Source organism: Papaver somniferum, chromosome 7, assembly GCF_003573695.1.
Source record: "Papaver somniferum cultivar HN1 chromosome 7, ASM357369v1, whole genome shotgun sequence".
Classification (NCBI taxonomy): Eukaryota; Viridiplantae; Streptophyta; class Magnoliopsida; order Ranunculales; family Papaveraceae; genus Papaver; species Papaver somniferum.
The window spans coordinates 28,861,939-28,934,027 of record NC_039364.1 but is presented as its reverse complement, the minus strand read 5'-3'; the positions used below and the strand labels follow the sequence as shown (position 1 = coordinate 28,934,027).

Genomic DNA, 72,089 nt, shown 5'->3' with positions numbered 1-72,089 from the left:
GTTATTATTATGTGCTTCCAAGTTTTTACTTGAGTTTTTACAGACTCTAATACATGAATCAGACCTTAGATACGAGGAAATGCAGTCCATGAAAATATTTTATCTAGACCCAGTTATAGAACCTGATCCTGAACCACAACTAGATGTAGTTGTCTTAAACAGGAAACTAGACAAGGGCGTGCTTTATCCGTTAATTTTCTTGGCATGTTGCAGATTCCTTTTACTTATGATTGCCCTATTTGGTTTTGGTGATCCGCAGTTATTCCGGCTATTACTTTATGATTCTATAAGGTGACTAATCCTTTCTTAGTCTGGATGAAGACTTTAAACTTAGCACTTCTTGGGAGGTAACCCAATATTCATGCGACACGGTAATATTCTTCCTTATTTCTTTTCCCTCAAGTGGTAATAGTTTCTCCTTGTTCATGTTTTTAATTTTATATTTAGAACATTGAGGACAATGTTAGATTTAAGTTTGGGGTAAGGGAAAAACTTCTAACGTCACATAGTATCCGGTTAGCTAAGTTTACATACTGTTTCTCACCGAAAAGATAGAAATTGGAATTGCTAGGGATAACATTCTATTGAGACATTAGAGAAAAAAACATTGAGATCTTTGAAATTCAGGAGAGAACTTGTTCCTTTTAGAGTGTAACCGTGATGGACCTAACCATCCATGATGGAAAGGCAAGTATGTCAGAAGAAAATGTCAGAAAGACAAAGCAACCTCACAATGTAATCTTAGTTACTGGATTACGACTCTCTCTTAGTAGAAACTTATCATCATCAATAAGCAGAGCGACATCAAAATCTATGAAGAAAGTTGAAGACGTTTATGGTTTAGAAGCAACAACAGAAAAGAATAATTCAAAAATAAAAGTTGAAGACTTAGTTACAAGAAGTTATAAGAGCAAATGATATAAGTTGTTGAAGTTCATGATACCAAGTTGCGAAGATCCAAGTTCTAAAGTCCTTCTCTCATGGCCATTTAAATTTTTGTCTTGTTATTTTTGTTGAAAAAAAATAAAAAAAAATGAAAAATGAAAAAAAAAAATGATGAATTTTTTATTTTGAAAAATGAAAAAATCATCATTATTTTTTGTTCAATAAGGCCATAGGGAAGTAAAAATCTATAAGGAAGTTTCAAGCGAGAAATTAAGGAGAAAATTTAATTGTCAGGGTTATATGAAGTTCGATAGTTTATCATCAACAGTTGAAGCCGAAGAAGACGTTGTTTCTACTAAGTACTATGAGAGAGTCGAAGAAATATGCATTTTGGTTGCTTTGTTAGTCCGCTTTCAATCTGGCACAAGATCTTTCTAGCACTGGTTTAACTCATCACACGTAATTAGTCCAGCTGTGTAGCAGATGTCCCTCTCATCTTTATCTCTCTCCTAATCTTATCCAGTTGTAAATCAGCGGATGCATCTTACAATATTTATCTAGTTGTGTAGCGGATATCTCTTTATCTAGCAGTGTTGCGGATGTGTCTCCCATTTTCTTTAGTCATCTTTAGAGCTGGCACCTTTAATTTCTCTGGAAATTCTAGTTACTTGGATATAGGTTGAGAATATGTATGTCCTCATAGATATTTGGATACTTGTGACCAATTAGAAGTCATGGTTTTGTGGGTACACCTCTGGTAAACCCTCTCAAGATTATCTGTCGGTCACTAGGGCCACCTAGTGAGTTAGGATTTTATTTTTTTTATTAGTTTTGCTCGAGGACTAGCAAATAATAGGTTTGGGGGTATTTGATAGACACATTATTGTGTCTAAGTTGTCCTCAATTTTATGTATTGTTGGTACTCGATTTCGTACTTATTATGGTGTTTTGTGTGTTTGTAGGGATTTTTTTGGAAATAAATATTGTTGGAAAATGCGGCTCGAAAAGTTGCTCGGAGCACCCCTGAAAAAAATTGTTATACGGACCCCCACTTCTGCTAAGAGGCACCCACGGCTATGTGTAGCCCATTTTCATCTTTAGCACCCACTGTTTTCTAGCACCCAAGATGTTGGATAAGGGATAACCTTTCTTCCCCACGGTTTGAACATTTTTTTGGCGGGAAAATAAGCTTCCATGCAGCGTATTTTTCAGTCATGATTTCGGGGGAGTTTGAAGGTGATTAAATCGCTGGATTCAACTCAGAATATTCTTCTTTGACTAAACAGGCCTGGTATGCCAGCTGGATTAGTCTAAAATTGGCTATAATCTCGTGTGGATGAAAACAGAGGAGTGAAGCAAAACACGGTTTTGCTTGTGGATGAGGCATGAAGATTTCAGCCCTACACGTGTATACAACCTTCTCAATCTATCTTGGAGCGTGTAGGGAGTGTGTTTGGATCAAATCACAGCTCGGAAGAGATTAAAAAAAGTAAGAAAATATTCTCGGAATATTTTCCTTAATGCTGAGTAATGAAGTTAGGGAGGAGATTTCTTGCAGTTATGGAGGAGATTTCTTGTGCATGATAGGCTATATAAGGTGTATAGGAGCAATAAAGCGGGGGATGGAGAGTTTGGTTGAAGTTAGAGAAGATTGGTGAGCTGCAGAGTCGAAGAAAAAAAGTTGCAGGAGAAGTTTCTGCTGCTGCAGAAACTCAAGAACACGAAGAACAACGACCCTCAGTCGTCAGTCGTAGGAGGTGTCGTATATTACTGTAGCATAAGTTGTTGATATCCAGCAGTCTTATTCTTCTGTTTCCATTGTAACAGTCATTCTGCAACGCTTATTTACGTTGCAGTTGAGCTGTTTTTACCATTTTCTCATATTTCTTCAATAGAAACACCTTTTGAGCCATGGATAAATATTTTGAGTGTGTTTTCGATATGATGAGCTAAACCCCAACACTGGGACGACGGAGGAAGACGAATTTCATACATGGGTAAAATGTTTTAATTCTTTTTAAGACTTTTGCATTAATTTTAATTGAAATATGATTTGAATTAATTGGTTGTCATTTAATTTGATGAGGTATGCGTAGCTTAAATTTTTTGATACATCATGCTTAGGATTTACAACTAATCTTTTGAAAATCTGCCTTGGAAAAATAAGAGTCCGTGTTAATTTTATTTATTGAGCTTCCATCGTTGAGAATAAATAAATTGAACCCTATGTTATGAATTCGACGAAATCCTAGTCCCAGTAACTCTCTTCATACTGTGACAATTTTTTGTACATTTATTTTTCTTTTATTTTAGTTTATTAAATCCTAAAATCATTTTCAACAAGTCCGAGTGAACGACAACCTATTTACTACTATCTAAAATTCGATCACATCACATGATGGTCGTTCATCACTTGGTCTAGGAAGACGTACGTTCCCCAACGGAATGCTGGTAATCTTCGAAATTAATTCTCTATCAACACGAAACCTTTCTCTATTTATCATGGATTTTAATTCCATTTTATTTAGATTAACATGATGAATGTTGGAATAGAAAATTCTTGTGAGAGAATCAAAACCTTGACCATAACCATCAAAGATATTTCCAAGCTTGAAATTTTTAAAGAAAGCTAAATCCTCTTCATGCCCACTAGAGAGATCCAATTTCTTTTCTAGGATAAAACCTTTAGATGAAATCTTTTCAAAAATTCTAGCACAAGAATCATCCACAAACCTAATCCTAAGAGAGTTTTGGTCACAAGGAACATTCATGCTAGAGATATTTGAGCTTTTGGAGCTTCTTTTTGAGCCCTTAGAATTCATCATGAGATTTAAGAAATTGAAAGGGACAAGAGGAATTTACTTACTTGGAGTGAAACTTGAACACTCTTTATTTCAACTTCTCCAAAAAGGCTTCAAAGAAGGAAAACACACAAAACCCTAGAGGTTCACGTACACGGATGGGTGATGAAGAAGAGGGTGCGCGAACTTCTTCTTTATAAGACCAATAATGGGCTTGAACCCGTTTGTGAACCGTGACCCACACAAGGAAAGTGGGATTTTCTTATCCAGTTGCACATCAAAGGCTACGCATCCCGTGACAACACACATTTGTGAGAGACGATGGATGCAGTAGAAAGCTTTATTTGGTATTCTAAAAGAGAATAGTAAAATTGTACACAACTCAACCATTTCTTGCCCCATTTCAAGATATATACAAATGGGGTAGTGCCAAACTTGTTACCAAGAGGCATAATGTGCAGAGGAATTCTCATGCAACATTTATGGTTCATATGTGTGAACAGTCCCCGATGTATAATCAAAATAATGATGATAATCAGGGCAGTCAGAGCTTCCTATCCTTCGTTTTATCTGGCTAGAAGGAAAAATCTTCCGATTCCCAGGCTGTACAACATGTACAGAAACCTTTTTGGAAGAATTCTTAGACTTAACAGAATTAAGTTTTTCTAAGAGATTAAAAACGCCTTCGAACGCTTTAAATAGATCTTTATCAATTGATCCATTACGATAGTATTCCTCAAAGAGATCAAGAGTTAACCTGTTAAGGGTACATATCCTTGAGCGTGACGAACGTTTCCTCAATTTTTCCTTCTTTTTATTTTTTCCTTTAGATTGGTTCTCATCATCTAAATTTTCCCTTTTAGATGAGATAAGATTATCATGTGAACTAGGAGGTTTTAACCATAATAAATCTTGCGCAATCTTTAAGGACTTCTGGCGTGCGTTACAGATGCCAAGAGCAATTTTTCCAAAGAAATTTCCCATGGGACAATTTTTAAGGAACGAACAAACACAAACTTATCAGGTTTGGAGTGTTTGCCTGCTCTGATACCAATTGAAAAAGTGGGGGTACAACAACCACATCCAATATTTCGTTTAGCAATATGTATGGACAAACTCCAGTATACTTTCTAGAGAATCAACTAGACAATCAGACTCAATCTAGATAAAAAGTATATCAAAGAGTTTATATCTCAATCTCTCGATTTGATATATACTCAAGCAAATAGAAATCTGCGAGTCTTTATAAAATACTAGAGAGATAACTTGGATGGTACCAAAGACCAATATCCAAGTGTCAATCAATTTAAATCAACAACCAAAAGGTCGTATATTCTAATTGATTGAACAACACACAACCTGTGATATATCTATTATATAACAAAATATAATGCGGAAAAGAAATAACACAGACACCAGTATTTTCTTAACGAGGAAACCGCAAATGTAGAAAAACCCCGGGACCTAGTCCAGATTGAACACACACTGTATTAAGCCGCTACAGACACTAGCCTACTCCAAACTAACTTCGGTCTGGACTGTAGTTGAACCCAATCAATCTCACACTGATCCAAGGTACAATTATGCTACTACGTCTCTGATCCCAGCAGGATACTACGTACTTGATTCCCTTAGCTGATCTCACCCACAACTAAGAGTTGCTACGACCAAAAGTCGAAGACTTTAATAAACAAATATGTATTACACGGAAAAGTCTACGGTAATAGATAAATCCGTCTCCACGAATATACCTACGAGTTTTGTTCCGTATTTTGATAAATCAAGGTGAACATGAACCAATTGATAAACCGGACTTATATTCCCGAAGAACAACCTAGTATTATCAATCAACTCACAATAATCCTAATCGACGCAGCGAAAAAAGATATTGTGGAATCACAAACGATGAGACGAAGTGTTTGTGATTACTTTTCTATCTTGCCTATCCGAGATATAAATCTCGAGCCAATTATTACAATTGTACTCGTAACGATAGAAGATGCAAGATCAGATCACACAACTAAAAGAAAAGTAGTATCGGTCTGGCTTCACAATCCCAATGAAGTATTTAAGTCGTTAACCTGGTTTTAGAAGAAGAAACCAAAGGTTAAAGGAGAATAGACTCTAGCTATGCAACTAGTATCACATGTAAGGTGTGGGGATTAGTTTTCCCAGATGCTAGAGTTCTCCTTTATATAGTCTTTCAAATCAGGGTTTGCAATCAATGTTAGCTTGGTAACAAAGCATTCAATATTCACCGTTAGATGAAAACCTGATTAGATTCAAGCTAATATTTCTCAACCGTTGGATCGAAAACTTAGCTTGTTACACACAAATGAAATGTCCAATTTTGGGTTTATATAGCCGTTCCCAAATATTAACATTTGTTGGTTCAACAATAGTTAACCAAATGGTTATCCATATGATTACTTTCATATCCACCATATTCTTCTTCACCATAACTAGTTCAAATGACTCAAATGAACTAGTTAGAGAGTTGTTCAATTGCTTAGATCTTATGTAACTACACAAGACACAATCGAAGCAAAAATGGTTTGATTCACTCGAATCGGTTCATGAACTTTATAGCCACGGTTTGTAAACGCATTCCTTAGTTATATAAACATGAGTTCAAGAACAACCGATTTTAGATATAACCTGATCAAGTTCGAGGACTGGGTTCGCGGACTTAAGCTCACGGAAGGAGTTCACAAACTCCAGCAGAAATTCTCGGGTCGAGAACCTCCGCCAGTTCGCGTACTTGGCTCACGCCACATTCCGTTTCTCTTGATCAACAAAGCTCGCAAACTTTGGTTCAAGGAATAAGGACTTATACATATATGTGTTTCCACAACAATGCTTATATCCTACCAATGGTTATGTAATCTAAACTCTCATTTCAATCATTGAAACATTCTCAGAGGACGTTATATAGCCGTTATTCACAGACCATTTTTCGTCAGAGCAATTTCCAAAGAGATTGAAACATAACATGACATTAGTCACTAGGTAAAGATGAATTTGGCTAAAGCAAAAGCTTACCAACACATATTTTGAGAAATAGATAGGCGAGTTACACTCATCTCGCTATAGCAAATGTGTATAATGAAAGTCAAAACGACTTTTGTCTCAAGAATAGGAGATAGAGTAGATAGACTTTTGAGTGATAGATAAGTTCAAGTCTCCACATACCTTTTAGTCGATGAAGATCCACTAGTTCCTTGAGTAGTCCTTCGTCTTGTATGATAATTTCCATGGAGTCTTGAGCTCAACTACACTTTTTATCCTAGTCCGAGACCTTTAGCTATATAGGCTAGAAATTAAGACTTATAGTTTTGATCACTAACATTAACAAACATGCTTGAGATAGAAACGCATGCGAGTTCGACCGAGCAATGATCTAACACTATATTCTCATGGATTTATACAAGAATAAAATTGAAGCAAAATCGGTTTGATTCACTCGAATCAATACATGAACATTATAGCCACGTTTTGCAAAGATTGCATTCCTTATTGATAAATGTTTAGGTTCATGTACAACCGATTTTAGAAAGTAACCACTTAAGTATGTGTACGTATATGCGTACTTAAGTAACCAGATTTGAGTTTGTTTTAGTTTTCAAACTCAGCAGAAATTCACGGACGTGAACTTTCCGCCAGTACGCGTACGGGTACGCGCACTTAGGTAATTGAATGAGTTGGTTTTGAAATTCCAACATCAGCAGAAATTCACGGATGTGAACTTCGGCCAGTATGCGTACGGGTACACATGCTTATCCAGTCTCCTTCAACCTTTTTGTATACACACAAGTATGCATACTTTAGGTTCCCGGTTTTGGACTTATACATAAATGTGCGAACATACTATGCTTATATCCAAAGACGGTTACAAGATTCTAAACTCTTTATTTCAATCATTGAAACATTCTTCTATAATGATAATAGCCGTTTTCACACACTATTAGCATCAAAGCAATTTTCAAGATATTGAAATAATTATTATCGAAACATTCCAAGTCTTACACCAAATGATTGTATCATACAAACCATGTAAGATGTTACTCGGCAATTTTCTCATAATGTAAGATGAACTTGGTCGAAGCGAAAGCTTACCAATACATATTTCGAGAAATATGTAAGCGAGATATACTCAACTCGAAATCTCAAATGTGTATATAGAAAACTATATCATAACACGACTTATGTCTCAATATAGGAGATAGAGTAGAAATATACTTTCCAAGTGATAGATGAATTTAAGTCTCCATATACCTTTTGTCGATGAAGTTCCACAAGCTCTCCTTAGTAGTTCTTCGTTTTCAAGTGATAAACGCCGTGAAGTCTAAGCTCAACTACACAAACTATGTCCTAGTACGAGACATCTATAAATAGGCTAGAAATCAAGACTTATATTTTTGATCATTAACATTGAAAAAAATTCTTGAGATAGCAACGCATGCGAGTTCGACCGAGCAGTGCTCTAACAATGACGACTTATTATTTTAGGGTTTCTCTGATCGTATGAGAGAGAAGAATAGAGCAGGTTTCTCCTCTCTTTATTACCTTGGGATGGAAAAAATGTTCTTTATTAACAAGCAAAAAATATAGAATATTAATTATTCATCATTAGGACTATTTGTTGTTCTTTTCCTTCTTATCTCCTCTGAAAATACTTAAAGTCGTCGTTAACATCAACATCATAAGGTACTGATAATATGTCGATGGTCGTCAAAGATCATAACAAGTGTTTCCCATATACTTTTCATATTGCGCGTACTATAGGATGCATATTGTCGCCAATTCACCATTTGAAAATGGTGTGTGCTCTGTGATACGTCATTGAGCACATTGATGGATCATTTCACACTTGTGATGCATGCTTGGTAAAAATGTTGCATCTTGATGGCTATTTGCTTACTAGTGGATGCATCATGATGTAAATGAATCTTTTTCCTATGTCGGTTACTCGTAAATGTATCATTTTGTTTTGTTGTTTACCTGATGATGTATTCTACGTCGCTTATCCAAGAATGCATCATTTAGATTTTGTGAAGCTCTTACTTGGTCTAATGTTGTATTTAAATAATGTGGGATTTAGTGCCAAACTCTTACAAATTTCCCTTTGTAAAAATGGGGGTAAGACTTATATAGGGAGAGCATGTTGGTTGAAAAATGCCTCATATTCTCCGTGTCGCTTACCCGAGGATGCATTATTTTGCTGTATTGCTTACCAAAGCTTCTTCATGATGCGAATGCATCATTATGCTATGTCGCTTACCCAAGAATACATCACATGGACTTAATGTACAGTTAATTGAGTCTTTAATATTTCTTGTGAATTATCTGCAGATTTTCTTCCATTATTAATATGGTTTGTGCATTACAACATTAAGATGAGATCATTCATACTGTGTTCATATATTAGTTTCGCTAGTTTCCATAGGAATTTACCATTTCCTTGGGAAAAAAACATATTTGATCCAACGTTCATCGAGTCTTCAGTATTTTTGTGATTTATATACACATTTTTTTCTATTAAATAGTTGAATATGTTAATTATGGAGGCATAAAATGGTGTGTGTATGCTGATGCTGCAAGAATTTTAGAACCAATGCTCGAATCAGTCATAGGGGATTACATTTTTTCGTGTCTTTTGAATGGAGGAATAATATAACTCATATGGGTGAAGGAGTTGGTTATCCAAAATTGATCTTATACCAGTAAATATGAAGGTAATGTTCTTTTATAATTAAATATAAAGAACAATATCTCGATTCAACAAAATTTGATTAGCGCTAATAGCGTAGAGTATCCATTTCTTTTTCACCCTAATGCCAATATTGTTAAAGCATCGCTCGGTTGAAATCACAAGTTTTTCTATCTCAAGATTGATGTCAATGTTAGATGTACAAAATTATATCTTGATTTCTAGTTTATTAAAGTCAAGTCTCGGACTAGGTTTAGAGTATGGTAGTGGAGCATCAGACATTACTGAATAACCCTCGAAGATTGAAGACTGGAGAATAAACGAAGACATTTGCAAGAACTTCATCAACAAAGAGATATGTGAAGATTGTCCTATGTGCTATGATGCTAGTAGATTTAATATTGCGAATAAGAATTTTCGATTTCAAGATTGTCTTGGTTGAACTCTCGAAATATGATTCAAGCAATGCATGTTCATAGATCCTTATCAATATTAGTTAGAACAATTTATTGTTCACAAACTATTTTTTACCAAGCAAAAATGCATATTTTATATGGTTATTCGGGATATTCTTAGACATGCTTTGTGCAAGGTACACATACTTGTATATGCATTACCTAAGTTAGTCTGAACTCCGCGGACTATAGAGGTTTGAAAACACAGTTCCGAACCTTTTACATCTAAGTTCGGGAATAAGGTAGGTTTTCAAACCCATACTGTTAGAGTATTACTCGGTTGAAACTACAAGTTTTTCTATCTCGATCTTGTTGTCAATGTTAGATAATCAAAACTATATCTTGATTTCTAGTTTACTATTTCAAGTCTCGAACTAGGTTATAATTTGTAATTCAGTATCAGAGATCACCCTTGAAGTCTAAATATTGACGAAGACATTTGATGAACTTATGTATCAGGTATGTGAAGACTGAACCATTCTATTGTACTCACTATATCACCATTCTATCTATAGAGAATATGGCGTATGACTTCCAGTAGATTTACAAGGAAGAAGTTTCGAGTCATGCTTATCTTGTGAAAAATCTCGAAATATGATTCTAAGCAAAGATGTTTAACGGTTCTTAACAATATTAGTTCTATGAATTAATTTTCGGATCAATTGAAAATTTCTCATGCAAATAATTTTATCACTTGGGAATGTTTCAAACATCATAAAAGAGAAATACTGAACTTACTAAAATTTCTACCCAGGGAAGGTTGGAAAACCAGTTTGCGAACCATAGATATCTGAGTTTCATAAATACAAGAAGGTTGACGATTAAGAAATACAGGAAGTTTGGCGAACCAGTTAACAAACCGCAAGTTCAGTTGGAAATATTACGCAAACCCAGTTGGCAAACCGTGGTGAACTGAATTTTCTAAGTTGGAATAATAGTATAACAGTTTTCAACCTAGTTTACGAACCGTTATCAACTGAGTTCGGAAGTCTTATAGGGTTGGTGAACCCGTCTCGCGAACCGTTGCACCATGACTCGTGAAAAAGGCATATGTTTGGCAAACCGTTGCAGCAACTGTCCCAGTTTATATTTTAGTAAATACTCAAAGACTTATTTTCATAATATGTTTAGCATTACTAGAACTCTCTTAAACACTTCTAAGACTTCACTGATCACTCAAACACTTATGTGTGAGCATCATGATTAAACTCTTAAGTGTTTGAATGAATATCATATTGTTTTTAGTTTGTTGGCTAACTTGTCAAACTAAATGGTCATTATACACGATTCTGTAATGAACCTTAGTGTATAAATAAAGAATAGAGTTTGCTTGATTCTCAAGTTATCTTAACTTGAATTCTAAGCTAAGCCTGACCTTGGAAAAACTGTAAATAGAGGTGCTCTTTCAACCGGGAAAATCAATCCATGACAATTTGTGTCCTAGTTGTAAAGTCATCCTCTATTGACCTAGGTTTCCTCTGAGAAACATAATTAGATTTACGACTAAACGTTTTTGCTTGGGGATTCGTGAATCCAGGTCCAACTATTTTTTCCTTGATAGTTCGTGAATCATGATCCTAGTTTTCTGTTATCGAGGTTCTCGTAATCTCTTTCAGGCAAGATAGACAGAAATCATAAAGTTTTCTTCGCCTCAAACTTTCTGATTCCTCAAGATAGATATCTGAAAACTGATCTTAGTTGATCTTTTGAAAATTATTCTTGATAGGTGGTTAAGAGCATCAATTGCTCTTCCGGAGTCTTAAGTTCCGAATTTGTGAGGTTTGCTAGCTTGACTTTTGCAAACAGATTTTCACACCTTGATCTTTGATCTAAACTGAAATCAAATAGGCTTATCTGTTAGAGGCAGATTGGTATTAAAATTCTTCACTGCGACTGAAGACACTCTTAGGCTGTAAAGGACGTCAACTAAGTGAATAAAGTGCGTAAAGCCTTGCGAGGTTAAAGATACGTAAGGGACACGATTGTAACTGAATTTCTTAGAGGATGTATCCATCTCAACTACATTCCAGTCCAAAGTATGATAGTAGACTATGTTTGTAGCGGCTTAATACAACGTGGTGTTCAAATCTGGACGAGGTCCCAAGATTTTCCTGCTATTGCGGTTTCCTCGTTAACAAAATTTCGTGGTGTCATGTGTTTTTCGTTTTTCGCATTATATTGTTTATCTTGATAATTGGATTTGCATAGGTTTGTACGACTTGTTTCTTGTATAATTCGTATCTTGAAAGATAGATAACAAGTTTAATCACTTGGCATAATTCTGATTGGATTATTTGGATACGACTAGATTGATCTTGGATATTGATTTTTAAGACATCCAGGTATTGTAATGACCCGTCCCTCCACCGATGTTATCCCCACATAGCCACTGTGGTTATTCGGAAGTGTGGGTTTTTAACGGGCATCATGCGGATAACCAGCATCAACTTCCTAGGACATCACCCATCCTTCGATTTCTCCCGCCCGAGCACGCTTAATTGCAGATTTTTCTGCCAACTCTGGAGCCAATTGTGCTGAAAATTCCTCGATGTTAGGAAATGACAAATCATTACTTATATTCCATTCGGCCAACCACTGCCGAATATCGGGGTATTACAATACCACCACCTTAAATTGGAGCCGTCCTTGGCACAAGAGTATATTCGCAAGCCTAGATCTCTGACGTTCCTAGCACCTCATAATAAGCACCGGGAACAACCCCGTCCAGCGTGCCTTCCCACCCACGACAAGTGACCCATCGTCGACTCTAATACCATTTGTAATGACCCGTCCCTCCACTGATACTGTCCCCACTTAGCCATTGCGGTTATCCGGCAGTGTGGGGTTTTCAACGGGCATCACTGCGGATACCCAATAGCAATTTTCCGAGAGGTTGCCCATCCTTGGATTTCTCCCGTCTGAGAACGTTTAACTGTAGAGTTCTCTTCTAAGTCTGGAGCCAATTGTGTTAAAAATTCCTCGATGTTAGGAAAGGACAAATCATTACTTATATTCTATTCGGCCAACCACTGCCGAATCTTGAGGTATTACAGGTAGTCTCCTTAACAATCAGGTTCACGGACCCTATTTCTATATACATACTGATTGAGTAGAGGTTGAGATAGAAACTCTATCTACATATTGTCAAAGATCATTAAGTTGGTCTACTTGCTATCGTATTAAGTTTTGTCTATACAGGTTTCCGAATGAAAAAGTTGGGTGTATTTGGTATCCCTTGCGTTTTCACCTACCATCTGACTTCGCGAACTATGTATGCAAACCCTGCCAGTGGTTTGCAAACCTATACATTTCCAATTTAGCAGAAAGGTCATGAACTATTCTATATGACTATGTTCTCTTTTGCTACAACTCTCACAGATGCTTTTAAGACAACTTTATTCACAATATCACTTTGAGATTGTGGATTATTGTTGTATCTTGGGTGTTACTGAGTACCGCTATGTGCTTGTAAGTTCAAAGGTACATTTACCTATATGGTCTATCATTGTGCACGATTCCAAAACCCTGAACCATAGTGCATACTCGTCTGTGTTATTCCAAGGTGGACTTTTCACATGCTTACATGAATTCCTGAAAAGAATTTAATATAAACTGAGAAAGTTTTTGCTTGGATATCATGCTATCATATAGCTTAAATTCAGAGCTAACTTTAGCCTTGAAAATATATAAACGGAAAGACTCGTGTAACAAGATTTCTGAATCCCCCGCACTCTTGTGTCCGAGTTGAATTCATCTTTAAGACTTTTCAATTCTTTAATCTTCCTTCCATTCTTATTAACCCGATTGGTTGATCTGAAACCCGATTTGTCTCCTATGTTTTCATTTAAAAAAACAAACATTTATCAAATCATGCCAAATCCATTAACAAACCATAAGGGAGTAAGGATACGTACCAAAATATCGTGATCTCTATCTTGCTCCTCGATGAAGGGCATGTAGCCTCTTCGTATAACACGAGTATGCAAAACGTTAAGGTACCAAAGCATGTAATCCGGAAATGCCTCATTTCTTGTCTTTGGATAGCTATCCAACCATTGATATGGTACGTATCATCCTCACAATCATCAGATGCTGGTAAAGTTTTGTGAACTACCTCAATATCGTTATCAAGAGATTTATATTTTCTCTAATCGAATTTAAACATTGAGTGCTCAGATCTTGGGATACCTTGTATATTGCCACATTATCTCGCCACTTTTTTCAGGTTGTATATTACATATCTTTTGGGGTGGAAAGAGGTCTAATCTAACATTTCTTCTCGTACCCAACCATGATTCTTTCAGCAAATGATTCTTTGTAAGGGTGAACGACAACATCTTTCGTTGTCAAGTTGTTCAACCAGTATATCAACTCCAAAAATTCCTTATCTTAAGTATTCGACTCACCATTGAAGGAGTATCAGCCTCCATAACAAGCACCGTCCCAAATCTCTCTCAAATTGGCCCCTTTAGCAGCAAACTCTAGGACGTGCAAGTATATCCACGCCTGCATCAATATACATTATAGGTGAGAAAAACATATAGTAACATAAAAATAATACAATAACTTTACCACTTATATTACATATAAAAGAGTCATATTCCCTCTGATTTAGTTCATGTCATTCTTAGATAACTTTCTAAACTCGTTCAACAAGTGTGCGAGGCACCCGAAGTCCCAAGAACCGTCGTGAACCTTTTGTTGTGGTTTCAATAGCTGTATATTATCGGTGTTCACACGAGAACCGCAAACGTCGACAAAGATAACAACTCCCAAGATGTAGAGGACATATACATAGGTTGTAGCATTGATACGTTTCTCAGTCAACTCTTCATTTTTTACGAAACTCCTACATCCGTGAGAATTATTCCCTCAAGCTCCCGAGATTGAATACTCTGCTTCACTGCACCAACTAGTATCTCTAACTTAGTATTCTCTTCATACCAACCGAAAACCCTCCTAGTGAAATCATAAATCTTCATCCACTCAAGCTCATTCATGTAGTTTGTCTCTCCTCATGACCTTACCTCCTATGTTTAGGACAGTAATCAACTGCACACCAATTGGAGTTATTGTAATATCGCCGAAAGGAAAATGGGAAGTACCCATTGCCCCGTAATATCTATCGGAGAAGACGAAAACAAGAGGTTTTCCATATTCAACAGTCGAATTTGACCGCAACCAACAACCCCGTAAAGTATACTAGATTGAAGACTTCTTGGGCTTCTTTCTCTAATGACCATAAGTCAATTTTATCATGTGACGTCCTTAGCATAAGGATACGTGCAATATCGTCGTGGTCCTAAGAAAACATACCGCGAGACAAAAAAATCATCAAAAAACTAAATGAATAAAAGGTGATAGCGTCGAGACATAACATAAGGTTGAAAAAAATTATTACGGTTCCACAGAGGACAACAACCCAGCTCTGCTTGTACCCCCATAAAAGTTCTCCCTTATCACCGGGTAACCCATAGACATGATTATTAGGGCAGCGAGGGAACAACATCTCCGACTTGGACATGTATTCCCCTTTCTTCTTCGGTGGTAGCTTTGGAGCTTTTGTTTCTCCTCCTTGTTGTTGAACTTCTTTTCCTCCCCCGTCTTCCTTATCACCTTTTTCTTCATCATTTTTCTTCTTCATGTGCTTCTTTTTCGTTACTTTCTTCTTTACCAACTTCTTTGTCACCACGTTATCCTTCATTACTTTCTTTATCACATATTGTAAGAGATTCAAATTCTTTTCGTGTTGGAAGCTCCACTGGAGTTGCTTCACTGAGGGTGAGCGATTTAACTTTAGTGGTCGATCCCCTATGGTGTTTAGCATCCAAATTTTGACCGCCCTTTCGACGAGGACCAAACTCGAAAGATAAGCAAGATCACGTTTCTTCTTCGCTCTCTTTTCGGCTTGCTTTTTCTTTTCCTTCTTATGCCTAGATATTATGGGGATTCACAAAAAATAACATTCAAATTCAAGTACATTTACAAAATTCAAGTACAAAATCGATTAGCACGATACATCCAGAAAGACCGATTCTTAATTATTCAACAACATAATCGGTGTATATAAGTGCTTCTAAAAATCGATTCTAAGTTAAAAATTATCCAGAAAATTTAGGCATATTTTCTACTAAGAATCTGTTTATTTGGATGTTCACATAAACCGATTATGATCTTGACATATAAGAAATCACATGTTATATAATCGGTTATGTGGTCATCAACATATATTCGTTCTATCAAAATCAACCAACAAACATACTGTTGTTTCTTCCATGCAAGAAAAGATCGATGTTGGCATGAAGATTGACCGATTCTGGTTAGATGTTCTTCAACCAGAAAATACATACAGATTAATCGGTCGTTGTGGGGATGAACATCGACCATTTTGTGAAAGAACCGGTCTACACTAACATGAACATAGACCGATTTTAGAAAACTTTAAGTTCAAAATTTTCATTTTTTTAGTGGTTACATGTTGTTAAAACCTAATTTAGAGGACTGGGCTGATAGAAAACTACCTGATTCGAGCTATTTCTTGTGCTTGTATTGCGCTCAGAGTTTGGTCGTCTTCGGCAGCCGTTTTTGTTCTTCGATTCTTTATTTCAAATCGCTTGAGAAATTTCTGGATTACTCTCACTAGGATAAGTAACTCCACTGGCATGTATAAATCTTGGTGATTTCGACATTGTAGACAAAAAGAATGATTAATCATTTTTGCAGTCATTGGTAATGGACGAAATGTTTTTGTTTGAAAATTTTTTAAAAAAATGAAAATGGAAAAAAAATCAGTCACTGATGGAGATGGAAATGTAAACAAAATCAATTAAAATTTTAAGAAACAATTAAAATATAATAAAGGATAATTTGGTAATTTAATTGATCAAAAAAGAAAAAAATCGGTGATATTTCTAATTTAGATTTTAGAGCAACTGCAATGGTGCGACCAAAACTAAAGCCCAAAAACCAAAATAAATAAATAAACATTTTGGGTTTAGTCTGTGGTGGAGAATAATGGGAAATGACCAAAATTTGGTCAAGCGTAGATTATATGTCCACCCAAGTGAGGCGGACTTTATATGTTGGCCAGGTGTTGATTCACCACATGTGCCACAAGTGTGTGTGGTTTAATATATTAGGTTATATTAAATAGGCGGACTTTATATGTTCGCTCCACCATCGCACACACATTTAATTTCTATTCTACTCCAAACGGTTATTATGTCAGCGCCCCACTCCAGACGAATTTTTAATCTCCGCTCGACCAAATATAGTTTTGGTCCGAGTTTCAGACCAAATATAATCTGATATTTGGTTATACTCTAGTGTTTAATCTTTATTCCGTCGCGCTGTGTCTGCTTTCTAGACCAGATTTATGATTTTACTCGTCCACTGTGTTCGCTCTTAGAGACCCTATATTCTTCCTTTAGTAGGAAACAAAATTTGTGTTGACCCTAAATAATTGAGATAAGCCTCAAATTAACCGCACATAAAAATTCTTATTCCAACAGAAAGAAAATAATTTCAGAAAAAATAAAAAATATAAAAAGTCAGAAACTTTTATGTTTTCTAGCAGTTATAATAAAGAAGGAATCAGAGCGATAACATTTGGTTTGGTCGAGAAAAGAAATGTCAGAGGTACTCCTTGAGTCAATGTACCTAATCCTCACACCGGTCCCCTGCCTCAGACTTGGTTCTGTGTTTGTGGTTCAAGGAGGAGGGAGGAAAATCCAAAATCCCCAATTTCTATTTCGACTCCACCACCTCTCCGCCAAATACAACTAGATTCCTGCCCAGATTTATGTTCCCACTGCAATCGACAGCGCCTCTGAAACCCAACTAGAGACAGTGAATCCAACTATGAAAAACGAAAATCAATCACTGGAAGAAGAAGAAGATTGGGGCATGAACACATGGAAAAACCTTGAAAAAGTAAGAGATATCACCACTGATTCAATGCATAACAAATTATGTATCCATGGATTTGATGGCTAATACTCTGTTAGCATCAGGTGCATCACCAGCAATGCTTCACTGTTTACAAGAAAACCCAGATTTTACACCTCATGCTGATGCTCTGCGTCTCAATGTTGGTACTTTATCACCAGATTGGCTCCCTTCTATGAAATCAGCTGCTGAGTTAGTTAATGAATTGGGGAAACCATGGGTTTTTGACCCAGTTGCTGTTTCTGCTTCTGGATTTCTGACTCAAGACTTGTGTTGAGCTTGTGGGTCTTAAACCTGCTGTTATTCGTGGTAATGCTTCTGAAATTCTTGCTCTTGCTAATGCTTCCAGAGATACCCACACTAGTAAGGTCAGTTCACTCACTTGCTTAATCATAATTGGAAGGAAAGTTTTGATCTTCTTGTGTTTGTGTATTGGTTTTGGGTGAAATTTGGTTTTGATCTTGTTGTGTTTGTGTATTTTATCATTGAAAGTTAGTTTTTTTTAAGTAGTTCAGATTCTTACTAAGAACCTTGTACCCCAGAAAAGCATAGAATTTGATCATCTAGTTATGTACTTGAAGAACGCCAACTAACAGCCGCACTGACTTCCAACTTTCCTAGTGCTTAACGAGACTCTCAGCCGCACCAAGGGACAAGTGAGGGCTGAAAGCGTGCTAAATGAGAGTGATTGTACTATGCCTGCTCTTGTGACTTGGCTACTCAACCCAGTGGGTTGGGGGGTGGAGGAGGGGGTCAGCTACATGCTTTTTGGGTTTTTTCTGATGAGGAATCAAAGCAATAGAGACAATTTAGAGTTAGAATCAACAACAAAGCTCATTTAGGTATGACACTGTCAAAATGTTGCCTGTTGTATGGACTGTGGAGATCAAGGCATAATGCCAGCAACAAAGTTCTATCTGGTCATCTTTGTCAAGATGTTGTTGTGGGATTGTGTTTAATTAGACAAACATTATGATGTCCACCTACAGTTTTTGGGAAATTGTACTTGTCTGAAACTCCAAAATCGAACACAGATTTAACTGAAAGAAAATTTAGCCAAAGAATTCAGACAGGAATCTAGTAGCTGATTTTTCCAAATTAATGTCAGCATTTAGCCTTCACTAATTTCTGACTTTGTTTGCCTAACTCTTCTGGGGACTCAGCGGTTGCATACAGATAGGCTGATATTGATATAGTGTCAGCTTCTAGAGTTTCCACCTGGCCTCTGCAAAAGTAAAGGCACCAGGTGGCTGTGTATGAGACAGGGGTTCTCAGTTAAGATGGTCTTTTATGTTCCGCTTTTAGAGTTTACTTCAGAAAAGGTTGAACCAAGTGTTTTACCTCCTAGTATAGTGTCCAGATATGCAGACTCAATTTCCTTTGGTGTTTGAATATAGCAAGGCAGAAAACTTGGTGGGAACATTGTTAGAAATATAATCATACTAGAATAGCTTAACTATAACATAAATATGCAACTAATAACTGGTGGAAAAGGGAGATTCATGCATGTGTGGATGGGAAATGTTTGAATTAGAGCATTTATTTGGTGGTCTAAACAAGAATTTACATTTTTGTTCTAGTTTTATGCCTAGACGACTACCAATTTTGTAAACTATTTGGAAACACTTGAAATTTGAAACATTACAGCTAAGGCTGGGAAATATCTCGTTGGTTTCCTTAAATCCAAGTTCACCAATTAGCGAGTAGATTTTTTATCTTTTCTGCTCATTGTTGTTTCTGTAAGTGAGAGAAAGAATCTATTGTAGTCCCATCACCGATTGTACTCATTAATTGGTTAACTTGAAAAAAATTTGGTAGCTATTAGAAAATACAAAATAGATTGATACTTTTTTAAAGATGACATACATGTTGGTTGGATAAGGATGCAATGGAAAGTAGAAATGTAAGAAACCAGTACATATCAACTTGCATTAGTTATGAATAAATGACACATAATGAATGCCTCACAAGCCCAAAGCCTGTCATGCCTGGCATCACTAGTCGAAGTCGAGCTCCAATTTAATGATATCATACTTGTTATTTGACATTTGAACTAGATTACTGCAAAGTACAAGGAAACTAGATATAAAGATGATTTTTTCTTCTTCATCAACTTAGCTCACAGTATTCTTACATTTGCATAAACCAATAGTTTGAGTAGCAAAAAACTTGTGTAGACTGAATATTTATCGCATGGATATGTCTAGGGGGCGGACAGCTCACATGGGTCAATGGATGCAATAGAAGCAGCAAAATCCTTGGCTATAGCAAGTGGCGTGGTCGTTGCAGTATCTGGAGCAGTTGACATAATAACCAATGGGCAGCGTTTGGTTGGTGAGTCTTTGGAATTAGTGGGTAGAGTGTTTCAAGAAGAAGGTTTTTATACTTCTAAAAAGAGACATAATCAAATCAAGAGGGAGTTGAAGAATAAATATCAGTTGGAGATGAAATTAGATTTTTCTTTTCTTTTGAAGATCCTTGTGAGGTAGCTAAACGGATGCATTGTTCAATCTTAAAAGACCAACCAACATTTAACCAGTGTATTGTATACAAAAATTTAGATAATCACCTCTTGAAATTCCAACCTTCAAGATCGGGGCATCTTCCTCCATCATATTGCTAACTTTATGTGGATCATTACCTGCTCCATTCATACTGAGCAAGTACAAATATAATCAAGTTCAGCCTTGTGGGAAAGCTAATAGCTGGTGTTTTTCAACCCTGATAGACCAAATTATCTATATGATATTCTCTTAAGACATGAACACGCTACAAGCCAAATGAATTCCAGACCATCCAGTTCTCATTGGACAAACTGGGAAAAAATAAATAATAATAATAATGTCAGCGCACTGTTTTACTTGCAACAGCATACACACTACATTTTGCTCGAGAGTAGAGGCTATTCAAACAAAATACATCTTACTCCAAAGTTTAAAGTTTGTCAAACTATTAATAGTCATACTGATTGCAAGCTTTCCTGTTGGTCTTAGAGGTGCAACAAGCTTATAATGGCTTCGCCAAAATAAGGATGACAACCTTCTTTACATACTGATTCACAAACCCATACTTAAATCATTACACTCGCAACAAACCCGATCCATTAAGGTTCATAAACAAAAATCCATTAAGGTTTGTAAACTAACGGAAAACATGATTACCATCTTTGGGTCGACCTTACGGAAGCAGCAGAATGTTAATTTAATTCCACCCAAGGTTGAACAGAGTGTGCAAATATGCCACAAAATAATAAGATGCGATCTACTATGGATAACGAGAAAGAAATGTTTACCATGGTACTTGACGACACGAGCTGGCAGCATGTAATTTGGAAATGATGTCAGTTAAGACGGAAGAAATTCCTGAGACAAAATCAAGCACCCACATCCACCCATTCTATCGAATCCAGAAATTAGTTGTTGCAAACTAAGACAATTAACGCTGTCTGAAACCAAGAGAAGAGGAAGGTTCCTTGTTCAGTGACCAAGTATATATATCACCGCAGGAATTAAGTGCCATGAAATAACTCTGCACACATAATAAGGACCAGAAGAATAGTACATCCAGATATTTACACTTGAACAAACCTAGAAAAGTTCAACAATGCAAGAAAAAAGTTCCAAAACACAATTCCAAATTGCCCACACACAATTCCAGCAAAGACGGAACAGTATATTTGGTAGCACCTGATAAACGCGTTGAACTTCTCATCAGTTAACTAATTATCCAACAGAAGGCATTTATACTAATAACATATACTATTCATGTACAACTGTGTAAAGACTAAAGAGTATATATACAGGAAGTTCACACAATGCTAAAATCGTGAGATGAAATAATGCAAAGGACGGTGCTACTCATATTCTTCTCATCAGGTCGCTGACCAGGATTCTTGTTTTTATGGTAGTTGAACAAAGATTATATTTTCAGACTTCCACCTTACATCATTTCATCGACATACTCGATCAACAAAGTAAAAAATTTAGAAACATATAAGGAGAATAAATGATAACCGAGTACGTGCAGCTTCTAAGTGCCAAACCAAATCCCCAACTTTTATAGCCCCACAAAACCTTTTTATTTTGATCAATACAACAAAGGAAGTTATAGCAAAAAAAAAAAAAAAAAAGAATATACAGTACAATAGAGACCAAGGGGATTGGAATGACAATCAACACCCTAGCAAGAAACAGGTGAGCCTCACCAAACTGCACAATAATGGAGCAGTGCATAAACAGGTGACTGATGGTTTCAGCTTCTTTTTTGAACAAAAAATCCATCAATTTACTGAAATTCATACCCCTTTCACAAGATTGTCTTGTGTTAGGATGGCGCCAGGAACTCTAGCTGTCTTGTGTTGGATGGCGCCATGATGAATTAGCCACACAAAGAAAGCAATTTTTATAGGAACTCTAGTATTCGAAATTTTTGGATAAGGGAAAGCATACCTGAGCTTTGTTGTAGCCCCTTGTAGCATGACTCAACTAAAAACACCCCATTTGGATCCCATCTCCAAGATCTCACATCCACTGTAGAGTTAAAGCTGATGCCATCAAGGAGATAATATAGATCAGCTAAATCATTATAGTTTATTCATTTGTCAGCATTCTTCCTCTAAGACCCAAATCCCACCTCCCGAATCACCGCTTATGATAACCAAATCCTGACCCATCCCTGAATTAGGAAACCTATCCTTTAAGACCTTGTCTCCATTCCATCTGACATTCCAACCTTTGTCCTTCTTCCATCCCTTAACAAAGTAAAAAATTAGGAAACGTATCCTTTAAGCCTATGCAACACAGGGCAACACGTTTGAATCCTTAACTTCCTAAAATCCCGACGTGTTTTTAGTAAGGTTGATTACTAGCTCAGATCCAGGTTGGCAGGTTTGACTGAAATCTTCCTCGGATTAAACTGAATTATCTTAAGCCTATGCAACACAGGAAAACACGTTCGAATCCTTAACTTCCTCAAATTCCCCAATGTTTTTAGTAAGGTTGATTACTAGCTCAGATCCAGGTTGGCAGGTTTGACTGAAATCTTCCTCGGATTAAACTGAATTATCTTAAGCCTATGCAACACAGGGCAACACGTTTGAATCCTAAACTTCCTCAAATTCCCCAATTTCAGCTCTTGACACCTTTCTGAAACCTATTAAGAAGCTGGTATGAATTCCAAAAACCTTCCTTGATTGCATAACCATCCATTTGCACTCTTTTTTTTGACAGCAGATGTCCCTCCTTTTTGCACCACACAATTGCCGGTACTCTTAAAAATTGAACTTATACATAAAATAAAATAAAGTTGAACTTAACATGATAAAATAAGTAAATAACATGTATTTAAGCTTTCACTTAAAAACTAATTAACAAAATATACAAATATCACCGTATGTATATACTTAAGATATGAATATTGCTTATTTTTTTTGGTAGGGAAGGTATGAATATTATTGATCAGCAGTTTGCATATTAGATGATAAACATCATTAGGGAAATATTAATGGTGGGATACTGGGATTGTCTAAAAAACAATTAACAAAAAAACAAAAAGTCTCTCACTGTATTATTTTTTTATTTTTTATTTTTGTTTTGTTAGAAGGTCACATATATTACAGAAACAGTAACCCTAATCCATCGAAACAGTAATCTACCGTTTTATCTCCATCTCTCTCTATGTTTCAGGGAAGTTCGTTTCAAGCAAACATCATTACGCAGTTTCTTTATGTTTTTTTTTTTTTGTTTTTGAAGCAAGTTTAATTATGCTGGTATTGCAGCAGAAACAAAAGTACCAACAAAAAGAAAAAATTATTTAAAAAAGAACAGAGTATTAGAGTAACCCTAATCTAAATATGAAAATAAAATAGGAACTCTTAATATTACAGGAACCCTAATCTCTATCACTATACTTTTTTGTTTTGTTGAAAGGTGTATCTTCCTCATCGAGATTAAAGGATCGCTAATAATGGTTTTGCTTCTAAGTATCTCTATATTCATCTTTTGAATGAATACTTACGATTGAATAATCAAAATCTGCATGTCAAAACTGTTTCAAAGATTTTACTTACCAGTTTGAATTTTAAACGCATAGACTGTAGGGATCGAAGAGGGTTCATAGCCTAAGTGGATCTAAGCCAGTTCAAGAAGGATCTAAGCGTTTCAGACACAAAGAGTTAGGAGAGATGAAGAAGAGAGATGAAGAAGACGTGAAACAGAGAGAGGGGGGGTCAAACGAAACACAATTAACTAACCACCTACCGTCAGACTATAATTTAAGACGTGACATGTGTGTCCAGTTTCGTAGTTAACGCCTAAGTTTTACCATCATTGAATGACGGGACATTTTTTATTTTACAGTGTTTTTTAACATTTGGTTGGATCTTTTCTTTATATTTATACTAGTTAAGTTGCACGCGGTATGCACCTGCCGCTGGAGCTGAACCTAGCTGGTTTTTCTAAACCAAATACAGTTGAAACCAAAGCCTTGCGAGCTGTGTTGTATTAGCCGCAAGGAGAGATGCCAATTCCGTCGCCTTGGCGCGCCTAAATCTTCTATATACTAATTTTAGATCTTCTATTCAAGGTTTGATAAACATGTCACGATTAAGATCACGATCACTAGGCATGATCGTTATAACGTGTCTTGACGGGGGTGAGCACGTTTCGGATAAAAAACGCGTTATTTAGGAAAAAAACGTATTTTGATACATTATTCTAAAATAACGGGCGTTATAACGGTTAAACTTGCGATGCGAGATACCATGAGTAAACTGGCGGTAATTTTTCGTTAGTTCAAAATAGTATATTAAGGATATTGAGAATATATGTATATATTTATTTTGGCTTTCCCTTTCTCAGGGTTTTGACTGAATAACTAACCATTAATTAGTTGTAAAATATCTGTAATTATAATTAAATATTTGTTAATCAATTAGCTATAAAATCTCCGCAATAAAGATTTGATTGGATGGTATTAAGAAAAAATGGAGGCATGGTCGCAGAGATGCTAATACATTTACCACCTACCCATGACGCCTTTGGCGCTTAGGCTAGCGCCTAACTCTCTCGCCTAAACCTCCAGCGTGGAAAGTAGTGTAAAATTGGATTCTTCGGGCGATGGTCCTACGCTTAGTGTGCTCGCCTTTTACAACATAGCTTGCCAGTGCTAAAACTGCTATTGTTAATGTCAGGAAGAGTTTTTGTGGTTCCGACGCGAAGGAGTCATTTATTTTTACAAACAGTGTGTGCGTGTAACTGCTGATGGCTACTTCCCTGCAGATTCAAATCTCATAATCCTACACATATGCCCACAAGAAAACCCAAGACAACAACATGTTGTCCACTAATAAATTCATAGCTAAAAGCTCTATTCTGATGCAGGGTTCATCATTCCCAAATTCAGGTTTCTCAAGTTATACAGTTCAGGGTTTTTAGCTGGTGGGAAATTGACCTTGCACAAAGGAAATATGGGTTCAAGGGTAACTAAGACTTTTTAATAGATGAGATAACTGCCACTTTGCACTTAACTATGGAATTCTTTTTTTTTTTTTTCAAAAAATCAGTGAGACCAAGTCAACATAGACATATATTCGAAAAGCTCAAAAGAAATGGGCATATAGTCGGAAACGCAAGAAAAAATAAGCCTATATTTCTAAATTGCCCGACTTATATCTCTTGTTTAAGAATAGACCCACCTAATCCTATTTATTCACTATCACAGTGAATGGCAACAACACATGCCAGCTTTAACGGTTAAAAACTTTCCCAAATCCTTTACAATTTGTACCCAGTCCTCGTTTCCATCTTGAATTCCAAAATCACAATGTTGTACGATTTGATTTTAGGTAGTTCACAAAATTTGTTGTGTTCGATTTGATTTTGGGTAGTTCACATAATTTATTGTGTTCGTTTTGATTTTGGGTATTCATAGAATTTGTTATGTTTTTTTCCCTTGTTGATCAGTTGGTTTTGATCGACACAAGCAAGAAGATGAAATTCGAAAATTGGTTACAATGGAATTTGAAATCAAAAGAACTGGATAAGAATTGAATTTGAACACATAAAAAAAAAGCTAAATATGTACCTGATGACGACGATGCTGGTTATGGCGATGATGGTTGGGTTATTATGGTGGTGCTAGTGGCGGTGGATTAATTAGGGTAGAGATTTGATTGGTGGTGGCGGTGATGGTTAAGGGTAGTGAAGGAACGACGAAGATCGAAAGGAATTGAGTACTGACGATGAAAATATATATTAAAAGATGAGTTTTGAATTAAAAAGACGCAAAGGTATAACTGTTTATTATGCACGCGAACAAAATATCATGACGACCGAAAACCTTCTTTTTATCATAGTAAAGTAGAACCTCCATATACTAATATTCTCTACATATTAATAATGAATCATGATCCCAACTTGCGCCAGTTACAAATAGTAATAACCTCTATATCTTAATATTAATAAGTTTCTTCGGTCCCGCCTCAAGGTATTTACCTCTATATCTCAATAGTTGATAATATATTGAAGAAACATAGATCTTGTTACATGAATTTATCATTCATATAAGTTATTTTCCTAGCAGTGAATGATATCTTGACTTGTCCTAAAGAAACTAAATTGATGATTTATCTTCCACAATACCTAATACTATATATAATTGTAGAAAATATCAAAAATTTCCTAGTATCATAAAAAAAAAAGCTCCTAGATACATACATGTATTTTTGTATGGAACAATAAAAATATATGTATACCCATCTAATACAACTATACATCTATCTTACAAAAACAAATTGTTTTGGTCTAATCTGATGGACGTAAATAGGTGTTTTAAGGTCATCCACGGCCACTATTGCTCCAAAAGTTTTAAAAAGTGCAGGAGATAAATCTCGGCTGAGGATCCCTCCCACTATTATCCCCTGATCCAACAGTGCAGATACAGTTTTGATTATGAAACTTGATCACATTATTCGGTCAATGAAAGCTGGAAAAAAAAAACGCACATATATATAAATGTCTCATTAATTCGTTGACATTCAATGGAATTAAACTCTGCCTTGATTCACACGCCGACCGTTTTTCTTCTTCACATAGTATTAAAAGACCCAGGCGCATGAGGAATTTTTCCAGACAATGGAAAAGTCAGGCGCATGAAGAATCTGTCCAAACAATAGAAAAGCGATCGATCCATCATAATCCCAGGTATCTTATGTTCTTATTAGATCTTCCCCCAAATAATTCTGTTTCCTTTAGTCGATTTAGTTGTCTCCTTATAAACTCCATTTTGAATGTTTTTTCAAAAGGTTTGATTTGATCCTCTTTTTGGTGATTAGGGCTTCTCCATTGTCGCAACATTAAATCTTCAGATCCCCTCCCTAAAATGTTGTACCTCTCTCTCTTAGTTGTCTCCTTATAAACTCCATTTTGAATGTTTTTTCAAAAGATTTGATTTGATCCTCTTTTTGGTGATTAGGGCTTCTCCATTGTCGCAACATTAAATCTTCAGATCCCCTCCCTAAAATGTTGTACCTCTCTCTCTCTTAGAGGATGATCTACTTGAGCAATAGAAGAGGAGAAGATGATTTAGTAAATAAAAAATTATGTGTTGAATCCGTTATTGAAAGTTGTAGGAAATTGAACCAAATGCGCGATGATATGATGTGAGGAGTTGGATACAGCTTCCTCAACATTTCATCTTCAACTTTAACATCCAAAAAAGGAACCTGTTTAAGCGTATGTAAGAGTCGAAAGAAACTGAATCAAGTTATTGCACAAAACTAAAATGTCTCAAAATAGCCGCCAGTTCAATTAAATCTTCCTACGTGAAGCATCTTGGTTGCTGTAAATATGTTTTCATAGGTGATGTATATGAGAGGAACTCAAATTAGATCTTTCTTATCTGGACAATGTCTAATGTGCATATGAAAGGATCTCCACTTGGAGATCTAAGCCTCTATATTTTCGAGACAGGTGATGTATCTTACGAGTGCATGTAATTTTAAATCTTTTTATTACAACTTTGTATGGGATTATGAACTTACTATCAAATGTATGTGACTGCTCTATTTTCTGTGCGCAAAATGGTAGCTTGGACTATCGCCTTCGCATAGCCTTACTATAAAGGCATGAAATAACTGCCTTCGTCATTATGTCACCATGGGACCATGGCAGTTGTAAGTGGTTCAGTACTGTTAGCACTGAGATATTTTAGGGTCTTTTTTTTTTGATGATTTCCAGCGCACCATAGATTTGGAAGTAGTTTCACTATGCTACTACAGTCTGTAATTTTCAGATAGAAGTTAAAATTTCGGATGGAAGAAACTATTGGCAGAAACCATCGTATCAAATACACCGTCAACCCTTAAAGCTCCATGCACAAGGTGATTAAAGCAGACATGTTGCCGCCGGATAAAGATTGGCAACATTTCGTTTTTGAGGTAATGGGACATCTGACAAGAGACACACTGGAAGTCTACCAAAAACTTATAACACTGCGACATCATGTCTCCTCTAACGCAAGTGATTTAAATATTTCTTTTCTTCTTCTTGGGATAGATAAGTTTTTTTTCGAGAAAATGACTGTAGTTAGTCTTGAAGAGAAGATTTAATGAACTGAAAATAGGTAAATATCCGTATCTTGAATCCGTCTTACCAACTGAAAAAACACTGGATGGTCACCACAATATGAAGTAAGGATCCAAATCCCGGGCCGTTACGGCACGAGTCATGTACTAGTACAATGATAAAATTACTGGGTGTTTACCAGTGACCTGAGTTCGAAACTCGCCAGCACCAAATTCTTTACTGATACATAAATAAATTAAATGCACACTAAACTTAATATTTTACATTCTATATACCTCTATATATATTAATAATTTTGTGAACGCTCAAGGATATTAATATAGAGAGGTTCTTCTGTATAAGATTGTTTTCTGATTTTCCAACCAATTTCTTAATACTACATTGAGTTTTTTTATTTAGAAAACAATAATCTACAGTAGATAATTGTGATTTTGCAAAATCAATAGTTTTGAATTTATTTTATTTTGGTAATGAATCACCCATAGTAATATTCATTCTTGATTTTTTTTTTATTTCTTTCTTTCTCTTTTCTCTCTAAAAAGAAAAAAGCTTAAGAAATTCCTTCTTCATCACGTTCATATTTAGTTCTTTTGGACTAGATCTGAGTAAGGATTTTTAGTTTTTATCAATAAATATAAATTAGTTGATGATTTTTGGATTTTATTTTTGTTCTTTTGGGTGTCTATGAACACATTTTTTCGCTATTTTGGGCGATCTTTTCTTTGTCTTTAGGACGATTTTTTCTTCGCTTTAATAGTGATTCCTTCAAATCTCCATGGTGTTTCTTGGCTTGCTATTCTCGATTCATCAAGAACATCAACGATTCTGCTCGGCGTCGCTTTGGATTCATCTTCAACAAGAGCGATTTAGGGAAACCGAATTTGTTTGGATCCACAAGATTTTGGGCGAAAAACTCCATTTTATTTGGAGTATCTCTTATTGAAGAAGAAAATCATTTCAAATAGGTGGATTTGATTCCGGTTCACACCATTTGAAATGCAGCTATTTGAAGCTGGCATTTACCTGCCACTGTAATGCAGCTATTTGAAGCATGGGAATGGAATGGTATAACTGACAAATGCAGAGAGATTTGGAGGATAATGCATTATGCACCGTTTTGAATAATTTGGGAGGAAAGAAACAGCAGGGTATTTGGGGGAAGACACAAGTCTGTATATGAGTTAATTATTCACATTAAACAGACTCTCATTTTGTGGAGCTGTGAAAGAGATACATTTAGATTTATTAACAGCTCTCAAGTCTTGCAGCATTGGGAGCAAGCTATTCACATGTAATCTAGTCTCTAACTATCTCTTGTGTCTGATTGGATTTTCTTCTTAATATAAACTTTTCTATTTGGGGGGAAAAAAAAGACCCGTCTAGGAAGGTATTGTATTTCGTGTGAATGTTGTTGTGTTCATGTTTCATAGGTTGTGTAGAAAATGTTTACGACCCCATTTGGCACCACCCTACATCCATGATCCATGCGAGGTACAAATGTTTTTATAGGTACCTACTTCGACCATGTAGAAACGGATAGTAATGGAGCTTCTCCAATGGTGGTTGTGTGTGTTTCCTAAGTGGCAACATACACAAGACATCTTCATTCCAATTTTTTCTTAAGTATAGGGAGGAAAAATAGTTCATCTCCAATGGTGTTGTTTAAGATTTTTCATGGATTAAATGTGTATTTTAATTTTAGTAATTTTTAGATTTTTTTAGAGCTAAAAATAGTTATTTAATATATTGGAATTAATTTAGGTAAGCAAAAGCTTACTAGGATAGCTTGACATTGTCTAACATAAATGAAGCCATGTCATCTTCCCATTGATTTAAGAAGTTAGGTTTGGAGAAGAATTTTAGTGAAAATTAATGTGTATCCTATGTGGACTTAGACATTTATCTTCACATACATTCCATTGGAGAAACTCTAAGTACGATGTCTCACATTCTCTGAGTGTCTGTGTCTCACACGTGGCAACACATAGGAAACGTCATTCTTTTTATTCTTTCCAAATTTTTCCAAAAATGATTCCCGCATAGATTTTTTTTTTTAATTGAATCAAAATATATCAGTGAAATTAAAATTCCACCAATTTAGTAATCTAAACTATGGCAGAAGCTTTTTTGTTTTTTAACCTTGCTAAATTGGGGCATATGCCACTTAATTGGGGCCTATGGATTTTTTCATCCACCCCATAGAGAATGATAAGGGGTGTCTAAATTTGATGAAACTACCATTTTACCCTCTATGAAATTTTAATACTACTAATTTATTCTCATTAAATTCTAATAACAAAAAAAAAACTAAATCAAATCAAAATCATTTCCATTTCCATTTCCATCAAAATTAAGAATTCAAAATCAATCATTTCCATGAAAAAGATGGGTCGCATCATCCGGGATTCCATCGGCAAAGCTTTCGCTACACTGAAAATTTCCTTCCCATTATGATCTCTTTTGTGGATTCTTGACATGATTTTAGGATTCAGATTGTACGCTTGAGTGGCGGAATGGGAAATCGTGTTGACAAATTGTGTGGATCTGTCGATCCGGACCTGATGGATGGATGCATCGGGCGCTGCGGTCGTCTGGGATAGGTGTCGGACGAACTTCCTCAGATAACCATCTCTAATAAGGTGTTGCACGATGTCTTTCACTTATCGACAATTATTTCTAGAGTGGCCTCGATATTGATGATAATGGCAATATTCCGGGTGATCCTTGGTCTCCTCGAACTGTACCCTCTTGAAACTGGGTATATGATGTCACTCATTTTTTCGACCTCTTTGAAGATTTCTTCTAGTGGAGAATTCAAAGGGGTGTATGTTCTCGCCTCGTGCCTCGGCCTCTTTCCTTTAGCCACCAATTCCTTCTTCCCATTTCCTCGCGTAGGTGGCTCGGTCTCTTCTCGGGCCGCCTTTGAACATCGTCCGATGTCGACTCGGGCGCCGCACTAGCCTCTTGCACTCCCCTATCCCTTGACTCTTCCTGAATTTCTTCTAGGGCGATGAAATGTTCTTGCATTTTCCTCATTTCTTTCAATGTTTGTGGTTTTTCAGTGAACATGGATATCCAGATGGGATCTGACCTCCCAAGTGCGTTTTCAAACCCGAATATCTGCTGGTCGACGAGCACTTTCCCAATTTCTGTACGAAAATTTCTCCATCTATCGGTTAATGATCTGAGAGGCTCTCTGAACCGTCGGGCCAAGGTGAATAACCTGTTGACCCTGGGTCGTGGTCTGCTGTTGTGCATGTATGTTTCAAGGAATGCTTCGACTAGAGTCTCATAACTGTTGATTGTTCTTGGTGCGAGGTTGTAGAACCATTTCCTTGCCTCGCCTTCCAAACTTGCAGGGAAGAACTTGCACATTACCACCTCATGGTTTTTCCATTGTATTAGGGACATTGTGTACATATTTAAATGCTCAACTACGTATCCCGTGCCGTCGAGCCTTGATGTTAAGGTGGGGAGCGTGCACTTAGGTGGGAAGGCCCTTAGTTCTAGATCTTGGGTAAAAGGGGTTCTCTCGGCCTCGCTTATGACCTCGGCGAGCTTATCTTCTTCGCCGGTTCCTGACAACTTCCTTATCTTTTCCTCTAACTCTCTTAGCTTGGCTTCAGTCGCATTGTCGGACCTTGTGTTTCTCTGTTGATTATTCCTGTCGTGCCTTTCGTCGTCTATCGATGAATCCTCGGGTGGATCGTATCTTCCAATAGGTGGTGTTGGGGGTGGTCCCGATCGACCGGAATTGCTTGGTCCTACTGCAGGTGGTACCTGCCCGATTCGGCTTTGGTGTCCTGATGTCCCTCGGCTAGAATATCCTCTCGACCTTAAGTTCCGTACCTGATAGTTCTCGAACTCTAGAGCTAGGTTCCTCTACTGAGGATCCCTTAAAGCCGCCTCTTTCCTTCTTTGGCTTTCCAGAATTGCGAGCAGTGTTGGATCTGTACTCTCATGGCTAGAGTGACCATTTGGATGGCCTAAATGGGAAGGGGGTGGTGCCGTCATCATAGGTGGTGGAGGTGGTACTGCGGGGGGTATCTGAGTCGATGTCGCCGGATCGATTTTGATAGTTGTTTCTCGTCCTAGTTGTACTCGCCTTAGTCGTTCTTGTTCTCGCCCGAGGGCTTCTTGATACTCAGCTTGTCGTCTGATGTTTCGTCTCTGAGCATGCAGGATCAATGTTGCCTCATCATCTTCCGTGTCTGACGCGGTAAGTCCATCTATTTGATCATCCCTCCTTGGAGGCGAGGCGATTCGCTCCGAGGCGATGGGTCACCGTCTCGTCCCAGATCGATCTCCTCGTCCACAGTTGGCATAACCCTTGCAGCATCTCGTGATTCCTCTGGTGGTGGATGCCCGTTGCTCCCTCCCCTCATCCCAGTTACTCCTCCTTGCATGCTATTACTGGAGATCGTGCGGTTCCTCAGAGTTATTCACATCCCTGACGTGATAGCCATCGGACACAGTGTTTCGTTAGTCCGAGAGTCGTCCTTACCTATATCAGTGAAAACAGACAACACCTTACGTCATTAACACCTAGTTCTCTGTGGGTAAAAGGTCCAAATTCATACTCTTATGAGGTCAGCACGCCACGGCAAAAACTGGACTAAGACTTATGCACTCCCTTGTAACTACAAAGGGATGTCTTCCTTTGATTCCTTCACCAGCGACCAATAATCTCGCCGTGCTATTGTTTTGGCATTTTCCCCCGCCAACATGGAACCTCAAATAACTTCAACCACACATCGAAGGTGTTATTTGGGAGTTTATGGGTATTCCGTTGTTGAACTCGCGGGACAAAAAACTAAGATCAAAATACGAAGACAAGTGCGAAAAGTACTATGAAAACGAAGATTAAGACACGAAAACAGACTCGCCTACAAGCGAGACTAGTCGACTATTCGGGATCGACCTAACTGAAAATGTTTGCTAACGACTCGATCTTAACAACGAAAACTTAACTATCTCAACAGTCTTCAAACCAAACGATCATATACAGACTTGCACTGAGCAGAGTTCATCCCATAGCATCAACTAATACACAAAGTGTTTTTAGGAGCTTTTGGATCGTCTCTGTCGGCACATGAAGTCAAGGTATCCGGAGAACTTAGACGTCCCCTTAGTCGGCGCCAGAATGTAGTGGCATAAAACCACACACTACATCCAATGAAGTATAAGATGATTTAACAAAAAGTGAAGATAAACAAGAAAATGTAGACACAAGGATATACGTGGTTCGGTATGATTACCTACGTCCACGGGGTGAAAGGATGAATGTTCTTATTTCTCTTCTTTGGTTACAAGTTGTTCTCTCCTTCTCAAATGGTGAAGCTCTCACAACTCAAGTATGATTCCTTGTTTTTCTCTCACCTTTAACCTACCTCTCTTTCTCGACCTGCCCTTATATTTATAGGCCAAGGTCGACATACAACAGAATTACAATGTTGGTCACATTACATCAATTTAGTTGTTCCCTATCGGACCTTCACTGCTCGCCCGACTTTCTGCTTTGACCGATAGTTCTTCACCCGAGGCCGAGTCTTAACCGTCCGGTTAACACGATGTCACCCTTCTATTCTTATCGTTCCTTTGTTTGACCATCTCCCTTCGTCTGACCGAGTGCTTTCTGATTGTTCGCCCGACCTGTCAGAGGATAAGGATCATGTCACATCCGACCCACGTGATACCTAGCTCCTTGCACCGTCTGGTTATATCTTGTGCTTCGCCGCTCTTTGTTCTTTGGTGTATCATAACTTAGGATCTTGCCACCTAGCCATGTGGATTATCTACACCTACATTTATGCCCCTTCTTTCGCTCGTGTGCTTGGCACAAGGGAAAGAAAATCGCTCCATCTTCCCACGTCTTCGAGCATGCCGAGAATTCCGCCATGCAGTCTCCCACTAATTCTCCCTTTATGACTTGTAACCGTTGCTGTCGGTTGAGGCGCTGCACCCTATAAATACCTACCTTCATGTTCTCTTTCCTTTGCTTGCCATTTTTCAGAGAAACCAAGTGATGTTCTTCTTTTTTCTTTTCCTCCCACTTTACTGACGCCATTAATTCCGGTGATTCCCTTATTTTCTCCGTCTTCGGCTTTGCTATTTTTGTTGGTGAGGTTTGCGACAGTCGTGGTTAGTTCTTCCTTTTGCTTCTCTCTTCACCGACGTTCGTATCTCTCCGTTCGATTTCTTCCATGGCTACTTCTTCTCCGTCAATGACTGAAAAAATGTGTGTGAGTGATACCTTCTCCGAGGGCGATGTTGTTTCTCTTGATTCCGTATTTTGGCTTGATAGTCCTTCCCATCACGATTATCGTGCTATAAATTCCCTTTTTCCTGATGATTCTCCCTCCTTTTCATGTAAGGCTGATAAGAGAGTCTCCAAAGACTTGTCTGATGATGAGTTTATTGAAAATTTGAAGGAATAATTCGGTCTTCACAACTATGAAGTGATCCTAGTCTCGGGCCAGACGGGTGTGTTGAAGAAGACCGATGTCGATAAGCATGAGCAGTCGTCCGAGGCGGTCATCGTCACTCATGGGCAGTTGGAACTTGGCCTTCGCTTTCCTCTATACAACCCTGCCAGCCCTTTCTACTATGAGGTATTGTCGCAGCTTCGTCTGTATCGGGCCTTGACTCAGTGGAATGGAAACACTTTCAGTCTGATGAATGAGTGGAGAGACCGAGGCGAGGGTCGCGGATCTACGGCCGATTGGTCGACCTATAAGCCTGGAGACGCTCCCGATTACACTTCTGCAAATTTTATCGTGAACTACCGGAGCAGGACAGCTACCAATGGCGACCTTGCTGGTTTTGCTGCTAGCCCTCACCGTCAGAAATCTATGCCCGAGGGTGTTGACAGATTGATGTTAGATGCTGATCCCCTTGGTAAAGGTTCCAACAAGCGTGCTCGCCACACCAATGACCCATACTGGGACCGAGTTCCACTTCTTGTTCGCGGCCAAATTTTGCATGGTAGCTTTCCTCCTCCTCAATTTCCTGAAGAGCCTTATCTATTCTGGGTGATTAACGATGATAAGGTATGTTGTTTTCTTTCCACTTTCCTTGATTCCTGCGGTATCGTCTTGGGGTGCTGATTACTTTCTTGTCGTAGGTTAAGCCTCAGGGCGAGCCTACAAAATCGGCTTCTATTTCCAAGAAGAGGAGTGATGGAACAAGGGTCGAGGAAGACCAGGGGAAGGTAACAAACATATATCTTTTATTCTAAGTACATGTACTTGCCCCTGTTTTTTGCCTTCACGTGTTCTGACGCTGAACCTTGTGCATAAAATCCCTAGGCACGAGGATGAAGATGTTGGAGGGTCCGATACTGTTGGTGGTGAAGTTTTGGTTCCAAGGTGTAATCCTCCTCGGGGAAAGGTGGCGACGAAGGGACTGGTGCTGAAAAGCTCGGACATTGTGATCGACATCCCCGATCAAGAAGATGAGGACGATATATTCGGGGACGAGCAGTTGTTTGATGAGGATGCTGGTGGTCAGAAGGAATGGGAGGTTCCTGCGGAAACTGCTATTATGACTCCTATCGTACAGTCTGGAGCTCAGGGGCCGACCCATACATCGCTCCAAAATCTGCCCCAGAAGGATGTTGGGTGTCCATCGGATGTTCTTACATCTTTTACCATATCGGGCTCTATGTGTGATTCTCTTGGCGCATTACACTCGGAGGATTTCGGCTCCTATGATGATGAGCAGATGATTGTTTTCGTGCCCCTGTATCCTGACATTGCGTCGGTCTTTGATAATATGGTAAGTGGTTTATTTGAACTCTTCGTTTTGATGTTTTCGGGCCTTACTAATCTCGTCTTAGGATGGAATTTGTAGGCGTTGAATCGGTCGAGGTTGGAGGATGCACTCCGCCGACAAGAGATTAGGAAGTTGGAGGCTGCTCTTCAGCAGGAGAAGGAACAATCTCTGACCTGGAGAACAAACTCGCCGATGCTCAAGGTATATTGTTTACATAGTTGTGTTGATTGAGTTTTTCGTACCAATGTCCTGAGTCAATTATTGTTCTTCTAGCCGAAATATCTAGTATAGATCTAGACGCTTCTTCGGATTATAGGCTTATGAAGAGAAAATGGGATATCGAGAAAGATCATGTGGAAAATCTTCGACAACGAATTTCCAATAAGGATGGGAAGATAGACCGACAGGAGGCCGAGATCCAGAAACTTCAAGAGGAATTGGACAGATATCGCCTGTTTGAGTATGTCCCCGAGGAGATAGATAACTTACGGGCTCGCTTGGGCATGTTTCAAAGACTTGCTGGTGATAAAGCTTTACTAGCCTAAAATCTGGAGAGTCAAAATGGTTCCCTTAGGCTTCAAAATCGAGATCTTCATGAAGATCGACGACGAATTTTTAGGGAAAAAGTTGTGGCCGAACAATCCAACCGAGATCTTCTTGAAAGGACCAAGGGTTTCGATAAGCTGTCCAGTGACCTAGAGTGGACGCAAGCCCAGTTATCGATGCTACAATTGTCCTATAATCGTCAGAGGGCCGAGTGGAGCGATCACAAGAAATATTGCCCTTCGAATGAATTCAATGAACAATACTATAATTAGTTAACTTTGAAGCTTTATAAGGCCGAGGATGAGTTGTCCATGTCCGTGGAGTCGTTAGAATATATGTTGTCAACCCTATCAGGTCTCTGGAGTGTATGCTGGGGTGGCCTTAAGACCGGGTTAATTTGTTGTTTTTACTCCATGTTCTGTTATATTCCGTGTTTAACATGCTTATAATATTTTGTTGCAGCCGAGCAGGGTCGTGCTAAGGATCTAGAGCGAGATGTGCACAACCTCGGGCAAGAGGTGGAGCAGTGGAAGAAGGCTGAAGGCGAGATGAAAGTTAAGCTCCAAGTCGCCGAGTCGAGGTCCGAGCAGCTTTCTCAGCAGATTGTGGACGAGATAAATGCTCATCAGAGCGAGCTTGCTGAGGCGATCAAGGACGATGTAAACGAGTACATCGCGCAAAAGCGCCGCGAGTTTTCTCAGAGGAAGGGAGGGTCCGGTGTTGTTCCACCCAGGAGTTGATCACGCCTTTTGTAGTGCTGCGCCACTAATTTACCCTTTGTTGCGGGTTGTAATTCGTTTGAACACTTGTCCCATGCTTCTTTGAACAATTTCTTTAAATGGGGTGCTGTATCGCCAAGCTTGTTTTTCCTTTTCTATTTTCCTTGACAATTTCCGCCTTTTTCATTGTGTTGACAATTCTCTTGACAATTTCAGCCTTATCTTGTTGTTTATGTTACGCACCTGCATTTGTTGTCACATGTATTGGTTATTAGTGCCTTTTCTGTCGAACACACTCAACAAGGAGGGTTACCGGGATCGATGCCATGTCCCAGCCGAGGTATCTCATCACTATCTTTTAGATTCAGTGGAAGGGTTATAGTCGCCCTAGGTCTAGGCCCGATAATCCCGAGTGGTTATCGACCAACCAACTCGGGCAAGTGGTCACGGCCACCTGCGATGGGGGTAACCTTTCAAATGTAAGTAGGTTACCTAGCTGAAAAGAAATCGTATCTTAACAACCTTTGGTATCTGGATTCCAACCACCAGTATCCTTAGGCTACCTTGGTACTTGCACACTGCCACTGCCCCGAGTATCGAATAGCCAGTCGACTGTAAGTCACCTCGGCACTTCCACACTGGCTTTGCCCCGAGTACGAATGACCATTCGAGTGTAAGTCACCTCGGCACTTTCTCACTGGCTTTGCCCTGAGTACGAATGACTATTCGAGTGTAAGTTACCTCGGCACTTCTTCACTAGCTTTGCCCCGAGTACGAATGACCATTGGTCGCTCATGTCATATTTCCTACACCTCGCGGTTTTAAAGAAATGAATTACAAGTATGTTTACCTGTTTCCCTCGAACCCCTCATGGGTAATAGAGTTTCAGATGTTGAGCGTTCCACGGTTTTAACTCGGGTTTGCCGTTTGGTTTGAGTAATCGATAAGCTCCTTCGCCATCTTTAGACACGATTGTGTATGGGCCTCCCGACCTTGCCGCTAGTTTACCGCCCTTTTTGTCACGTTCCCAATCGGCTAGATATTTCAACACTAACTGCCCCGGTTGAAACTCTCTTGGTCGAACTCGTTTGTTGTATTCTCGTTGTAATCTCCTTTGGTAATTCTCCATTTTTTGCAACGCCATCTCCCTTGTTTCCTCCAAGTCATCGAGCTTGGACAATATTAGATCTGCCGATATATTTCGCTTCCAGGCTTCAGTTCTTGTGGTGGGTATGATTTCTTCAGTTGGTAGTATCGCTTCAGTTCCATAGGTCAGCATGAAAGGTGATAGCCCTGTTGCTTCCCTTCGAGTGGTTCGATAGGCCCATAAAACATTGTAGAGTTCTTCGCACCAATTACCGTATTCTCCATCTAATTTTTTCTTTATATTGTCGGCGATAGTTTTGTTTGTGATCTCGGCCTGCCCATTACTTTGAGGATATATGATGGTAGCCTTGCTTTTTCTGATGTTGTAAGTGTTAAATAGTAGGTCGATATTTTCTCCCTGGAGATGTTTTCCATTATCCGAGACGATGGCCGCCGGTACTCCGAGACGATGGCCGCCGGTACTCCCAAATGGCCGCCGGTACTCCCAAATGGCCGCCGGTACTCCGAGACGATGGACGACATATGATGTGCTCCCAAATGAACCTGAAGACGTCCTTGTCACGGATATGTCTCAGTGGTGCCGCCTCCAACCATTTAGTGAAGTAATCCGTCGCTACTATTAAGTATTTTATCTGCCCCGATCCTACATGTAATGGTCCCACGATATCGACCCCCACTTTGCGAAGGGCCAGGGGCTTACTACTGAGTTTAGAGTTACTGAGGGTGCATGTATCTTCTTACCAAACCGCTAGCATTCTTCGCAAGCTTGCGCCATTTGTTTTGCATCATCGTTCATATACGACCAGAAGTATCCCATCATGTTCGCTCTCGCTGACAGACTTCGTCCCGAGCTGTGATTTCCGGCTGCTCCATAGTGTAGTTCATTAAGGATTGTCTGGCCTTCTTCCTTACTTAAGCATCTTAAGAGTGGTCCCAGATATGATTTCCTGTATAGGATTCCGTCTCTTAGCTCATAAGCGGCCGATTTGCTTTTCACTTTGTTGATTTCGGGTCGCCCCTTGGGTAACTCGCCTGTATCCAAGTACGAATGAATCAGCTTTCTCCAATCTTCGTCCGGATATATGTCGGCCGTGTTGATAGCCACGTCGACGTGGACCTCGGGTGTCTCTGGTATAGATGGGGCGAGGAGTCTCATGACACGAATACCCTCCACACTTGGGTCTGTGAGATGGGATGCAATATATGCCAATGCGTCCGAGTGTCGATTATCTTTTCTGCATATGTGAGGAAATTTGATGCTGGGGATCGGGGTCGATATAGAACTGGGCGAGCTCCCAGTAATTCTGCAAAATCGGGTCGTGGATGGCGTATTTGCCTGTGATTTGTCGGATCACCAACTGCGAGTCACTAGTTAGTCTTACATCTTGTAGGCCCATCTCGACGATTAATCTCAGGGCGTGAATCGCAGCTTCATACTCAGTGACGTTGTTTGTCGCCTTAAATTCCAATCTAAACGAATGGACCATTTTTCGTCCCTTTGGTGTGGTAAAGACTATGCCAAGCCCCGATCCATTTTTGTTCGACGCTCCATTGAAGAATACTTCCCAACGTCATGGGCTACTTGCTTCGAGTAAGTCGGCCGGGTCTTCTCGATCTTCTTCCATTCCGGGTATGTCCTCGACCTCATCTTCGTCGCTTAGAGGAAAATCTTCTTCCATTCCGGGTTCCTCAGAGTTCTTCCCATCCCTGACGCGCTAGCCATCGGACACAGTGTGTCGTTAGTCCGAGATTCGTCCCTACATACGTCAGTGAAAACAGACAACACCTTACTTTGACCTGTTTTTGAAAATTTTCTATAGTACGCACGGTTTTTAGAAGAAAAAGGTGACCGACACCAAGACTGAGTTTCAAAAGTACGATTCCCTCTGCTCTGCCATGCTGACCTCGCCAATTTGCCCTGTTCAGACTCTAAGTGTCTCCTTTTAGAAGGGTATCATTCTACGTCGCTTTCAAAGTTGCACGACGTCGCTTTCAGTACCACAACTCTGCATTAACTACAATTTGTCCTACATTCCCTATACTCCAAATCATTAAAACCTAGTTATCTGTGGGCAAAAGGTCCAAATTCGTACTCTTATGAGGTCAGCACGCCACAGCAAAAACTGGACTAAGACTTATGCACTCCCTTGGAACTACAAAGGGATGTCTTCCCTTGATTCTTGGATTCCTTCACCGGCGACCAATAATCTCTCCGTGCTGTTGTTTTGGCATTTTCCCCCGCCAACATGGAACCTCAAATAACTTCAACCACACATCGAAGATGTTATTTGGGAGTTTATGGGTATTCCGTTGTTGAACTCGCGGGACAAAAAACTAAGATCAAAATACGAAGACAAGTGCGAAAATTACTATGAAAACGAAGATTAAGACACGAAAACAGACTCGCCTACAAGCGAGACTAGTCGATGATAGGCGCATTTATGTGCCTAAATTGTCCTCAATGTTTCGTATTGTTGGTACTCGTTTTCGTCATTATTATGGTGTTTTGTGTATTTTTAGGTATTTTTGGAAAATAAATATTGTTGGAAAAATCGGCTCGAAAAATCACTCGGAATACCCCCGGATGACACTTGTTATACGGAGCCCAGATTTGGTTAAGGGGCACCTCAATTACTAAGGGGCATCCCAAAAAGGCAGTTGTTATTCGCACCCACAACTGGTTAGGGGGACACCATCTTCTTCGTTTGAAACTTAAAAATTGGCGGGAAAAATGTGGCAGCTCTCTGAGAATTTTCGATCGAAATTTGAAGATGTTATAGTGTGATTCAATGGCTAAAACTTCACGGGAACACTTGAATGAGATATACAGGCGTGGTATGGGCTTCAAAATCATCCGGATTAGGTTGGACAATCGGCAGTGAAGAAAACAGGGTTGCTCGGGTTTTGGTTGCTCCATCACGAGTTCTGTTTAGTTGGCGTGTGGATTGATAGAGTTTTACTTCTGGTGGAACGTGAAAACAATGCCCTGAGAGTATATCGACATCAGCAGGCGTGTGAAGAGGCGAGAAAGGAAAGAAAATTTCCTTTATTATTTTTTCTTTACTGTCGAGATATGGGAAAATTTTCTGGAGTAATGAGCGAAGATTCTTAGTCCAAAGGTGTATAAATAGGCTATTGGGGTCGAGCAGAAGAGGGGATGGAGAGTTTGGGAGAAGTATAGAGCATTAACAGAGCGAGAAAATCAAGGAAAGTTTCTGCTGCTGCTGCTGCCATTGAAGAACACGACAGACCAGGGCAGTCGTTCTTCAACAGTGATAACGACTAACACGTGAGGGTCTTAGAATTACCGTCAGCAGCAGTTTATTTCTATCGTTTCTGTAACAGTGTTCTGCAACAATTATAAGTGTTGCAAACACCCGATTTACTCAATTATTTTCCTTTTCATCATTTGTAAAACACTTGTGAGCATCAATGAAATATTTTGAGAGGTTTTCCAACATGATGATGAGCTAATTCTCCCACAACCAAGGCAGTGAGGAAGCTATTTACGCATGAATAATTGGTAATCATTTATTTCCTCTAATTTATAATTTATAATTCACTCAATCACTGCTTTTGCAGAGTTTTTAATTGTTTGCAAAAAATTTCTTCATTAGTTGTGATTCAATTAGATAGGTTATGTTTTGTTTGGATAATCTATGCTTAGGGATACAATTAATTTTCGAGAATTTTCCAGATTATTTGTGACTTAAGAAATAAGAGTCTTAAAATATAATTAGAGTTTTGGATTGTTTACCATAATTTATTCATGTGTAATAGTGAAATCAGTTTCTTGGTTGTTTTCTAATATCTTGGAGACAATTTTGTAATAAGTTTTCTTTGTTTTTAAAATTTTATTAAGTCTAAAATTCATTGCCTTCACAAGCCTCAACGAACTCTTTACTACAACATATTTGAGATAACATCAATTTTTGGCGCCGCTGCCGGGGATCGAACCCGGGTCACCCGCGTGACAGGCGGGAATGACAACATATTTGAGATAACAACGTCTTCTTCGGTCTTCAACTGTTGATGATAAACTATCGAACCTCATAGAACCTTGACAATTAACTCTTCTCTTCGATTTCTTGCTTGACTTATAAATTTCTACTTCCCTTTGGCCTTGTTGAACAAAATGTAACGATGATTTTTTTCATTTTTCATTTCATTTCATTTTTCATTTTTTTTTGTTGGAGAAAAAATTACAAGACAAAAATTTACATGACCATGAGAGAAGGACTTTAAAACTTGGATCTTCGCAACTTGTGATGTCTTGGTATCATGGATTCTAACAACTTATATCATTTGCTCTTATAACTTCAACTTTGATCTTGAATTATTCTCTTCTATTGTTGCTTATAAACCTAAAACGTCTTCAACTTTCTTCATAGATTTTGATGTCGCTCCGCTTTTTGATGATGATAAGTTTCTACTGAGAGAGAGTCGCAATCCAGTAACTAAGACTACATTGTGAGGTTGCTTTGTCTTTCTGGAATTTCCCTGACCTACTTGCCTTTCCATCATGTATGGTTAGGTCCATCACGGTTACCCTCTAAAAGGAACAAGTTCTCTCCTGAATTTCAAGGATCTCAATGCCTTTTTCTCTAATGTCTCTAAAGGTTTTTATCCCTAGCATTACAATTTCTATCTTTTCGGTGAGAAACAGTATGTAAACTTAGCTAACCGGATACCATGTGACGCTAGAAGTTTCAAAAGTGCAACTAAAAAGTTCTTCCCCACCCCCAAACTTAAATCTAACATTGTTCTCAATGTTTCTAATGAAAGAGCAATACCAAAAAGTAAAGTAACATGAGGAATCAGTAAAGAGAGAAGTCGGAAAGATAGTACCTGGGTGAAGAGAGAAATCAAAAACTAATATACAACATACAATCGCCTCGATGGTCAATCAAGGGTAAACAGGGTCCTGCAGAGGGACCTCCTCAACATCACCTGTTGGAAAGGGCTCTAAAAAGGGTTTCAATCTCTGACCGTTAACCTTCGAAGAACTACTACCATTCGGTGTCTCGATCTCAACAGCTCCATGAGGAAAGACAGTGCGAACAATAAAAGGACCCGTCCACCGAGAATGTAACTTCCCAGGGAAAAGATGCAAGCGGGTATCATACAGAAGAACTTTTTGACCTGGAGAAAATGACTTCCTTAACATATTTCTATCATGCACAAGTTTCATTTTGTTCTTATACTCCTTCGCACTATCGTAAGCATCTATACGAATCTCGTCCAACTCATTGAGATGGAGTTTCCTATGGGATCCTGCCTTGTCAAGAGAAAAGTTTAGATGTTTAACAACCCAATAAGCTCTATGTTCTAACTCGACAGGTAAATGACATGCCTTGCCATACACTAGCCGATAAGACGACATTCCAATGGGGGTCTTAAACGCAGTACGGTAAGCCCATAAGGCATCAGTAAGCCTAGACGACCAGTCTTTCCGATTAGGATTAATTGTTTTCTCTAATATACGTTTTATCTCCCTATTGGAAACCTCAACCTGACCACTAGTCTGTGGATGATACGGGGTAGCTACCTTATGTGTAATACCATATTTCTTCATCAAAAGCCTAAAAGGTCCATTACAAAAGTGCGACCCACCATCACTAATTATAGCTCGCGGTGTACCAAAACTTGTAAGAATATTAATTTTTAAGAAATCAATCACAACCCTATGGTCATTGGTTTTACACGCAACCGCCTCAATCCACTTAGAGACATAGTCTACGGCGACAAGGATGTATAGGTTACCAAAATAATTAGGAAACGGACCCATAAAGTCAATACCCCACACATCAAAGACCTCAACAACTAAAATAGGGTTCAAGGGCATCATGTTCCTACGGGAAATGGTTCCTAATTTCTGGCAACGCTCACAAGTAACACAATAACGATGGGAGTCTTTAAACAACGAAGGCCAATAGAATCCACACTGCAATATCTTAGCAGCAGTCTTCTTAGCACTAAAGTGACCCCCACAAGCATGATCATGACAAAAAGAAATAATACTGGACTGGTCACTCTCAGGTATACATCTCCTAATAATCTGGTCTGGACGATACTTAAATAAATAAGGATCATCCCAAAAGAAGTGCTTAACCTCAGCTAAAAATCTAGAACGATCTTGTTTACCCGAATGTTGGGGCATTCGACCAGTAACAAGATAGTTCACTATATTCGCATACCAAGGTAATTGGGTAACAAAGAACAATTGTTCATCAAGAAAGCTATCCCTTATAGGAAGGGAATCATCTGGGGAACTAACAACTAGCCTAGACAAGTGATCTGCTACAACATTTTCGGCACCCTTTTTGTCTCTAATGTCTGGAGAAAACTCTTGCAACAACAGAATCCACCTAATCAATCTAGGTTTAGTATCCTTCTTAGACAAAAGATATTTTAAAGCAGCATGATCAGTATATATGATGATCTTAGAACCTAAGAGATAGGGTCTAAACTTGTCTAAGGCAAACACAATGGCTAATAGTTCCTTCTCGGTAGTGGTATAGTTCAACTGGGCATCATTCGGAGTTTTGCTAGCATAGTAAATCACATGAACTAACTTATTTTCTTGCTGACCTAGCACAACACCAATAGCATAATCTGAAGCATCACACATGATCTCAAAGGGTAGGTTCCAGTTGGGTGCCTGGACTATGGGGGCGGTAGTGAGTAATGACTTAAGATTCTCAAAAGCCTCTAAAAAAGCATCATCAACGACAAACTTAACATCTTTTGCAAGCAAATTGCAAAGAGGTCTAGACATCAAGCTAAAATCCTTAATGAAACGACGATAAAAACCAGCATGCCCTAAGAATGACCTAATATCTCTTACGGTTTTTGGGACCGGTAAAGTTTTAATAAGGTCAACTTTGGCTCTATCTACCTCTATACCCTTTGAAGATACAATATGCCCTAGAACAATTCCTGAACGAACCATAAAGTGACATTTATCCCAATTAAGCACTAAATGCTTTTCCTTACACCTAGTCAAAACTAATGACAAATGATGCAAGCACTCATCGAAAGACGAACCAAACACTGAAAAATCATCCATAAAGACATCTAAGAACCGTTCTACCATGTCAGAAAATATGCTCATCATGCAACGCTGAAAAGTCGTAGGGGCATTACATAGCCCGAAAGGCACGCGTCTATACGCAAAGGTACCAAAGGGACAGGTAAAAGTGGTTTTATCCTGGTATTCTGGGGAAATAACGATCTGATTATATCCAGAGTAGCCATCTAAAAAGCAGTAGTGACTATGTCCAGCTAATCTCTCTTGCATCTGGTCGATGAAGGGAAGGGGAGAGTGGTCCTTCCTAGTGACCTTGTTCAATTTCCTATAGTCAATACAAACACGCCAACCCGTGGTCACTCGGGTCGGGATTAACTCATTGTTATTATTCTGGACTACAGTAATACCAGATTTCTTGGGAACAACCTGAACGGTGCTGACCCACTTACTATCTGAAATAGGGTAGATAATGCCTGCATCTAATAGCTTAAGAACCTCGGTTCGAACTACTTCTTTCATATTGGGGTTTAGTCGACGTTGCATCTCCCTAGAAGGTTTGGTGTCTTCCTCTAAATAGATCTGATGCATACAAACAGTAGGACTTATACCCTTAATGTCTTCTATGGTCCACCCTAAAGCTTCCTTGTTGTTTTGAAGGACGGTTACTAGCCTACTTTCCCGATCTCTATCCAAGTCGGAAGAAACAATCACAGGTAAAGTCTCAGACGGGCCTAAAAACACATACTTCAGGGTATCTGGCAATGGTTTTAGGTCCAACTTAGGAGTATTTTCCAACGAAGGAACTAGGGTAGACTCGGGAACGGGTGAAGGTTCGAACTTAGGTTTCCATCCATTACTAGTGTCTAACAAAGGGGTTGAATCTAACAAAGCATTCACCTCATTAATCACATCATCATCATCAAAATCAATCCCAAAGTGAGCTAGGCATTTCTCTAATGGATCTTCTATCAAAGTGTTTGGTAATGACTCCTCTACTAAGGTGCCTATCATGTTCACATCTTCTACGCTCGAGTCGTCCAGTTCCTGGGGATTACTAATGTGAAAGATGTTCAGCTCAATAGTCATATTACCAAAAGACAAATTCATAATACCAGTTAGACATTTAATGATCGCATTGGAAGTTGCTAAAAATGGGCGACCTAAAATCACCGGTATCTGGTTCTCTGGGTCAGGGACATGTTGGGTATCTAGGATAACAAAATCCACTGGATAAATAAACTTGTCGACCTCAATAAGAACATCCTCGATCACACCACGAGGAATTTTAACGGACCTATCAGCTAACTGGAGTGTCATCTGGGTAGGTTTCATCTCACCAAGTCCTAGCTTAAGGTACACATGGTATGGAAGTAAATTCACACTGGCTTCTAAGTCAAGCAAAGCTTTCTCAACACGGTGTTTACCTATTGTGCAAGAAATGGTAGGGGACCCTGGGTCTTTATACTTAGGAGTAGTGGTATTCTGAATAATGGAACTCACGTGACTAGCTAGGAAGGCTTTCTTTTGGACACTAAGCTTACGTTATCGTGTACACAAGTCCTTAAGGAACTTGGCATAAGTCGACTGTTCGGGATCGACCTAACTGAAAATGTTTGCTAACGACTCGATCTTAACAACGGAAACTTAACTATCTCAACAGTCTTCAAACCAAACGATCATATACAGACTTTTACCGAGCAGAGTTCATCCCATAGCATCAACTAACACACAAAGTGCTTTTAGGAGCTTTTGGATCGTCTCTGTCGGCACATGCAGTCAAGGTATCCGGAGAACTTAGACGTCCCCTTAGTCGGCGCTAGAATGTAGTGGCATAAAACCACACACTACATCCAACGAAGTATAAGATGATTTAACACAAACTGAAGATAAACAAGCAAATGTATACACAAGGATATACGTGGTTCGGTATGATTACCTACGTCCACGGGGTGAAAGGATGAATGTTCTTATTTCTCTTCTTTGGTTACAAGTTGTTCTCTCCTTCTCAAATGGTGAAGCTCTCACAACTAAAGTATGATGCCTTGTTTTTCTCTCACCTTTAACCTACCTCTCTCTCTCGACCTTCCCTTATATTTATAGGCCAAGGTCGACATACAACAGAATTATAATGTTGGTCACATTACATCAATTTAGCTATTCCTTATCGGACCTTCACTGCTCGCACGATTTTCTGGTTTGACCGATAGTTATTCACCCGAGGCCGAGTCTTAATCGTCCGGTTAACACGATGTCACCCTTCTCTTCTTCTTGTTCCTTTGTTTGACCATCTCCCTTCTTCTGACCGGGTGCTTTCTAATTGTTCGCCCGACCTGTCAGAGGATAAGGATCACGTCACATCCGACCCACATGATACCTCGCTCCTTGCGCCGTCTGGTTCTATCTTGTGCTTCGCCGCTCTTGGTTCTTTGGTGTATCACAACTTAGGATCTTGCCCCCTAGCCCTATGGATTATCTACACCTACAGTCGTGTAGTTATAGACCCCAATTTACCCAGTTTTTTTAACTCACAACACTCTTTTATGAACCAAGTGTTTCAGTTTGCCTACCATAGATGGCTAGAAATAAGTATGAGGGGATGAGTGATTTTGAAGATTGAATAACTGGGAATGCGATGTCAGTGGGGTTTTTTTTCTTTTTGAGAAGAGAGTGTGATTTCCTCGGATTTCCTCCCCATGCAGAAATTATACCTCGCGTTTTTAGGGGCCACCCGAAAGGATTTAGGGGCCATCAATTTATACCCAGCCAAAGACTCTAGTTAAGGGGTACCCTATATGATATTGAAGTTACATAAATGCCCTTCTGGTAAAACTGTATAAAAACCAAATCAAAAAAAATTCTACTCATTTCAACTCTTCTTCTTCCAGTTTCATATTATCTTCCGATTGTGGAAGAAAAAAAACTTTCCCTCGTTCAACCGAAACATCGCCGCGAATCGTAAAATCAAAACATCGTCGATTCGTTTATAAAACAATGGATAAGGGAAATGAAACCCACAGACCTAGAACCAAAAATGTTGCTCGGGGTATCGATCCAAAGATTGGGATTTTAGCAAGAAATAATGAAATTGTTGCTGCAAATGAAGAAGAACGCGAAGAAGAAGTACCCGGCATTGTAGTCGGTGGTGGCGATTCCGATAGTCAAACACTTCGTTAACTTCAAATGGCCCCAATTAGGTAAGAATCTATCATTTTTGGGGTTTATTTCGCTTTAATTCGACGAATCGAGAATTTTTTTTTTTAGGGTTTTCGGTTATTTATCCAGATTCGGGCGATATTCATGCTTATTTACTTCCGAATGTAGTCGTGTTCTTCATTTCTCAAGAACATCGACAGTATTCGGGAGAAATATTTGTTGGTTATCTGCCGAATATTGTTGGCCATATCTTCCTGGATACAAACTGGTAATAATCGGTAGTTTAATGAATTCTTTGGCTTCCGAATATATTTAAGTAGACACACAGTATTCGGAAGTACAGTCACTACCGAATATATATATATATATATATATATATATATATTGAAAAAATCTCAAAATTTCTGATATAGGAAAAATCCCATTTTGGGGCCAGTATTTATTCAGAAGAAAATATAATGTTTTATACCTCCGATTGTGTAGGATAAAATTTTAGAGTTTCTGAACTCCAGTTGATGAATATTCGGTTGTAAACATGTTTAGTTATATTCCGATTGTTTTTAATTCGGGAAAAATATGTGTCTTCTTACTTCCGAATTTGTTCATTCGGAATATTACAAGTTCAAAACAAACCATGTCATGGCTCTAGGTGGTTCCAAGGGCCAATATAGAAGGTTAGACAACACATATTCAGAAGTTTTGGTAACTAAGTTAACTTCCGATTATTTCAAGTTCAAAATTTGAAAAGTATCAGTTTTTCCCAAATTCTGATTTTTGGGCCATCGTACATTCGGGACTTTACAAAAAACATTATCCTCCGAATATTACAAGTTCAAAACAAACCATGCCATGGCTCTAGGTGGTTCCAAGGGCCAATATAGAAGGTTAGACAGCCCATATTCGGAAGTTTTGGTAACTAAGTTAACTTCCGATTATTTCAAGTTCAAAATTTGAAAAGTATCAGTTTTTCCCAAATTCTGATTTTTGGGCCATCGTACATTCGGGACTTTACAAAAAACATTATCCTCCGAATATTACAAGTTCAAAACAAACCATGCCATGGCTCTAGGTGGTTCCAAGGGCCAATATAGAAGGTTAGACAACCCATATTCGGAAGTTTTGGTAACTAAGTTAACTTCCGATTATTTCAAGTTCAAAATTTGAAAAGTATCAGTTTTTCCAAATTCCGATTTTTGGGCCATCGTACATTCGGGACTTTACAAAAAACATTATCCTCCGAATAATATAGTCGTGTTTAGAAATACCAACTTAATCGGTAGATAAAAATTTAAGTTTGCCACCGAATGTTTTATTCGGGGGGAATACGTGTATCGTTAGCAACCGATTGTAGTGCATCATTGATATGAAACCTCAACGACCATATTTTCAGAAACCTCAACGGCCATATTTTCAAAAATTAGATCCGTTGGAACTCTAATCTATATAAGGAGGGTAACCCCTCTCAGTTATTATTGAGTAAAAAATCGGAATGAAAATCCTTTTCAATGGCAAGTCCATCATCAATCGACAACATACTTCGAAGATGCAAGCAAACAACTACATCAATTGCAACAATGGAAGAAGAAATACAAAAAAGGAACAAACAACCCAAAAAAATTAAACCATCGTTAGTGGCAACGGAGGAGGAGGAAGAGGAAATCAAGGCTAAGAAGCGAGGTCAAGAACAATTCCATCATAGAGAAAGATTAAAACAAGTTGAGGAAGAGATCGAATGGATAAAAAATTATTACATTGTGAAAGATCTACCCAAAGAACAGCAGGACGATCGTATATTTTGGATTAACGTTTCATTGGGTCCTTTTGTTGGTAAGTACAAGAAGCCACGCCACAATTATGAACCATCCCATGTTTCTTCAAGGTGCACCATGTTATAAAATTGTGCACCCAGTACAACCATATTCTTGCTAGGCACAGAGACGACAGGTTTGCGGCACAAGATGCTTATTCCAAGTGGAGAGAAGAGTCGTTTCTACATTTCGAAGCCGCGTTGATTGTTGCATCTCGGACTGGGAAAAAAGAATAACATGTGATGTTTGAGTGCTGTAAATTCAAATTTTTAATTTTAATCGGCGGTTTGATAAAATATGGAATTCCCGAATATGATTAATCGGATTCAAGTGTTATAATACTGTTGTTCCGATTACATAGTTTAAAAAAAAAATTATAGTCGTGCCTTGAAAAAAAAACGATCAAACATCGTCATCATCCGAGGGGATCAATTCGAGTAACTCAGCGGGAAAGTTGTTGTCCATAACACGATTCCAATCAACCATGTTGGGCTCATATTGTTTCACCCAATCCTTGCAATGGTTCATCGGGAAGTAATCGTGCCACTTACTCAACGGAGGTAACGGACAATCTTTCTTTACTCTTAAACCGATAAAATGCATTTCATTCACAAATGCCATTACGATTCTTCTATCTTTAACCGACTCGTCGCAAGCCGTTCTTGTGGGTGCAAACGTCATGCTAAGTCCATACATAGGAGGAACAAAGAAATGTACCACGCAATTCAAAATGTCCGCTAGGAGATATCCAAATTTAGGCATTGTCATTCAATACTTGGATCCGATTGTCTTCAATCCCTTTCGGCACTTCACAAGCGCAACTAAGTCTTTGAACTCTTGTTCTTTGTCGTATCCATCTCCTCGCCTTATCATCTCCATATAAAAACCCTTGTCCTTCACTAGTTGTACCGCCATCTTATTTCTTAAATATTGGCATTGGGTGACATCTTCGATATCCGCCTCTCTAAAGTAACCCGTTTGTTCCGTAGCAACGTGAAACCCACAATTTCCATCCCCATCAACCTCGTCGGTCGAAAAAACAAATGGAATGATAAGTGGAGGGAGTTGTTCCAAATACTCTTTGTATATTGTATATGTGGATCGATTTGGTCTTCCATTAAGATCTCTAGGGCAACGAAGAGTACCTTTGTCCTCTTTTATACTAAGAATTTCCATTGGTTGGGTTTGTTGCGAGGCGTTCATTTGCTCAACAACTTCTTCGACAACATTGGGTTGACTTACTTGAGAAGGCTCTGTAGAGGTTATTAAATAAGTCAAACTGCCGAATATACTATATTCGGAATCCTATCGGTTATCCAAAACACCCGATTTATGCAAATGAATGTACACAGTTTACTGAATGCAAAAAATGATATAATCGGAAGCTAAAATATATAGTAAAACAGCCGAATATAAATAACCGGGAGATAACTTTAATCGATAAACATCCGATTTTCAAGTTTTCGGAATTTTTATTTTGAGGGCACTGTTATATTCGGCAGTCAAATAATGTTAAACTATTACCGATTGTAAAGGATAAGAATACTGAGTTTTGAAATTTTTTGAGGAATTCGTTTTTGGGGCTATTCGGGGGTAAATAAATCTACATAACTACCGAATGTAGATTTTTTTGGAAATCCAGTTTGGGGTTTTTTCTCATATTCGGCAGTAAACTACTATCTTGGAACTACCGAATATACATATTTGGTACTCAGTGTGTTATATTCGTAAGTTTATTCGAGAAATTATCTACCGAATCTGGGTAGTTCATGGCATTCAATGCATGCAATAATCGGTTTTTCTTGTTTACAAAAGCACACAAACGCATGCAAATCGAGTATTTGAGATTCTTAACACAATACCTGTGTTTTACATGCATCGTTAGCTTCAATATCAGGCGATTCTCCATTTTCTTCCATGAAAGGGTCGTCTAGGTTTTCCTCTCCACAAAAGTTTGGATCATTCAACATATACCCCAAATCGTCTTCTCTAAACGGTCGTGAACCCTCAACATTTTGTTCTTCGCCATGATTCTCACCTTCTTCTTCATATCCATCCATTTTTGTAGTGATAAAATGGTTTTCCCTTTTTTCCTTCACCTTCTTCTCTATAACTCTAACAACTCAAAAATGAAAAAGAAATGGAAAAAATGAAACAGAAATCATTCTAATATTGCACCGACTACAATCGGAAGTCTGGGTAATATTTTGGCTTCCGATTGCAATCGGAGGATAACAATGTTATCATATCCTCCGAATATATAAGGGTAATTTCGCCATTACGATTTACGCGAGATAAGGGCTGGCTACATTTTCCCTTTGGGTGACCTTTTTTGTTTTATTGTTGGCCCCTAAAATCCTTTTGAGTGGCCCCTAAAAATGCGAGGAAATTATAAATGAGAGATAGTGGGACTCATGCATGGAGATATTTTTTTTTACTTTTTTACTTTTTACTTTAAGATATTTTTCTTACTTTTTCTTTAAGGTACGAGACAAGAGATAGATCTATAGGTCTCCTCCACTTAAAATGTCTGAGTATGGAGAATATTTACTGTACTATTATTTCTCGTGGCTAAAAATAGAAGTAAAAAGTGCGTTCTTTTACTTTGTCGGGTGACCACAAAAAGGTATCCGATGACCACCTCCTCCATGAATCATGTTACTAGTTATACGTTAAATCGACCAAATTAATCGCCAACTCGGATTATACGTCCACATTTGAAATCCTCAGACCTGATTCCCCGTTAGTTGCTCTGGCTGGCTGATTCGTCCAGTTGGTATAACTCAGCCGACCTAAATACCAAACGTAACGATTTACATTACAGTTTCATGAACGATTTAAATCTGTGCGGAGCCGGGATCTTTTTTTATTTCGCGTAAATGTGCAGCTACTCGACCATCCGATGACCGATATGTCATATCATTAACGGTGGACTTTAGCCACAATTAGCTATCCACATATACTAATGGAATTTATATAGATTTTCTTTTTTTTTTCTTTTGGGTAACATAACATGTATTTATAAAGACTAAGTAAGCCTTACGGTACGAGGAAAGGCTCTCCCCACTACTCTTCGTACAAAAGATTAATAAAAAAGTGAGGCGGAGTGGAAATCCATTTTTGGTCTGTTCCTGCAGAAACAACATACATTACTTAGCTAATTTATCTGCCACAAAATTACCTACCCTGTAATTACGACGGAAGGAGATCTCCTGAAAATTCTTAACCAAGTTATATATATCCTTGAGGACGTAATTACATTTTTGTTTTCTTTTTAAATGTAATACCTCTTTTGAGTTTGACTTCCAGAAATAATAGCTAGTTATATAGGTATGAATAAAATATTATGATCCAAAATGAGTGTATAGTTGCAATGGTGATGCATCCTATTAAATTAGGGGTGCACATTTCTCCCATCCTTATTGGTTTTTATCTAACCATAGTTATCTAATATGAGGAATGGGAGAAATAATATTAAATCCTCATTTAATACACTTTCTTTCTTCGACATTTTAATGCCTACATTTTAATCTTCATGTTCGTGGAATGATCAGATTGATTCTCCGAATCATTGCCAATTTCGAACAATTAACATTGCCATAATAAATATTTGAAAAATAAAAACTCTAACAACACAACATGATATTTTATCAGGAGCAAAATGAAAATCAATTGAATTCTAAGAGCTAACATCATGAAGAGGGATATCCCTTCCCCATCCCTCGAAACCCCAAAAATCCAAGTACTATGGTCTCCTAAATCCCTATTCCTGTAGGGACACTCACGTGTTTCTCTACAAGGCTGATCAGATCTGATCAGCCTTGTAGGGAAGGAAAATCACACGGGTACTCAGTACCCGTATTATTTTACGCTTTACGCGTACTAAGTACCCATAAAGCCGTTGATACGAGTACTCAGTACGCGTAGCTTTTTACACGGGTATTGAATTACGCGTTTCCGAAATTATATTTGTTTGACCTTTTTCATTTACGCCTTTCTCACACCCGATCCTAATCATCCATCATTAATAACGACTCTATTTTCTACACCGTGGATCCCAACGGTCATTTTTTCAAAATCCCTATAAATACCACTCTAATTCTCTACTCAAACCATACCAAATCAATTGATTTCTTATTTTCTCCTTCTTATATCAATTGATTTCTTCTTTCTCTTCATCTTACTATACGTATTTGGTATTTAGATTTATAAAACCACCCTTTTTTTTATCTTAGTAGCTTTCAAAATGGTACTTAATTTTGTCACACAAGAAGAGGTTGATCTTACTACTGCTTTTATTTATGTGAGTATGGACGAAATTGTGGGTTCGGCGCAAAAAACCGCTCAGTTTTGGAAACGTATTCTTGAAATTTTTGAGTAACGCAATGGCAATCCATATGAAAGAGATTGGGAAGCTTTAAAACCAAGATGAAAAATATTAAAAAAAAGATGTCAAAGAATTCGTGTCCATTCTTAACGCTCTATATCGGCAAACCAAAAGCGGTGCGAACCACTAAGGTTTGATAAGTTTTATTAATTTTTTAAGTTTTTCCGAATAGTTGGTGATAATAGTAATGAACCTAATGTTTGTTATTTAATTTTTCAGACAAGAGATGCTCGCCTTCAATTTCAGGATCAACATAATCAACCATTCAAGTATAATGCATGTTATGAATTGTTTAGAGCAAAGGTCCCTGGATATAATTATGAACTAACTGTGAGCCAAAACAATGAGTTTTGGGATAATCATCGTAACTTTGTCGCAGTCGAAGATGGTACTGAAGTTCTTCCCAATGGAGATACTCGTTGGAAATATAAGGAAAATGCACGTCCTATAGGAACAAAAAAAGCCAAAAAAACTAGCCAGACAGAAGAAGGATCGTGAGCAAGGTATATATAGAGAAGATGATGAGGGAACATCTTCGGTTAAGATGGAAGAAGATAAGATCTATCAACAAAGCTGTAGTATTTTGGAGTATCTTAAGGAAACACGATCAATGAAGGAAAAAAATGAGAATGGAACAAGAATCCCAATACCAAACTTTTTGGGGGTATACTCAACCACCGAGTTATCAAATGGAAGATCAAATCAATTTGCAAACGCTTCAACAACAGACTCATCAAATGCATTTAAATGAAGACAATACAATAATGTGTATGGACCTTAGTCGTTTATCCCCCAATGAAAAACAATATTATGTACGCAAGAAAAAGAAGATTTTGAAGGGGAAGGGTATAATCAGCGTTGAAGATTCAGAAGACGAAAATGTAATCCAGCTCTAATGGTTTTATCTTTTATTGACTTTAGGTTTATATTTATAGTAAATGTTTAAATTAAAAGTGTTGTATTAAATTTCTAGTTAGTATTGTTGTTAACTTAATTTTAAATGTGTTGTCTATATTCATTGAAATTGTTGTTTGAATTAATTAAATTTTCAATGTGTTGTAACCAATCGATATTCAAATTCAAATTAATAACTTCATTAAACTAATGTTCATAAACAACTTTAAAAATAAACTACAACAGATCATTCTGAATTACATGTTATTATTTTCCTTGTTGTCAGATTCAACGATCAATGTCGCTTCGATATGATAAAACGGTTCTCCTGTCCAGACTTTATATGCATCTTATGCAGCGGATCTGTCCCTTCTGTACCTATCGAGTAACTCATTGTACTTGATACATAATTTCCTAACATGATTAACCCTTGAACAAATGTAGGATGGTTCATAATGAAAGCGTGATTTCTTTCCCGTCGGTTTAAAGTAAGGACCCCAACCAACTTCAATCCAAAATATAGTATGATCTTTAGGATCTTCGGAAAATTTATCCTTGAGAAGGTAAAATTTCCTAATCCATTTTGTCTCTCTTCAACATCCTTTAACCTTTCCCTCAGTTGGAATTGTTGTTGACCCCGTTCTTTATCCTTGATTTTTTCTTCGTATTCCTTGAGTTTTCCTTGGTATTTTGTGGCTCCCTCTGATGAATATTTGGTATATTTTGTCAATTTTCCTTTGCTTAATAGTTCATCCATCACATTATTTAATTTGGTAGGTGATGAAGACGTCGTTGCGTTCGTAGTAGCTTGATGTCGTCTTTTGCATATCTCCTTTTCCATTGCAGCAATTGATGGAGTGGTTCGCTTGCATCTTCTAATTATTTCTTCGACTGAGTTGGTAGTTGCTGATTGATTTGCCATTGAATAGATGTTAATCTTTGTTTTTCAATTCTAAGATTAATACTGCAAAGAATATGTAGATTGATGTTGCAAAGAATCATGGGTTATCTTTCTTTTATATATATATGATTTTTTCCCAACGACCATATTTCTTAGAACTCGTGCCCAACAACTCTATTTTTAACAACTCGTGCCCAATGAATCTTTTTCCCAACGTCTCTATTTCCTAACGGCTCTATTTTTTTAATATAAATACCGAACCTTTTTTTTTAACCATCAACAATCTCAATACATTCTTAGATATAAACAACCTTATTCATGTGTTCTAACAGTTCCAGTAGAAAAGGAAAACAAACAGCATGTGTGGAAGCAAAACAGGGTTTGTCCATGTTGTTTCATGGATACACATAGTCTGCTTCAATGCCCATGGCTATATACAAAATGTCCACAACAAGGTTGCACCGACACTAGGAAGGTAAAAGAGTCGATACCAGAGAAGATAAGGTATTTGGAATGTGAGTATGCTAAATGCCCGGGAGAAGCACAATGTTTGGAGGATGCTATGAAATATGCGATCAAACAAGAAAAAGTTGAAGAACTCTGCAACAACTTGAAACTAAAAGGAAAGGTGGAGTTTGAATGCACCAAGGGGATTCCGTGTCAAACTGAGGGTTGATATTTCTTTATGGAAATGCACCGTTCAAGGGCAAAAAAAACATTTGGAAAATGTTATTGGAGATGCCTTGAGTGTGGAACAGTGGCATGGGTTGAATAACTGTCGTGTTTGTTTAATCTAATATCAATTGATGTAATGTGACTTTTTATAATTAGTATGTGTGAGATTTTAAATGTCATGAACATTTAGTAATATGTGTCTACAATAAATAATAATAGTTATTTTCATATTCAGTTTAACAATTACATTAACGTTCAACTAGAGAGATATACCCACAAAACCTATCTTCATTTCAATTCTTTACTCTTCATCTGATGATTCAGAAGATGAATCTTCAAAGGGGGAAGGGTTATACTCTGAGAAGTTTTTTTTTCAAAATGACATAGCAGTTAAAAAATCTAAAAGGTTTCCCCATCTTTTTTTTGTAACTATCCAGAGCATGTTCCTCCTACAACAAAAGAAAACAATATCAATTTACAATTAAATTATTCAACAATTCAGTACACATACTCAAAAGATTGTTTGATATGTAACCGGTAAGTTTCTTACGATTTCCGAAGGTATTGGATCCCTCAATAAATATAACGATCTTTGTGTCTATACATATACTTTCACGTCTGAAGTTATAATGTTTAACCTTATTTTCAAATACGTAAGAGTTCGTTGATTCGGATTCTCGTTATGTAATGTCAACATTTGCAGCAACTGCTCCAAAAGGTTTGTGTTATTTAGTTGTTCATTTTCTTCTTCATTCTCCCGATGTACTTGAACCCATAAACTAACTATCAATTCGTCTTCATCTGGAATATAACCCACCATAATTAACTGAGAAAAGTGTTGTGTATAACAACTTGGACAAAAAGTAAGTGTTTATTTTTGAAGATGGAGAACTGAGTTGGACGAGCTAATTTGTTCATTGGTAAAGAGATTGTGAATCCTTTATACATGGACCGTTTACATATCCATTCACTATAGAACGAGATTTTACGGATAAGAATACTAATCCTTATACTTTACAAATGGATTAGATTTCGCGGATTATCGTAATTGTAAACCATATGCCACCAAATCTAAACTTCATCATTAACATACATAATTGAAACCCAAAAAAAAACTAAAATTTGTTATTACAAGTGCGTGTAAATTCGAAAACTTAAAACACAACAGTTAAATAAAGCCTATGCCTCAGAAATCATCATCATCGTCATCATCATCATCATACATACATACCCGCATCATCGTGCGGAGCATCATCATCATCGTCTTCCTCAGCATCGTCCTTCTCATACTCATCATAATCGCCAGAATCCTCCTCATCACCAGAATCCTCATCGTCATCTCCATCATGTTGATATTCGTCTCTCACATGTCCGTAAGCATTAACATGTTCATATTCTTGTTGAAACTCATCTGGGGTTTGATTATTGTAATCTCCATAATACTCAAATGCTCCATCCTCGTTTTGGCCTGGGACTTCTTCTTCTTCTAAGTATGTATCATCATAATCTCCTTCTGACGATGGAATGCCACGAATTCCATATCTGAACCCTCCAAACTAGACAAGTCCCCTGTCGCGCCTCCTCTACCAGGACGCGCAGCAATGTGCTTGAAAAGATAATTTCTTAGTTGCATATGCACTTCTAGGTTTTTCAGAGATGACATAAATACACGACCATTAACAGTAGGTTTCGAAAGTGGAACAGGAACAACCCTGCCCTAATCCCTATCCCGACGCGCATGCTCGATAATGATGTTGTGTAAAATAAGACAACATTTCATAATTAGATTCAAGTCAGATTGGTGCCAATACTTACAGGGAGATCCGACAATTCTGAATTTACCCTGAAGCACTCCAAAAGCACGCTCGACATCCTTTCTTTTAGCCATTTGATACTTGTTGAACCTAACAAAGTTGGGAATATCCAATGTCTGAGAAAAAGCTTGTACAATTGTAGTCAACTTTGGATAGATACCATCGGCTAAGAAGTAACCCATATTGTATTGGTGATCGTTGATGACATAATTGCATGGAGGTTCTACACCCTTTAGCATGTTATCAAAAAGGGGTGAGTGTGCCAACACATTCAAATCGTTGTTTGATCCTGGCATTCCAAAAAAGGCATGCCAAAATCACAAATCATATGATACCACCGCCTCTAATACCAAACTACTCTCTTTATATTTACCCCGGTAAGTTCCTTGCCAAGCTACCAGACAATTCTTCCATGGCCATTGCATACAATCAACACTACCAAGCATTCCAGAAAAACCTCGGTCGGCATTCTCAGCCAGCAACCTATGAACATCTTCAGGAGTGGGTTCACGCAAATATCTTGCTCCAAAATTCATGCAAACGGTGTGGAAAAATCTTTTTAGATACATGTATATTGTGGTAGCACCCATACGAGTGTAATCATCAGCACTATCAGCTGGCGTACTTTTGCATAAACATTTCATCACCGTAACTAATTTTATATGCGGAGAATGCCCCATAGTACCGGTTGCATCCGGACGTTGATGCCATTCCGGATCCACTTCAAGCAATTTTCATAACAATTTCTCGAATAAGTCTTCACTCATGCCTAGACGTTGTTTGAATTGTCTAGAGGTATAACCGGTTCCAGGTGTAAAATAATCATTCATCATTTTGGCATCATGCCACACTCGATCACGCGTTATTACACTACGTGTCTGTACCTCCCTTGGTATAGGTTGTCTAATACTACGCAATCGTTCATCCAAACATAGTTGTGTAAACATTAGCAAAGCTTTCTCTTCTTCATCACTATCACTAGAGGTATCCAAATAGATTCCATATTTAGCTCTCACATAAGAACACATTAGACTCATTATGCACCTTAAAAGACAAAAAAAACAGTATCAATTTGTGTATACCATACATAAATATAAGTCTACATTGAGATGGTAGTTTACATTCATTTCATTCAACATAAATCAAGACACACAACAAATAATCATGAATTTTTCACTAAATATATGTTTCAATAACGTTATTGAATTGCATACTACATACCCAACCAACCTAATATCAAGAATTTCATCAAAATTAAAATCAAAATCAAATTAATTTGAAACCCTAACATTATAATCACTCACCTTTAGATGATTTTTTGGATGAAATTCGAAATTGAAAAATGAATTTGTTTCACCTTGTAGTAACCATCAAACCCTTTTAATATAAGCAATCGAATCGCAATGAATCAACACGAAAATCAAAAGGGGGTAAGAGGGGTTTTGAGAGGATGAAAGGAGGAGAAGAAGAAATAGTCAACTGAAGCTAGAACTGATGTCTTAAACCCATGAAACGGGTACTCAGTACTCGTTTGGAACTATTCGTACGGGTACTGAGTACGCGTCTCGTGTAGGGAAGGGATGAGAGGGCACCATAGCAAGACTGCCTTTCATGTGCCATCCCTTCCTTACATTTGAGGGATAGGGAAGGGATAGCTAGAACCATAGTGCTAGCTCTAACACTATGATGTTGAAGTAATTGCTAATAATCGAAACATGAAAAAGTCATCATCACGTTACTGCAACAGGTGGCATTTGCTAACAATATCTTAATACAGATAATGATGATAAGCTACTATTATTCTTCTCCCAACAGAATACTTGTTGTTCACCACTGCTATTTGTTCTTGTTTACCACTGTTATTCTTCTATCAAAGAACTGATTGTAGAAGAATCAATGAAACCATTGTCATTTGTTCTTGCTTTGGATGTAGATTAATGTTGATCATTGCATCAAATTATTTTTACACTTAGTGTGGGAGAGTACTTCTTGGGTTTAGGAATATATAATCATTTTTTAATTTTTTGATCTTGATCTTGATCTGAGTTTGCTGGGAATTAAGAGTTTATTCTTCTTCTCACTTGAATAATTTTCTGGAAGATAAACATCTTCTTCCCATTCCCATAAAGATTAAAATTAAGGAAAAAAAATGAAATGTAAAAAGTGATGCAAGGAAGAAGATATGAGCACTAAATAGGAAAAAAATGAAATTTTAAAAGTGACGCCACGAAGAAGATATCATGATTTCTAAAGGCTGATGCCGCAATTGCTAAAGGCGGGTACCAATCCAGGATAGCGGTATGGTACCCGCCCCGTTAATAGCGGTATCCGTCTTTAGCATTCGTGGAAGATATGAGCATTAAATGAGGATTTAATTTTGTTTCTCCCATTCCCCTATTAGATAACTATGGTTAGATAAAAGCCAATAAGGATTGGAGGAATGTGACCCCTGGTTTAGTAGGGGTGCACATAGATGCACTCGTTGCAGTGAGACGGTGAAATGTATAATTTATCTACCAAAATTAAAAATGTTAAATGAAGCAACATTGCACCAGCAGTTGCCAGAATAGTTAGATACTCTGAGCAGAAGGAGATTTTTTGAGCATATTTCTTTATTTTTACTTTCTTTCTAGGTTAGTTAGTAGATTAGTTTAGTGTTTTATTATATTTTTTACTTATCTACGCCATTTTGGTGGTTTTATTTACTCTTTTGAGGTTTATCTTCGCTTTAATGGCGATTTTGGGTTATTGGGTTGGATTCTAAGATCAATAGTGATGCTCTCCAATGACGAAATCTCCATCTTTGTTGTCTCTGGAAACGAACTCTTCATCGGAATCTTCATCATCAACTTATCCGGCAACGAAATTTTCATCGGTGGTCTTTTGACGACGAAAGCTTCATCACTATTTACCAGAGATTTGAGCAAATCACTCCTACTTTTGAAGCATTTCTTTCTAAAGAAGAAAAACAAATCAAATGGTTGGACTTTAATTCCGAGAAAAACGATCATTCTTCCGATTTAATCGGATCTTATTCATACTTGTATTTGTCTTACTCCGGTAATCCTTCTCTTTCTCTTGTCGGGTTTCTCGGTATTGTACTCTTACGATATGTTCTTGTTACTTTGTATTCTCTTATTTTCGATCTTAAACTTATTGTAACCTTGAAATCCCATTAATGAAAAGGTTCCTTGTTTATCAAAAAAAAAAAAAGACAGTTAGATACTTTATTTATGAACGCATGGTTGCACGTTCGACTCCTTAAAGTTACACTTTTGACCTATGGTATTGAGTTGAACCAGTTTGAAAATGGACTGGGTAGTACGGGTACCGGTCTGACTGGATAGATCAACCGGTTTTCATAAAACAAAGCGGTTTTAAAGGAATTTGTTGGGTCAGTGGTGAACTAAACTAGAAAAATTATTGGTTCAAGGGTTTATTGGTTGGGCTGGCTGGTCTGGGCTGGGTTTCAAAATATCGTGCAAAAAAAAAACGAGAATATCTTCTTTTTTTCGCTCTATCACTGAATTTTTATTTCAAAGAAAATCTAAAGTTAAATTACAAGGCAACAAAAAATAAAAAGACTAAAAAGAAGCAAACTAATCTGAAAACAGACCCAAAAGGAGGACATTCATCTGCAAAATCTATAGAATCTTACACCATGCATTTCAATGCGATGTAAAGATTGTGGTTTCCATGTATGCATAATTCTTTCTCCAGCTCTTAAATGGGCTCCCTTTTTGGCAAAATTGTCTGCAGAGAAATTAACTTGGTACTGAATTTCGGATAATCTTCTACAAGCTTTAATCCATCTGTTGTGTATAAACCATGGCATATTGTTGGTTCAGAAATCACATATCACTAATTTTGAATCTGAATTGATTATGATGCAACTGCACTACAATGACCCTGCACATTCAATAACACATACCACTGTCATGACCTCAGTTATATAGTTAGTAGCTACACCTATCCGACCTGATAAATTACCCACAACCTGACAAATATGCTCTCTAGCTATAATACCAAAGCCAACATTTCCTATATTACCCAAAGAAGATCCATCACAACATATGAGGATAAAACCTTCAGAAGGAGGATGCCAAGAATATTCTATGATTTCCCTATATTTGTTAGAGCGTAGCTCGGTTGAACTCACCAAGCGTTGGTATGTCAAGTTTGATTGTAAAATTTTAGTATCAAAACTCATCTAGAGTCGCTTGATTAAATACTAGAGTCAACTTCGTTTAGGTTAGACTAGAAAGTCTAGGAATGTTGAGACATACATGTATTACTCCGAATACCTGAAGAATATGAAGAAGTAACGACTACAACGACGACATCATCCTTCCTATTGAGGTTAGTTATATTGACTTGATCTTGTTTCTATTCCTAAGGTATCTTTCAAGTCGTGCTATGTTGAAAACATAACATGCAAAGCTGTATATATTGTATATAATACTCTAGTGATGTGACTTGGTCATAATAGTATGATCAAAGTGTCAAGGAAAACATATTACGAAATATGAACGCTTATCTTTTGGAACTTCGTAAAAACGACATCGACATAATCTATTATACATATAGTTATTTGATTATGTGTGCATTATATAGGAATAATTTCACCCTAGGAAACAATGTTTTATAACATTTGTTTAAAGGAAGTACTTTTATGTATTTGTTTCGTAATCGAAAGGAAATCATGATTGATCTTCTTATTCATTGAATATCTTTTGGATGACCAATGGAAGATGACTTTGGTAGAACCTATCTTAAATTGTTAAGATTTATAATATAACAGGTCATAGTCTATATAATATAGTTTGTTGTGTAATCGGTCATGAGCTTCATTGTAAATTTTGCTGTAACTGATCACAAGCTATATTGGAATGCAAGTTGTAACCGTTCACAAGTTACTTTTGGAACCTAGGTATAACCGGTCACAAGATGAATTGGGAAGTTAGTCGTAATCGATCACAAGCTACCTAGTAGGGAAGCAAGGTGTAACCGGTCACAAGCTAACTCAGGAAGTAAGGTGTAACCGATCACAAGCTACCTCTGGAAGCAAGGTGTAACTGGTCACAACCTAGTTTGGGAAACATGGTATAACCGATCACAACTTACATTGTGAGGATGGTACAACCGATTCCAAGATGCAAAACCGAGTTTCTAATATTCACATATCTTTGTGTTTTGTGTGAAGCTTGAAATTATGGTTTTCTAAGAAACTTCTAGATGTCGACATATCTGAACATGTACATAACTCTTATCATTTATTGTTCAAAGATACTCCTTGATACTCAAGGTGATCCCTAGTTCGAATAAGTGAAAAACATTTTATTATGATTTGTATCATATATGTCTCAATTACCAGCAATTAAAGCATATCCTATGGAATATATTATTAATTAATGTGATAGACTAATTATAAAAGTTTTCCATAAGAGTTTTCAGAAATATTGGCTAACATTTATTGGGAATAGGAAAACCGAATTTAGGTACTTAAATGCATATCTTGAGAATATTTCCGGTTTTGGAATTTCCTTGTTGTCCAAACAACCTTGGTCTATAAATACTTGAGTTTGTATTTCTTGCAAACTATCCTAAGATCCAGGAAAACTTCATTTATTGTTGTTTCTGGTGGAGGCGTCTATCTGGAGAGGAAAATACCATAATTAGGCGAAATATCTTATGACCGCAAATTTAAAGACTTGTGTGGGATCAAGAAGCTCTACAAGTACCGTTGGTGGAAAACTGGATAATTGCAGTGTTATTAGTTTTCAATTATTGATTTGATTGACTAACGATTGTTGAAACTTTGATTGCACCTAATTTGTTTATTTTTGAGAATCTTCTCTTCTGATATAAGATTCACTCGGACTAGATCAAAGTATTGACGGGATATATAGAACCATGTTTGGATCTAAAGACATCTTGTGATAATCCATTATTAACAAACTTCGTTATGTGCGTGATTGATCAAAAGAGGATTCAAGTATTGTTGTGCAGGTTTTTGAAGGAAATGGAAGATTTGAAGATGAATAAGAATTCTTATTAGTTTTCTTATCTTGTGGATTTAGTGCACAAACCTTGATCTGCTGGGATCCAACCAGAAATATTTTATCTTTGATAGAATTGATTGATTAGTTGTGTGAGATCGACATCTCTCTTGTAGGATCATAATCTCGCAGAAATAATGTCTCAGCGAAATTATCAACAACATAACACAACAACGTCGCAGAATAATTTCAGAAACGATATAATAAACGACGTCAGCCAAAATCATGAGAAAAATGTGATGGTCCTGCGAAAATTAGAGAGTTTGCGATATTAACATTTGTAAGGTTGCGAGAATGTCGCAAGCCATATCCGAAAATAAAAGACAGATTAGCTGTCATCCACTATGTATTTCCTTATAAATAGTCGTTCAGTTGTAAAGGAGAGAGGGAGATCTTTTTTGGGTAAGAAACAAGTAAATAGGAGAGAGAAAATCTAGAGCAGCGGTTATTCTTGATTACTTTATCTTTTCTTGTAAGATTGTTCAAAGATTCATCAATAAAATTATGATCGTTAATCTAAAATGAGTTGAGTGTTAATGAAATCATATGAGGGATGTAGTGTAGGATTTCCTGCAACTACATAATGGCGCTAGAAACAGGGAGATGAAGATCGAAAGTTGAAGATTGTTGTTGAGATTGTTCAAATCAAGAAAGTGATTAAATAAATCAGTGAACCAGTTAAAAGAAAAATGATTAGAGTCAATGAAGATGACAAAAGATTGGAGTGTAATATGATAACAAAAACAATGATTAATGAATTCCATGAAAACATCAAAGGAAGAATACATAAACGAAATTTTGAAGGAAGGAAGGTTATGGCGTAGAAAAGACATCACCTTGAAAGATTGGGAAAAGCAAAAAATCATATTCATGGCGGCAGAAATACCAAAAGAAAATTTAACAACCATCTCCATTGGTTATTACAGTGCCTATTACGCGAAAAGAGAGGGGACAACAACAAAATCCACGGAAGAATGGATATTGAACAGAACTTTAGTCGATACAGGAAGTTCAGTGGATATAATATTTTATCATGCATTCAGGGGAATGGGATTTAAAGATGAAGAAATGTCCAGTTCAACATATTTGTTCATGGCTTTGGAAAATCCACAACAAAACCTAAAGGAGAAATAGTGGTACGAATTCCACTAGGAGAGATCGAAAACACGTACACTATGCGTGGTGGATATGGAATCGCCATATAATATGTTGCTAGGAAGACCATGGATACATGCGATAAAAGTTGTAGTATCAACGTTGCATCAATGTATTAAATTCCCCACACCAAATGGAATAGGTGAAATCAGAGGAGATGTTGACAATGCGAAATTATGTCATCAAATTGAAGTAAAGCATTATGAAGGACAAGCAAAAAGAAAAATTTCGCAGAAAGTTGGCAAAGGAGGCAAAGAAAGAAGAAGAATTTAGAGTATACATGATAAGGGCAAAAGAAGGCAGGGAATACCCAGCGAAATTTCGGAAGAAGGAGAAGGACCTGTGAAAACAATAAAAGAACCAACACCAATGGGAGAACCAAGTCCAGTTACACTGCCGCAGAACCAACAAAAGAAGTAAACGTTGGGACTATAGAAGAACCTCTAATATGAGAATTGGAACCAAGATGGATGAAAAAAGAAGAAAGAACTGTTAACCTTTTGCGAGAATATAAAGACGTTTTCGCAGGGAGCATGGATGAGATACCGGGAATAGATCCATCAATTGCATGCACAAGTTGGAGATTAACAAGAATGTGAGACCATTTAAACAAAGAATAAGAAAAATCGCAACAGCTTACCATTCCCAAATAGAAGAAGAACTACAGAAAATGCTTGATGCAGGAATCATAAGAGAAGCTAAATACCCAGAATGGATAGCGAATATGGTCATTGTCCCAAAGAAAAACAAAGGAATAAGGATTTGCATAGATTTCACTGATTTAAACAAAGCTTGCCTAAAGATAGTTTTCCGTTACCAGATATTCCTCAAATGGTGGAATCCGCAGCGGGAAATGATAGGGTATCGTCTTTAGATGGGTACAAAGGGTATAACCAAATCCCTCTCGCTGAAGAAGATCAAGAACATACTGCTTTCTTCGCCCCTAGAGGTTTATATTGTTACACGAAAATGCCATTTGGTTTGCGAAATGCGGGAGACATACCAAAGAATGGTAGAGAAGGTGTTCGCAAAATGGATACACAAAACATTAGAAGTATACGTGGACGACATGTTAGTAAAGAGTAAAGAAGCCAAAGACCATGTACAGGACCTGAGGGAGATTTTTGAACAAATGCGCGTATAACATTAAATGAATCCTGAGAAGTGTACTATTGGAGTTGCATCGGGAAAATTTTAGGCTACATTGTATCAAAGGAAGGAATACAGGTTGATCCAGAAAAAGTGCAAGCAGTTCGTGACATGCCAACACCAGCAACAATAAAAGATGTACAGAAGTTGAATGGACTTCTAGCTTCGCTGGGGAGATTCATTTCGCGATCATCAGACAAATGCAAATATTTTTTCGATATACTCAAGAAGGGTGCGAAATTCAAATGGACTGATGAATGCGAAAAAGCTTTTCAAGGGATCAAAGAACATCTTATGAATACAACTATTTTACAAAAAGCAGAATCAGGAGAAGAATTATTGATCTATCTTGCGACGACGTCGCATGCATTAAGTGTGTGTTATTGCGAATAGACGCAGGAGTGGAGAAACCCATTTATTACATTAGCAAAACTTTTAATACTGCCGAGAAGAATTACTCAAAGATTGAGAAGTTAATCTTAGCATTAGTTTATGCATCATTTAAGCTCCGCATATATTTTCAAGCGCACAAGATAAAGGTATTAACAAAAGTACCAATTGAATCAGTGATGAAGAATTCTAAAAGATCAGGAAGAGTGGAGAGATGGAATGCACAAGTAGGCCACTTTGATATTAAATATGAAATTTTGTCTTCACCAAAATCACAAGTTGTTGCAGATTTCTTGGCAGAATTTCCTTTAGAAGAAGATGAAGCGGTAGAAGAAATGATGGATATAGAAGAAGAACACGGAGATCCAAAAGATTTATTAACAGAACCAAATAGATGGGAGATATTGGTAGATGGATCATCAAATGGAGAAGGCAATGGAGTTGGAATTGTTTTAATTTCGCCAGAAGGAATAAAGATGGCTTTTTCATTCAGATTGGAATTCGTCCACTAATAACGAAACGAATATGAAGCTGTGATACATGCCTTAAAATTCGCAATAGAAATGAAACTAGAAAATGCCAGGATCACTAGTGATTCGCAGCTAGTTATTCGCCAAATAAAGGGAGAGTATACTACAAATGAACCATCCTTGAAGAAATACAAGAAGCTCGTTGAAGAATTGTCAGCGAAAATCCCAAAAATAAAATGGAGGCACATTTCAAGGAAGGATAACAGACTCGCAGACGCTTTTGCTTTCATCTCAAGCATGATGACAGATCCAACTGCGAGATGCATAAAAATACAAACATCTGTCACCATCAATCAATAAAGAAGAAGAAGAAGTGGACGTGATGATAATAGACGAAGAAGAAGAACAAACGAACAATATCGCAGATGGAGAACGGAACTTCATGCATATTTGGCGAAAGGAGAAACACCAAGAAATAGATTGGAAACACAAGTTAAAAAGCCGCGCAACGAATTATGAATTAAGATGGGATGCTATACCGAAAATCCTTTAATGGACCATCACTCAGATGTTTGACACGAGAGGAAGGAGAAAAAGTGCTAAAAATGTTACATAGTGGGGATGCTGGCAATCATAGCGGGGAAGATCTTTGGCACATAGAGCAAAAATGCAAGGCTATTACTGGCCATACATGCACGAAGATGCAAAAAAATATCAAGACGTTGCGAAGATTGTCAGCGGCATGGAAAGAAAACATGCACCTGGAGCACCATTGTCATCTTCAACCAGTGTGTGGCCTTTTGGAAAGTGGGGCTTAGATATTGTGGGGCCATTTTTACCAGGTTCTGGACAAAGAAGATACTTAATAGTCGCAACAGATTATTTCACAAAATGGACAGAAGTGAAGGCAGTACAACATATTCGCGACAAAGATATCTTTACATTCATATTCGAAAATATCATTTGCAGATTCGGAATTCCTGCGCAGTTGGTATCTGATAATGGGAAACAGTTTGAAGGACAGAACATAGAAATGTTACTTAATGCATTTAAGATAAAATGTGGAAAGTCTACTCCTTTGTATCCACAAGCTAATGGGCAGGTAGAAGCAACAAACAAAACAATTGCAGATATATTAAAGAAGAAATTGGAAGGACATCACAGAGCATGGTGCGAACAAGTACATAATGCAGTATGGGCTTATAATACAACTAGAAGAGAAGCTACTGGAATGTCACCTTTTTGTTTAACATACGGAGTTGAAGCGGTGTTACCAACAGAAGTTGTTATTCCGACAACAAAGAGAGAAGCTTGGGAGAAAAATCTTAGTGCGGGTTTGATCTTAAACAAACTTGATGAATTAGAAGAAAAGAAGAGAAAAAGCTTTACAACATATGGAGAATTATCAGCGAAGATTAGCCCGAGAATATAATAAACGTGTCAAAGTACGCGAATTCCAACCAGGAGATTTAGTTCTGCGAGAGACACCAATATATCAGCGAGAAAATGGTGGAAAATTAGCGAAAAAATGGGATGGACCTTACATCATTAAGGAGATAGTTGGAACAGGAGCTTATAGATTAATGGATCCAGAAGGTAGAGATGTTGGTCATAGACTTGACAGACCATGGAACAGGTTGTACTTAAAAAGATATTATCCGTAAGAAGCTTTGAGAAGTTATGGATTCTGAAAGAATAATTGCAAGATTATTCATATCAAAACAAGATCATGATGTGCGAAACTTTCGCAGAGATAATCACAGAACAATGACATAAAAGAAAGGGGCGAACCTTTATGGCGTACACCCTAGTTCGCGAATAAAATTTCGCAAGAGGCAAATGTAAGACCTAAAGTACGTCATATAAGGGGGTACCTGTTGCATGGCTCAGGGAAAGGCTACACCGCCACCGGAACCTGAGTCATGGAGATTTGGGGTCAATAAAGCCCATCCGGGAGAGGCACCTTGGATTCTCAGCTTAAGCATATGACTTAGGTTGGGCGACTAAGGTAATAAGGACTCTCCCAAGGAGTGCAGATCTGATCAAGGCGCCGAGGTACACGGTTGAGTCAAGAGTGCCAGGGGCGTTTGAAGCGTACCTTGCCATTCTTGACAAGTCTTGGCTTATACTGCACTCGGCCTGAAGAAAACCCCACTTAGGGTGCAGTCTCGTAACCATAAGCCCTATAGGTAAAAGGGATAAGAGGCTGCGAAAACAACTGGTTGTTGTTAAGACTGGATGGGAGGAGAACCTTGTATGGTAGAAGTACGCCTCCTTGAAGGGGCAACCAGGGGGAGATAAGGGCGGCACCCTCCATTAGGGAGCTGATAAGTGTCTTAAGACGCAAATGTCATGAGGCTTTTTACGCAAGGGTATTAAGGCTTGTCATATTTGTGCAACAATCCTGAAGAGGCAATAATACAAAAAAAAAAGATAAGACGAGATCAATGGGTTTTCGCATGAAAGTGCGAAGACGTCCTGCGATTTCGTCGCAAGACGGCAATGTCATGGGGCTTTATTTTCGCAAGAATATTTAGGCCTGTCATATTGTCGCAACATTCCTGAAGAGGCCATAATACAAAAGAAAAAGTTAAGGCAAGATCAATGGGTTTTGCATGAAAGTGCAAGGACGTCCTGCGATTTTGTCGCAATGACAAGAGGTGGCATAATAAGACCTTTAATTAGGAAGGCAAAATAAGACCACATGACAAAACAAAATATTTATAAATTCATAACAGATTATTTTTCGCAAGAAAGATAATGAGAGGCAAGTATGGGAATCAATAACAAGAAGCATTATCTTTCTCACCAGCAAAATACTAAAAGGGAAAATTGATTCCAAAGTTGGTTGAAGAATATTATTCGCAAAAAGTATAAAGATAAGACAATTCAAGAAGATAAACTAGATAAGAAGCTCATGCTTCAGTATTAATTCCAGTAGAAGGAGATAAAGACGTTCTTCGCCAATGTTCTCATTATCGCAAGCCTCTCCTTCATTTCGATTCTGATCTTCGCCTTGATAGCACCTTGATTATCGCCAGCAATTACTTCTTCAGAAGAGATTTCTTTTCATTTCATTTTGATTAACACCAGCAGATGCTTCCTTAGAAGGAATTTTCTCATCTTCCAAGAATATCCTCTGCACCACTTTCTAATCATAATCACTATCAGCAGGACGAGGAACTTCATCATCATCTACTTCCAAAGGTTCGATTGATGTAGGAGGAAGAGATTTAGACAATAAATATCATTTACAAGGACTTCAGCCCGGAGATGAACTTGACGAAGAAGTGCTCTCTGATGATTCCTATCTTGAATATCCTTAAAGTAAGCAAGATAATCAAGTCTTCTTTCTGCTCGGTCGCGAGAACCAGTAAGGACAGAGACAGTAATGCATTTTCTTTGCGAATTTTGGCATATTTAGCCTCCAAAACAGAAATGGAGGAATGAAGATTCTTCTCAGACTCTGCGAAAGGTAGAATACAAAATTTCATAAGATGAAGAACTCAAAAGATATGACAAAGAAAAGATAGTTAAGGCAGTCAAACTATTATGACTACCTTCCTTTTGCGAAATAAGGTGTTGAATCAAGGTCAGACAACTATTCTCCCAACGGTCCATTGCGTCATCAAATTTATCTCCAACTAAACCTTTAAGTCGAGACTGAAGATTTTTCTC

The 72,089-nt window shown here is 37.8% G+C and overlaps 1 protein-coding gene and 1 pseudogene across 1 annotated transcript; one reads left to right on the top strand and one right to left on the bottom strand.

The window, feature by feature from the left end:
- The first annotated feature begins 17,488 nt into the window (after positions 1-17,488).
- On the top strand, positions 17,489-20,287 carry LOC113294440 (annotated as a pseudogene).
- Positions 20,288-57,803: 37,516 nt separating this feature from the next.
- On the bottom strand, positions 57,804-59,868 carry LOC113294439 (pheromone-processing carboxypeptidase KEX1-like). Its single transcript, XM_026542832.1, has 4 exons — positions 59,562-59,868; positions 59,217-59,477; positions 58,606-58,887; positions 57,804-57,823 (listed from the first exon to the last, which is right to left on the bottom strand). Exons 1-4 carry the CDS (start codon positions 59,866-59,868, stop codon positions 57,804-57,806), a joined length of 870 nt encoding a protein of 289 aa, XP_026398617.1.
- Positions 59,869-72,089: the final 12,221 nt, after the last annotated feature.

Bases quoted from the DNA above. Each gene is read 5' to 3' on its own strand.
- LOC113294439 (XM_026542832.1), bottom strand. From the start codon at position 59,868: ATGGGGCATTCTCCGCATATAAAATTAGTTACGGTGATGAAATGTTTA. The intron at 58,888-59,216 runs GTAAATTCAGAA...TTCCATCGTCAG, and splicing joins TGCTTTTGGAGTGCTTCAGG to AAGGAGATTATGATGATACA. The intron at 57,824-58,605 runs GTATGTATGTAT...CTTTTGTTGTAG, and splicing joins TGCTCCGCACGATGATGCGG to GAGGAACATGCTCTGGATAG.